Here is a 72,089-nt window from a genome sequence, read left to right on the forward strand (position 1 = left end):
AAGCGTTATTAAGTAAATAACAATTACATAAGAAAAGGTCACGAACAAGATGTTTGGTACCAAATACCTTAGAAATCAATGAAGCCATCATGGAGCTAGAAAACATGTGTTGACAAGTATTCAGCCTATGTATTCTTTATCGCTTCCCTGTGCACTTACAACACCTGAGAATGGATTGGACATCGTAGAGGCATATCTGCTCTTTGTGATATGCCCACTCATAGGATATAGTGCACTCTGCCTTTGGACTAAGGGCCTGCAGTAGGGGTGACATGTCGACTCTTTGGATTTCTCTGCACCAAGACACGCAGCCTGCAATGGCAGAGTGCATAACTTTAGTGAGGGGTCCCTGGGATGGCACAAGCAGTGCTGCAGTCCCAAAGGACCCTTTTCAGTACCCATACCCTAGGTACCAGGGGTACCATTTAATAGGGACTTACAGGGATAACTGAAGTGGTGCCAAACATGGTACAGGTTTTGGGAAAGAAATCTGGCACTGGGAACCTGGTTAGCAGGGACCCAGTGCACTTACAGTTTGAAATTACATCAGACAAAAAGTGGGGTCTAACCATGTCAAAAGAGCCACTTTCCTACAGTTAGCCAAGTGACTGTGACAGGGAAGGGCAAAAAACATATAGAGATTGAGGGGGCACCAAAGCGTGTTCAGAAGCACAGTTTATTTTATACGTTTCTAGGCTCATTCTGCTTTGCGCACCTACACAAGTGAGGTATAATTTTTATCGCGAGACCGAGAGGAACGCTGGGTGGTAGTAAATGTGTGCCAATGCGGTGATCCCACACAGAAATGTGAGGAAAACATGATTTTTTAGCTAATTTGAGGTTTGCAGGGTATTGTGTGTAAGAAAACATTGGGGGATCCATGCAAGCCACACCTCCATGGACTCCCCCAGGTGTCTAGTTTTCTGAAATGTCAGTGATTGATAGGGTTCCTGAGATGGCCACTGAGCCCGGTACTAAAATACAGCAGCCCCCTATGCAAAAATAGGTCATTTGAGATAGATGGGGCACCTGTCTGTTTGGTCCCGGTCTTGTATTTTTAGCACATCCCCATTGAAAAATGTAGTTATCTTAAAAATCTGGCATGAATCCGGCCCTCCAGGACTGACTTTGGAGAACCATGCTCAAATAGAAGGTGTCATTCCTCAGTGGAGCCCTTTACCTCTTTTCACTCAATCATCACACCCAGTTTATGAAGTCCTTATGAAAACGAAAGAGAGGGAGAAAAGCAGCATCTTTCCTGCCGAATACTCTGGTTGAATACTTTGTAGGTGAAGCTTCACAACAAGCTTCTGATCCTTTTTTGTGTTAATTTTCAACCACTTTAGAAGCTTTGATAGTGGTTGCTTCTTGCCATATGGCAATAGATACGTTACTCATAAGACTGAAAGAGAGGATCATGTCAAAGTCTTGAGCACATGAACCTGTTAGAACTCGCTATGAAACCTATGATTAACTGGCAGAGACCATTTGCGTGTTGGGTCCTGTACTGTACATCATTTACCGCATGCATACAAAACATAGATTTTTGGGGGATTTTAAGTACTAAACATGCAATGCACAACAATGCATTTTATTTTTTTATGTCTTTCTTTTTTCATTTGTTTGGTACGGAGAAAATATCACAAATTCATAAAAGTTCATACTTGAGTATCATAAATAATTTACATATGTAGGTTTAGAGTGAGCGAGTTACATTGAACAAAGCTGAGAAAATGGATTGAGGGGAAGGGGTTTAAGCAAACGGTGTTGAGGCAAAATCAGAAAGTCAGGGTGTATTGGTGAACCTTTATAGATTGGAAGCCATAAGGGGTGAAAAGATATGCAGTGACTGAACCCCATGATGTGGATATTAAATTTGGCTCTGGTGCTTGCTGTCATTATGCCTGCTTGCACACAACGCAAACAGATGGGTTGTCAGTAAGAGGGAAAGAAAAGTATGTTGTTGCAAACATTATTAACATACTGCATTGACAAGAATGGATCCTTTGGAATCCCTACCTGCAGACTTTTGCAGTAGTCTCATGACCAGAGAGCTCATGAAACAAATGGCAATGTTAAAAGGTATATGTAGGCATACTTGTCTGAGGTTTAAAAGTGGGTGTCTAGCTGCCCTGGTCCGTGTTAGTGATATCGGAGTCTAGATGCACGTGTGAATCAAACAAGTTATGCTATGTCTAGGCGAGAAGTGCACCAGTGAAAATACAATGTAATTAGTGACATCTACCTTTCTATTGATATTGTATTTGTAGAGTAAGAGGAGTGAGGTCACAGTCCTGATGTGAGTTTGGCCTGACCTTCTACACTGGCCAAAATAAAGGATGAATAAAACTAGTTTTGTCTAATAGTATCTTTGGTTCTCTTTAGGTATGTAGGCCTGAGTAGCAAGGGAAACATTCAGAGAGAAAGGTGATGGAGGTGTATATTTGCAGAAAAAAAAACAAATGGCAATGCAGATATACACACGAAAAACATAAATGTCCAAACCTGATTTAGATAAAAATATAAACTACAACAAAATAGAGAATAAATAATGCTAGAAAAAGTTATTTAGACGTATATTGTCCTGCTATAAAAAAAAACAATGCGAAATACATTTGAAACATAACTCTATAGGATTGATTTAATATTTAGAAAAAATAACAAAGTAACTTCCATAAAGCTTCTGATCAAAATATCATGTTAGGCTGGACCTAACTCACATGCGCTTATAAGCCCGCCTAACTTGACACCTTCCGGGTGCTTGGAAGAGTCACCGTGCTTACCTTCACACTTAGGGCCTGATTACAAGGTTACTATATCACAAACATTACGGATATCCAGTCCGCCAAATTACCATTCCATTATATCCTATGGAACTTGTAATTTGGCAGACGGGATATCCGTCACGATTGTGATGGACAAACCCATCCCCCAAACTCGTAATCAGGCCCTTAGAAACTTTTTGAGAATTCAGTTTATTTGATTAAGTGGTCAAACTGGCAGATTGTATCTCGTGAAGCAAGCTCGGTGCTGCAGTCTTTGGATTTGTTGGCTCAGTGAATACAATAAGCACAGGAGAAAAGGCTTCAATTGAGGCAAGGTTGTCCTTGTTTACAGCTAGGTTAAGTCTTTGCTTAGATCACAACTTTGTTTACCTCATATTTCCGAACATGAAAAAGATGGCTTCTTCAACTCAAAGCAATTAAAACATGCAAGTAGAATTTCGACAAAATGTTAATCTAATTGTGACAGTATTTTTTACAAATAGTTATAGTTCCATTTGTTTTCAGTAATGTTTCGGTGAACTCATTTGACTTGGAAAAGGTGCTGAGATATCTTTTTTCTCCAAGCAACAAACCCACAAAAGAACTTCCCAGTACTACACTAGTTAACTCACTAAACTGAGATATCTCGAATTGAGCATCTGGCTTTCTCTTTTCCATCAGCTTTCAGCACCACGCCCTTCATCTGGTTTGAGAGCAGGTTGCAGCCTGTAGCCTACCGAACCATCAAAGTCTTGGGTATCTGCTCAGGAGTCTGTCGCCCACATCCATGGAGCAAATGTTTGGAGGCACAGATTCAGAGTCAGATTTATCATTCTTTCATGCAACAAAGCAAGCCACCTTGCTGCACTGCACTGTGTGAAAGGGAAAGGGCAGGAATGCACAGTATTTACCATTATATGGCGCATTTCTGTCCTTTCACAGGGCTGGTGCACTTTTCGCTGCCTAGCGCCAACACATGCACCCTTGCACCATGGTGCAAGGGGGCCTTTGGGGCAGGCAGGATTGTTTTTGTGCAGGCAGGGTCTCCTTCCTGCACAAAAGCAATCCTCAGAGGCATTTTCCTCTTTCTATATGTACTGCAGAAAGCAGTACACATAGAAAGAGGAAAAATGAGTAGAAATAAGGATATTTAATCTTGTTATGCCTCACCTGGGGAGGCGTAGCATTTAGATGCATTCACAGGTCTTCCACTAATGGTAAATCTGGGAAAGCACCAAAATCCATGAGTGGGAACACCCATGCTCCACCAATGGAATGTCTCCCTGCCGCAGAGTAATGCAAGGCGGTTTGCACTGTGATGCATTACTCTAGATTTATCAAGCAATGCAGGGCCACACAAGGTGGTCTTGTATGGCTTGATAAATCTCACTTAGGTTTTGCGTCACCGATCTGCTCCCTTGTGTGGAGCAAGGGTGATGTTAAACCTTGATAAATCTAGCCTTCAGAATGAATGGTCAGGACATACCACCTTGCATTCCACCAGTAGGCAAAAAGTAACCTTCGACTTCAGGAAATATAGCCATTTTTATTGCTTGTCTTTCAAGTCTTGATCTGTTTAGTAGTGATCTCTTAATCATTTGTTAAAGAATGCAGGATTGGCATGCCTTTGGTTTCCTTAGTTTGTAGTCCTAAACCAAGCTGCACCTTTTTTCAAATGTGTCTCAGTCCATCTTTGTCAGGAATAAAATAACACTAATGCAATGTGTAATCTGCTTTATGGTTGTGGCAATCTCACAGAAAATGTCTTGCACAATTTAAAGTTCTTGTTAGAAGGGAGAAGTTCTGTGAGAATGGGTAACGACCCACCTGGTAATACACCAGTCTCAATTTGCCACCCAGAGTTGAATTGGCCCATATGCAAATCAGGTAGTGCAACAGGGGATGGGCTGACTGGTCAGCGGTGTAGCTAGGGGGTGGCGGTTCTCCCGGGGCAGCACTGTTTTTTGGGGGGGGGGGCAGAGGTGAGCAAGTCGTGTCTTCGACTACCACCCCGCCTCCTGAGAACAAGTCATCCGTCCGCCACCAGACCACCCCACCAAGAAACAAGCCGTCTGTCGGCCGCAACCCCTCTTCCCCCACTCTCGCCTGCACCGAGCTGCAAACTTAGGGTCTGCCCCTTGTGGCAGTTGGCCTAGCTATGCCACTGCTGGTCAGTTTGTGAACCGTTTTTTGTCTGTTTGTCGGAATTTTCACTATCTGGTGGGTCAGTGTATACTGCTGATTTCTCTGATAATATTACAAACATTGCCTGCAGCAAGCATATTAACGTACAGTTTCCTAAACCTTGCAAGTCACCTATACAGCATCTTGTCCCAATTTGTAAATGTGCACCACTTTTTTAGCTATGAGATGTGTTCATGGGGGCCACTTTTATTTTGATGCCTGGGCCTACTTTCTGTCTCAGTCTGACCCTGGTAGCAAAAAGATTTTACTCACCAATGTTAAATATTAGCCCAGGAATCCTGGGGCACATGGTGGCATTGTGTGCGATTCACTCATATGCTATTCTGAATTGTCCCAGAAACTTCCAACTCCTTTTAGTAAAAGTGGAACAACCATTTCGAGTGGTAGTAACAGTACATGAATACTCCTATTTTATTACCATAGTTGATGTTTTGGGCCAATCCACAAGTTCAAGTAGGAGTATGTATAAGAGTGCTACAGGAGTACTACTTTACGTTCTCCAAATTTTCTGTGACTAGGCACCAGGGGTGATGTGAGCGGTGAAACCTCGGAAGGGGAGGTGGCCGAACGAGCTAGGGCGGTCGATCTCAGATCTGGGGAACCAGGTTCGAGTCTCTACAATGACGCTCAACATCCTGTGATTCTGGGCAAATCACTTAATCTCCCCCTGCCTAACAAAAATGAATATATACTTGTGTAACGTAACTGGTGCTCATGTAAAGCACTCTGATACCCAATACTTTCGGCTCAAGTTTGCGCTATATAAATCTCTGAAAAAAAAGAAATGATGGTGATAGCGCCTGTTAACTCTCAGCCACCAATTTCAAGAAGAGCCTCTCATCTTCTGCGGCCATCCAAAAAGTCTTCAAGACTGGAGATGACCAGGACAGTACAAGCTGTACAGCTGAATTTGTTTCTAAACCCCAGCTAAAAGATGTAGTTGGTGCTTAAGTCTACTTTGGGTAGATAAGGAATAAACATATAGGGGCTTATTTATGGGCCCTTGTGTCACTTTTGTGCCGCCGGTGTGTCACTTTTTGCGATGCACGAGTGGCATAAAAAATGCACCATGTTGCATCATAATTACAAAGTGACGCATCTAGGTAGATGCGCCACTTTGTAAACCTCTGCGCCACATTATACCTGCGCCAGGTATTATGTATGCAGCGTGGGCGTTCCGTCGCAAGATAGCCTCGTAGAAGTGGCACAGTGAAATCTATGAGATTTCACTGTGTCACCTCTAGGACGCAAATGCGTCAATATCTTACGCCTGCCTCATAGCAAGCGTAAGACTGACGCAGGCACATTGAAATGGGACTTGCTCATGTTAAATGACCCATTGCTGAAGTGACACACTCCAGCAATGCGTCATTTTTGCGCCTACAGATACATCAGAAATACTGACGTATCTGTAACTCTTTGCGATATGATGCGTCATATTGTAAATATGACGCATCCTGCATGTCGCAAGGAGAGTGCATAGAAAAGTGACGAATCGCTGTTTTCACTTTTCATAAATGAGGCCCTAAATTTCTCAGAACTTTGTATCCAAACCGGGGTGTGTAGATCTATTTATAGATTTTTACTTTTACACAAATTACATGCTTTATCAAAATATCATTTAAGTAGTTTCCACTATATCTGAATTAACAATTAAGGCAAAAATGTATTCCAGAATTGACGCGACTGACAGCAGACATATACATTATCTATGTTCCACACACAAAGCCAAATATAACACTTTTGGATGTGGAAAAAAATATGAGACCCCACAAGTCCATAACACTAGTAACTTGGTAAATTAGCCTGTATTTACTACAGCTGACTTAAAATGTGGTTGTTGTTAGCATTTAACAGCCCCGCTGCTGGAATTAAGCATATTTTTTGAACGAGACCTTTGGATGATGCCTGCTTAGCAGGCATCAGATCACTGCAAAGATCACAAATTCAGTGACGCAGTAAACTAAACAATGGCAGAACACCATGGCCAGATGGAATTCCTTATATTATGATGCTTAAACGTTCATAATTCTATTATACAGATTCATTCAGTTGTATTCAGCTGATATTTCGTTTTCAGTCTGTTTTACAACATTTGACTTTTGATAGCTAAATGTAAGTAAAAACTAAAAATCATGATTGAAAAGCACTTTATTAAAATACGTTCGTTTAGAAAAAAAACATAAACAATAATTTGTCCTATGTAAATGACAAAGTTCCAGTATTATGTTATGTATTAAGTAATTTTGCTTATTAATAATTATTGTTTTCAGGGAAGGTTGTGGTTTTCAACAAGAAAAACCACAAGTTTTATATTTTGTATTTCTTTGTATAGGCTCTATTGTAAGTCTACCCATGTTGTTTGAATCTTGCCGCCATCAGCCGCCAGTAACAGGGGGACTTAATCTCCCATAGTGTTAAGCGCCGGGGGAGGCGCCAACGCTTGTTTCCGTGCCAGGAGGTGCTTAAGTGCAGGCTTGGGCTCCCGTAGCATGGGACGCGTGTGGGCGTGCCTAGGACGTGCCCAGGCAAAGCCCGGGACAAGGGCAGGCTCGTCTGCGCCCGTCAGAGCCCGGAGGAGGCTGGGCTGGGACACCCCCTCAATATCCATCAGCAATAATGGGTAAGCGCAAACAACAATGTAGCCAGGATCAGGGGAGTGCAAGAGTGAAGGTGCCTAGGAACTCAGCTTCCATCATGTCTTATCTGACCTCTGCATTGGGGGCCCTGAATAAGCAAATCCAAAATGTGGAGGTTGAGCTGGGACTAAGATCTGATCCCGGAGTACAACTGGACCAGATAGCCACCCTAAAAATCATGTTCCCATTGAGCCAAGAATGCTGATAACAGGGGAGGATTGCACCCTACATACTGATAAATTGGCAAGGGGTGCCACGGGAGAGGCGATCTATGAGACCCTCAGAGAGGATGTATCTCTGCAGAAGGCCCATTTGATTTATCCAGGGAAAAAAAAGAACAAGTAAATCCATCCACATATCTTCTGATTTGACTTACGGACAGGCCGGAGACTTGTTTGGAAAGTGATGGCAGAAGTTTTTTAATCAAGGCTGGAGCACATTTTTTCGAACATTGTTAAAGATATTGTTGCCTTATTTTAAAACTTCTGTAGAGGGGATTATGGCAAAACTGGAGCGCCTTGAGACCCAGCTAGGGGACTTAAAAAAAGTATGTGAAAACTCTCACGATAACATCATTCCCCAGGTACAAGCACGGCCCAAAGCTGATAATAGGGAAGAGGGCCCGTTAATCAAATACCATCAAAGAAAAGGCCTGAGATCACACCCAGAACCAATTTAGATCCAACATTAGGGGGGCAGACAGGGGATTCTACTCGTTGCCATACTGAGATTACCCCAAGTCTTCTGCCAACTCACAAGACTCAGGTCCAGAGAAGGAGACCTGGTAGCCAAGGGGCTAATAATGCGATATATAGTAGCAGCCTTCATCTGCCTCCAGAAGCAACTCCCCTAGTCGCTATACTTACAGAGGTAACCCCACTGAAAGAGCACGGCATTGAATCAACCATGGAGTTGATACGTAAAACTAAACATTGGTGTGACCAATATTCCAATAGCAGGTTCAAGGTTTCTCCACATATCATAATGGCCAGATGAGTTGGGTGGGTGGGCCACAGACCTAAACAGATTGAAGGTGACTGCATTGACGTTAACTTTGACAGTGCAGATATAGCGGGGCAGTTATTTAGAGATGGCCCAAAGGAGGGTCAGGGGGTCATCAAGGCTGTGCCACTGGGCTTTTTTACCCACCACCCAAAGGGGTACAACCATCGGGTGGAACTTCTCGGGGGCTTCAACCCTTAATGGATGGATGAGGCCATCCTACCTCCTGTTTAAACCCTAGAGAGAAGATCCGCCTGCCATGTCAAATTGGAGAATAGCTAGTGCCCCGAAGCCACCAACCTTGAGTCCTGAGAGGACTGATGAAGGTAACAGCTTAACTAGTCAAAATAGATTCCTCCCACTATCCTTCTAAGATGAAAACGATTGACTGGAGCCATCCTGCTGTCAACAGAGTTACACCTGTGAATATGGTAAAGGGCAGGGATCAGATAAGAATGAAGCTCTCAACTGCAATATCATTAGTTGGAATATTGTGGGGTTGAGGAACAAAATAGAGGATCCCAGATGGCTTAATCTGTTAAAAGACTACGATATAGTCAGTTTACAGGAGACCTGGGATAGGTATTACAACTTCTGGGTGGATGGGTTTAAATCATATAGCGTTCAAGCACAACCTACCCCGTCAGGCAGAGCAAAAGTGGGCCTCTTAATGCTATTCTCACTCAAACGATCAGGGGCTCATAGGAGGGCGGATGTGGGGTCCCACAACTGTCTGGCAATAGAATTTACTGCTCATAATTCAGCCAAACTGTTGTTTGTTAACTTTTATAATTCAGGCGAGAGTAGCCTTTTAAATGAACATTTGGGTAAATTGAAATGTTTTCTAGAAGATTACCGATCGAAGCAAACCACTTATCACTCAGCTATAATTATGGGCAATTTTAACATCCATGTTTGTGAGCTGGACTGACGGAGAGAAGATTTTTTAGGCCCAGTGAACTCCCCAACTGTCAGGACCCCACAAGTCTTACCTTCCGCTTGTCGGGTAGTCTCACAAGGATGATATGAATAACCTCCACCGTCTCCCACCTACTCCCCTGTCTGACTGATACCTGACTGGGGGCATGGTGAAGACCGGGGAAGGAATCCTAAAGAAGGTGGTATACCTTTTGGTGAGAGGGCCCAGTGGGATGTACCATATGGAGACGCAGGAATCCTTCCTGAACCACTGCCTGTAAGTACAAGCCAACAGGTAATCACAACTGCCCACACACACTCTGAGGAAGGATGTTATGGGGGAGTAGTAATAGTCACCTGAAAGTGGCACCCCAGAATCTTTAGATATGCTCCTGCAAACCAAAAGGAAAAAGAACATAAGATAAGCGCACCTGTGCTGGATAATCAGGCATTTAAGGTATGGATTCCCAAGCAAAATATTCACAAAGGAAAAAAGCGCTCCTTCGCTTCCATAATGCGGTAAACAATAGCCAACTGCAAAGATGGTAATGCGATTCATGTAGTTGATGAGAGATTTGAACATGCCTTTGAGGGGAATAGGATCTCGATTATAACCACTGGGAGCAATGTATGGAACCTGTAGGTCTGCCTCCTTAACCATTTTCATCTTGTTAAATTCGGAAAAGTTAATGAAAGTGTAGGGAGAGCATGAATCCGCAAACACTTTGACTGGGTTACCATCTAAGTTAATATCACAAACCAGATAGTTGACTGAATGAACCGCGCTAGGACCCTTTACTTGTAAAATTATTTTCTTGACAGATTGTGTGACCTCATGTTCTTTGTTGTCCGGGCGCTTGTCTTTACTGGAAGAATCTCTACATACTCCAGAAAAATGGCCCTTTCTGTTGCACTTTCTGCACATAGCAGACCTGGCCTGACAAAAATAGTGAATTGGCAAGATGGTTATTCCTCCCACAACGAAAACATTTAATACTATTGTTCTTGTCATCAAATTTACATACACTCATACTCCTTATTTTAAATACATCTCCCTCAGCTTTCCCCTCATTTATTACTGACACAGGATCCACGGAGGAAGTTGCTCTGATTTCTTTGAGGCATTCCGTAGTGCTTCATGCAAATGAGGCTGTTTCTTTAATCATTTCTCTTGAATTCTGATGTTGTTCGCACAGCGTACAATCTGGTCTCTAATGAGAGAATCATTTAATTCCCCAAAGTCACATAAACTGCTCAAACCACTAAGTACAGCAATGTAGTTTAACACACTTTCCTGCTTACCCTGCATGTGGCTGAAAAACTTGTGAAGTTCCAACACAATGTTAATTTTGCATCCAAACTGTTTCTCCAATTTGAGAAAAGAAATTCTGTACACAGCTAACTCATCATCCTCATCTTCATCTTCAGTTACTGGATCAGGAAGCGAATCATAAACTTTCCTCCCAGGAGCACCTAAATTATGGAGTAGAATATGTTGTTTTATGACTGGACTAAACTTTTCACCCCAATGGCTATTAAGTAGGATTCGAAAATCTTTGCCCTCTCCTTCCATCAAGTACATGGTTCTCCCACCTCATTTAAAAATGGGACAGGTTGGGACATTCCAGTTGCCGCCATTAGGGCACAATAGGAGATAAAGGACCTCAAACAGTGAAATAAAGAGCATAAAAAGTACAGAAGGGTGGAAAACTGATAATGCAAGGGCTGAGGAGGGGAACAAGTGTCAAAATGAGGTGACCAGAAGTTTGGAGCACATACCAGAAAGGAAGATGCACCGATACACCCCTGAACCGCCCTACAATGGGCAAATAACCAAGCTTAAGGGACAAATGAGGTTAGAGGGCAGAGCCACACTAGTGAGAAAAAGATGAGCATACAATTAATAAATAGTAAAAATCTCAATCTGCTTTGTAGAAAAAAAAAAGAAGTCATCACATAAAACCTGTCGAAGTCAAAATGGGGAACACAAATTTGTATTTTATAGACGACTGCAGAAGTTCTGTAACACGGATAGCATAACAGGCAAAAAAACATACAGCTGTGCCTATCAGCATGAATGAAACCATAAACTGAAAAAGTCACCTGAAATCCCAAGGTGGACACCGTAGAATGCCAGACAACCACAAGCTGTGCCTGTCAGCACATGTAGTTGCTGCGTGTGAGGAAGAGTCTCAGTATCGGGAATCCACTTGAATGAAGAAGGTAGATGAAGGTGAAACACTGGACAACCACAAGCTGTGCCTGTCAGCACAACCTTCTCTTGAAGACCCAGCAGTTATAGTGAGAAGGAGTAGCGCGGAGGCGCCCTGTCAGCTGACTACCGTGAGCCAAGCCGAAAGAACAGGGCGGCACCTCCGATCAGTTGACATGAAGAAGAAGCATCATTCGATCGGCGTAGCAGGAACCGGGATCCAAGTAACCCTCCTCCCGGCTAACTTCCGTCTCGGCCGGGTTACAACGTGAAGAAAAGCAGACGTGCCCAATCCACTGTCAGCTAGTGAGAGAAGCCGACAGGCAAAGGCGGAACCTCCACTCAGCTGACACCCAGGAAGCTATCCGTTGATCAAAGAAACAGGCACCTGAGCTGACACACAGCTCTCCTCGCAGCTTGCGTACAAAGTAGGAAACAAGGAACGACAAAGCACCTCCTTGAAGGCTGCCAGTAAGCATAGTCTTGGAGGCTGCCGGTAAGGATTGCCAATGAGAGAAGGCACAGAACAGCTGTAATGAACTGGGCTCTCCCAGTGGCACAGTGGAAAATGGAGAGAAGAATAATTCCAGCCAGACCAGAGAGGTCCAAAAAGGAGTTTCCAGGTGAGGAGAGTCACAATACCAATATGAGGCAAAATGTAGTAAAATAGTACCTTTGAGCTCAGTCCATTCCTGAAGGTGACAAGTGGAGAACAGAAAAGGGGAGGAGATGGCACATGCCCCCTTTCGCAAGCCAAATCATAACCAGTGTTGTAAAGTAGGTGCCGCAGGTAGGAGCCAAGAAAGTAACTCCAAACTGGATACTAGAAATAGTCTTTATTGGTCGTCTCCACTCCTCCACAACCGTCTCAACCTGCTTGCCTCACAAGATTCATCAACATTCTATGGTAGGCTTCAGACCCAACTGTGGGAACATTCTAATGTATAAAAGGGAGAAGGGGTTGGAGATAGTACCAAGGGAAAAGATGCTATATTACAACATCTACATATATTGACTTGTTCATATTTTATTTTTGCTTTGTATGCACTTTTGAGGGGGTATTGTATGTAAGCTCCCATCCTGAAAGTTTGGGGGTGATTCGTCAAGTGGAGGCTGAGAAAAAAGGGGGGTCCCGAAAAGTGTTTTCTCCATGTTAATTTCCATAGGAAACTTTAACCAGGGCTACAGCCCGAACTGCTGAACGGAATTACATCAAATTTTGCAAAAAGGCAGCGCTTGGTTCAGAAAGCAACCTTTTTTTTAAAATGGTGTAAATCCATTCAGTAGTATTTGAGAAATTCTAAAAATAAGAGTCAAAAAATCAATTTTCCATAGGAATCTTTAGCCAAGGCTATAATCTGAACTGCTGAACAGAATTACACCACATTTGCCAAAAAGGTAGTGCTTGGTTCAGAAAGTGACCTTTTTAAAAATGGTGTTAATCCGTTTAGTAGTTGCTGAGAAATTCAAAAAATAAAAATATCGATATCTAGAGGTGCGGTGGATCCGCGCACCCTCCTGAGCACGAGCTTTATTCTAATTGGCTGCCAACACCCCAAACTAGGAAGTGTTGGCAGCCATCTTGTGACTCGGTAGAACTGAGTCACAAGAAAACAGAAAAAGAAAGTTGAAAAAAAAGAAAAGGGGGCAGGGTAGAAATCCCCTAACCCCCTAGGCCTGCTCAGGGGGTCCCACAAGGACCCCAGGGCCCGAAAAAAAAAAATTAAAAAGAAAATCGGCTGAATTTGCGCTGGGTGCGCAAATCGGATGAAATTGTATTGAAGCCCCCGGGTGGGCCAGGTCCCGGGGGCACTGAAAAAAATGTGTGGGGGGGCAATCCCCCCCACACTGCCCGAGTGACCGCCAACTCCTCGGGGCAAGATGTATGATAGTGCTTCCGAGTCACAAACTCCATTTCAACAAGTAGATCATGTTGAAATGGCATTTTATTCATCCTTTTCACAAAACAGACTACAATGGACACCGCACTCAAACTTTTAAAACGTGCAGTGCCTCAAAAACAATTGGCCCTTGCATGTTCAATGTCAGGAGACTATCAAGAAACCCAAGTGCTAAAAAAAAACAAAAAAGGAAGACGACGACGATGGTGGCCCACACACTTTTAGAACTGCCTGCTACTGAAGAGCTGCTGAAGCAATCAGCTGATCAGCTGGCTGGTACTGAATGAGGGAACATTAAACAGGCAGATATTTAAAAGAGTTGTTTTTAGATTCCCTTCTTATCCTCTCCATGCAGCTTCAGCAGCTAATAGGAAGTCGACGAGGAGCAACGCTGCAAAAGAGTCAACCCCAGGAAGTCAATGGGCTGCAAGATGGCTCAGTGAGTTAAATTGTGATACCCGCTGAAAAATGAAGTGTCTGCGGGCCACAATTTCAAACTCTGGCAGGATCAAACCAGCCTTCCAAAGTTACTAAACTTAGGACCATTACTACTGGTTACGAGATATTACTTTTATTTACGACGCTTTGAAGGGACAAGGGTGGCATTACGCATGCATGCGCGCCCCATTTGCATCTGAAACTGACATATAAGTTGTACCCAATGTCTGCCATCGGGACACTAACTTAATAGCTGTTTTGGGTTCGACTCATTGTATCAGATTCAAAATAAACTATCACAGGTGAAACAATTCTGACACCTGTTTCACTACAATAACAATACCAGGGGTCACCGAGGGCCTCCCGGTTTCAAAGTGCACATAGGGGTATGTACAAACTGCAACAAACAGAATGGCTTGGATTCGGATGGCATTGTCTGGCTCCTAGAGCCTTTTGTGAGGGCAGCACCAGCTGTTACCCTCGAAGCTGCGTACAGATGGGTGGTGAGGCGCACGGGCCCAGCAGTAGTGAAAATAACAAACGTGCCAGGGGGTGCATTTGCACAGTGGTGCAGGGAGGAGGCGGGGCCTGACATACCAAGTGTGCAAATTAGGCCTGGGCGGTAAATTTCATTCTGCTCGTGGAATTTGCGATATTTTGACATTTTAACTGTCATCAGTGATGTCATCAGTGATGTCATTTGAGATGTCATCAGTGATGTAATCAGTGATGTCACCGGCCATGTCATGAATGATGTAATATGTGACATCATCAGCAGTGCATTGCGGGGGCGCGAATTATAGTTAGCTGAACTAACTATAACGGGGAAATTTCTATGGTTTTGTACGAGTGAAATGTCCAACTAACTATAACGTCCCTGAAACCTATGTTTTTTTCAGTGAATATATATATATATATATATATATATATATATATATATATATATATATATATATATATATATATATATATATTTACCTACTGGCAGTCGCCAGTAGGCAGTTATAGTTAGGACCTTGTTTCGATTCAAAAAGCGTTTTTTCTTTTGCCAATATCTTTGGTGCTGGTTGATGAATCTTCGTGAAACTTTCAAAACTAGTGGGGCGCTCCGGTCAGCTCCTGTCTTGAAAGTTTCAGGGTGATTCGTCAAGCAGGGGTCGAGAAAAAAGGGGGGTCTCAAAATGCATTTTCCCCATGTTAATTTCCGTAGGAATCTTTAGACAAAGCTACAGCCCGAACTGCTGAACGGAATTACACCAAATTTGGCAAAAAGGTAGGTCTTGGTTCAGAAATAGCCATTTTTTTAAATGGTGTAAATCCGCTCAGTAGTTCCAGAGTAGTTCCAGAGAAATTAGAAAAAGAAAAATATCGATATCTGAGCACCGAGGAAGTTTCGTGAACCCTCCCGGGCAGGAGCTTCACTCTGATTGGCTGCCAACACTCCAAAACCAGGAAGTGTTGGCAGCCATCTTGTGCGAGTCACAAGAAAACAGTGAAATACAGGTTAAAAAACAAATTAAGTGGGCAGGGGGCCCCACAAGGACCCCCAGGGCCAAAAAAAGCATTTTTCTTTTTAAAAAAATCATCTGAATTTGCGCTGGGGTCGTAAATCCGGCCGAGAAAATAAAACGAAAACAAAGCGCTGGCTCCCACGCTTCGTTTTTGAAAGCCCCTGGGGCACTCACCAATTAATTTGCGGTGGCCCGCGGGTGCCCCCACAGCCTTGTGTACCGCCACCTCCCCAGGGCTTATTTCATTGTATATGGAGGCACTGTGGCCCCCGCACCCCCGTGGACCGCCACCTCCCCGGGGCTGTAAAAAAATGCATGGGGGTCCAATCCTCCCCACACTGCCCCGGGGACCGCCACCTCCCCAGGGCTTTGAGAATGAAAGGCGTGGGGGCACGTGGCCCCCCCACAGCCCTGGGGACCACCACCTACCCGGGGCTCAGTTATAAAATTAAAATGATGTGTGGGGGAAAAGAGCATCCCCCACAAGCCCTGGGGACCATCAACTCCCGGTGCACATACTAATTCAAAATACGGGGGTCCATAGCAGAACCCCCGGCCCCGGTGACCACCACCTCCCTGGAGCTGTAAAGCTTACGGCCCCCCTCCAGGAGCCCTTGATGGCCCTGGGGACTGCCAGGGCCGGCTCCTGCAATGTCCCTGAAACCTATGTTTTTTTCAGTGAATATATATATGTATATATTCATTGAAAAAACCATAGGTTTCAGGGACGTTATAGTTAGTTGGACATTTCACTCGTACAAAACCAGAGATATTCTGCTACTTTTGTTAGTTCAGCTAACTATAACTCGTGCCCCCTCAATGCACTGCTGATGACATCACATATTACATCATTCATGACATGGTCAGTGACATCACTGATGACATCACTGAAGTCCACTTTAGTCCTGAGGTCCTCAGGACATGAGAGGACCTCATCGCCCCACCAGCAGTGTGCTAAGAGGCGTGTTTGCAGAGTAGAGTAAAAAGGGATGTGGCCTCGGACCACCTCTCAGCAATCGCGCTGTGTGGCGCTTACTGGAGGTACCTAGTGGGTTAGTTGGCCCCTAGGGACCCTCAATATTCAAGTGGACTTAATTTCCCAACTTAGAACGCACTAGAGGGCGCGTTTGCTGAGTGGTGCAGGGAGGGGACGGGGCCTCCGGCGAGATGCCGGTATTAAAAAATATATCTTTGAAGTGGGGCTGTGTGGCCCACCTCCTTTCAACATGTTTTGGGCCCTGGGGAACCCATCCCCCAGGGCATGGCCACAAATACAATTTCTTTTTTTTTAATGGAGGGGGGCCGCGTGGCCCCCCTCCTGAGGCATTTATCTGCCCTGGGGACCCCATCCCCTGGGGCATTGCTTCTTTTTTTATTTTATTTTATTATGTATTCCGGAGGGGGCCGCATGGCCCCCTCCCCTGGGCCAGTTCTACCCCCGGGAACCCTATCCCCTGGGGTATGGCCTCTCGTTGGGGACCACGGGGAGCCTCAGTGCCCCCACGGTCCCAGCCGGCTCCCAGCCTCCTGCGGGAGCCAGCATTGCTTTTGCACAAAGGGAGCTGCTAACCTGCAGCTCCCCTTGTGCAAAAGCAATCCTGCTTTGGTTATTTGAAGTGAGAGTAGGTTTCCTGCTCTCGCATCCAAAAACCAAAGCAGAGTTTGCTATGACAGGGCGGGAGCTGTGCTCCCGCCCTGTGATCGCAGACAGCAATGTCCCGGGGTGGGCACCCTGGGACATTGCAGGAGTCGGCCCTGGGGGTACCCAGGGCATCAAGGTCTCCAGGAGGGGGGCCGCGCGGCCCCCCCTCCCAGCATTTTTAAAGCCCTGAGGAGGTGGTGGTCCCCAGGACACTTCAATTTTAAATATAGCCTCAGGGAGGTGGCGGTCTCCTGGGGCTGCATAGCCCCCCGCATTAAATTCAGGTAGCCCCTGGGAGGTGGTGGTCCCCAGGGCTTTGGGGGCCTGTGAGGCTCCAAATAATTAAATGCCCCAGGGAGGTGGCGGTCCCCATGCCTAATAATGTGGGGGGCCTTGCAGGCCCCCCCACATTATTAGGCATGCCCAGGGGAGGTGGCAGTCCCCGGGGCAGCGTGGGGGGCAGGAGCCCCCCATGCATATTTTTACAAAACAGGGAGGTGGCAGTCCCTGGGACTGCGGGGGACTGTGTGCCCCCGCATATTTTAAACAAAGCCCCGGGGAGGTGGCAGATCCCGGGGTTTGTGGGTGCCCCCATGGGCCCCCTCACCATAATTAACAATTGCCCCTGAGATCTAACCCATCCGGGGACTTGAAACAAATGAAGCGCAGTAGATCGCACTTCGCTTTTTTTATAAATTCGGCTGGATTATCGCACCCAGCACGAATTTGGCCAAAATTATTTTGAAAAATGCTTTATTTCGCCCTGGGGGTCCTTGTGGGACCCCCTGAGCAGGCCAAGGGGGTCAGGGTGTTTCTACCCTGACCCCTTTTCTTGTTTTTCACCTTTATTTTACTGTTTTCTTGTGACTCGGTTCTGCCGAGTCAGAAGATGGCTGTCAACACTTCCTGGTTTGGAGTGTTGACAGCCAATCAGAGTGAAGCTCGTGCTCGGGAGGAGTCGCGACTCCTCCTCGGTGCTCAGATATTGATATTTTTGTTTTTTTAATTTATCAGGAACTACTGAACGGATTTACACCATTTAAAAAATAGGTCGCTTTCTAGACCAAGATCTACCTTTTTGCCAAATTTGGTGTAATTCCGTTCAGCAGTTCGGGCTGTAGCCTGTTTCAATTTTTCCTATGGAAAATGCGTTTTGGGACCCCTCTTTTTTCTCAGCTCCCGCTTGACGATTCACCCCGAAACTTTCAAGACAGGAGATGACCGGAGGGCGCCATTAGGTTTGAAAATTTCGCGAAGATTTGTCACATGGCACCAAAGATATTGGCAAATCAAAAAATACTTTTCCTATGGAAACTAGGTCCTAACTATAACTACCTACTGGCGACCGCCAGTAGGTAATAGATATAGATATATATATATATATATATACACAAATGTATTCTATGGATATATATATATATATATATATATAGTACTTTATTGCTTTATTGCTATCTGAAGGGGGAAGATATGTGAAGAGTGATTCTAGGCTCCATTCCATGTCATAGCGTTTTATGATGCAATGGAACATGGAAACAAGGACTCAGAAAAGAGAAAGAAGAATGGTTGCTGAGGATGGGTTGTGAAGTTGGGAGTTGTTCGTGGGGTTAAATAAAGAATCAACTGACTTCCGTCTGCGATTCTTTGATTTCACAAAGTGGCAACGAGTGGCTGAGTCACACAGAAATCGAGGTGTTAATTGTTGAAAGCGTGCTTTGGTTGAAAAAAAGGAAGACAGATTAGCGGTGAGCACATGATACAGGGAATACTGTTGCTTCCTTCATGGCAGAATTGATGAAAGTGGCTGTAACTATGAGACTAATGCTCTGATAATTGTGGCTAGCACCATCAAGTGAGTTATTTTGAGCTGCGTTTCACGGCAGCGGTTACCAGGGCCTGCATGTCAGTGACATGTAGCTGACGCACGCACTACTGCATTCCACTGCGGCAGTTGCTCAGGGGTGCATGTCAGTGATGTGAAGGTTACATGTGCCACCTTCAGTAAACATCTAGACCACTGAAAGGTGTGAAGCATGTGAGGCAGCGAAGCGTGCAAAGGTCACGTTGCATACACTACGTGTCACCATTTTGGTGGTGGTGGTAATTTGTCAAGTTACACAGAGAAGCGCAACTCAAAGGTCAAGTTGCAAGAAAAACATGCTGCCATATTTTGTTTGGCATTTGTGGTGGGTTCTCTTCAAGCTGGTTATATGAAAGGAGAAATGATGAGTGCATCAGTGTAGGAGTAGCACAGTGGAGTCAATCCTTGGAATGAAGGTGCTGCAATTTTCAGAGAAACTTCTTGAAGTAACGTACAACTGATTGAATGTTCTTTATTCCTAGTTATTGAGGTGCCTGGAAAGAGCTTATCTGGAGGCTGATTTTGGATGCACTCCTGGCAAATCTGTTTTGTACTTTTGGTGGAGGTTATTAAACGGTTAAAGTGTGTGGATCACAGGGTTACACCTTGATGCCACCTCTTCCATTTGTGCCACTACCTGGCAACCTGCCATGAAGTGGCATGAGTGGAAGGAGTTTTTTGGTAACTATATGGAGACAATATAAAATGACACTTTAACTTCCAACAAAAATAAAGGTATTTTATTGCATTTATTGGGACCAGAGGGGTCAGGCAATGTAATTAAATGGCGAAGAAGGTAAAGACTGCTGATGAGGTGGATATGTATGTGAAAGCTTTAGTTGATTTGGACTCATAATATTCTCTCACTGACCATGTGACCATTGAAATGTATATGTTTTTAAGAGGAAACAGGAGTAAAAAGTCAATAGCTGACTATGTATCAGCCTTACGGAAGTTAGCTATACGGTCTTGTTTTGAAAGTCTGCATGGAATGCTGATACTAGATCAAATCATGATGCATTCTAAGTATAAATCCATACAGGAAAGGGTATGGGTGAATGGTGAACAGTGGCGTAGCTTGGTCATTAAGACTGGAGGGTTTGAGCTTCAGATTTTCTAGCAATCATGCTGGAATAGCATATTAATTATAATATGGGAAGCTGCGCTTGAAGGGGCTTAAGAGCTAATGGAAAGGGAAAGGAGTGTGGATTATGAGGGGTACTTAAAATGCAGTATTTTGTTAAATACCCATGTTTTAAGACCTTCAGAAAAGAAATGTATGTGTGTTTTTTCCGACAGACACCTTACATACCCAGCTGAAAGCTCCTGTACCCAACTATTTTCTAAATAATATGTAACACCCCAAACACCACCCTGAAGCTACACCCCTGATGGTGAAGCTGTGTTGGAGGATGTTTGACAATGGCCAGGAAATTTCAGGCAGATGTTCAAAGGCTATGAATGAGTTAGAAAATAATGTGGCTGTTGTGGGCAGAGTTAAATCTAAGAAGGAGACACCTGTATTGAGGGTTGGTAGTAGTGATTCAAGAAAACAAGCTGATAAGAAGAAACAAAGTGCAGGTGTGAAAAGTTATAAGTGTGGAAGCAGAGAACACTTAGCTAACAGCAAGGATGGTCTAGTAGGAAATCAAAAGTGTTCTGGTTGTGGTGAGATCAGGTATTTTATAAGGATGTGTGATAATAAATGAAAAAACAGAAGAAAGTCAATACTAGGATCAAGTGTGTGAATGAAGAACATCAACAAAATACTTCAGAGTTAGGAATCTGGCAATGGCAGTTGCATTCTTCATGTGAATGAGGGTGTGTTAGGTTTGAGTGTTAAGTCTAGCATAAGCCAGTTTGCAAGATGCTTTAAAAAACAGGCATTGTTATTAGTCTGCATCTATTGGCATTCAGAAAGGTGTTCTATGCCGAAACGCGTCTGCCTCTTAATAAATCTGCATTTCTTGAACCTGTGAAAGCTCCTTGTTCCTTTTGGAGCGTTGTATGAAATGATAAGACATGCTGCCACTCGCACGGAAGGAGCATTCTGCAATACGGCTCAGCAGACAATTAGTGGCATTGGGATACCCATAAGTGCTCCTTGTTCCTTTTGGAGCATTGTATGACATATATATATATATTCACTGAAAAAACCATAGGTTTCAGGCACGTTATAGTTAGAAATTAGCATTTAAAAAACTTTAGAAATTCACTGAAAAAACCATAGGTTTCAGGGGCGTTATAGTTAGATGGACATTTCACTCGTACAAAACCAGTGAAATTCCACTGTTATAGTTAGTTCAGCTAACTATAACTCGCGCCCCCACAATGCACTGCTGATGACGTCACATAATACATCATTCATGACATAGTCAGTGACATCACTGATGACATCACTGATGACATCTCAAATGACATCACTGATGACATCATTCAGTGACTGTGTATTTCTGTAAAGTTTAATTTTGTTTTATATATATGCCAAGCTGTATTGAGGAATGAGTGGGTGTATAAGTGTCTGTATGGAGCATTTAGTAGGTACGTGACTGACTGCATAAGTGAGTGATTTAATGTGTCTTACTGAATGCATGGGTTAGTGACTAAACTGTGTGAAAGTCTGTATCAGTCTGTCTGTTATTGTGTAAGCTGCTGCATGGGTTAGTGAGTAGCTGCATGAGTGTCTATATGGGTTATTGATTGCTTGCCTGAGTATTGTTATGGCTGCCTGAGTGTGTGTGTGGGTGGATGGGAGGTGTGTGACTCTGTGCATAGATGTGTGAGTGGTTGCTTCACTAGATGTATGGATTCAAAAGTGCATGTGGAAACAGCTGTATGGGTGGGTGAGTGTGTGTATGAGTGTGTTGGTGAGTGCATTGATGTCTCAGTGGTACATGTGCAAGTAACTACATATGTAAAAGGCAGTATATGTGAGTGATGGTGTATATAAATAACTATATGTGAGAGTCAGTAATTGTGAGAGTGGCTGCATGGAGAGTGTATTTGTATCAATGATTCTATAAGAGAGTAATTATGTGTTAGTATCTGTATGAATAAGTGAGGTTGTGTCTGTATTACTGTATAGGTGAGTAAATGGAAGTATGATTGATTCTTTGCATGACTGACTAAGTGTGTGAGTAACTCTGGATATGTGGCAGTATGTGAGGGTCTGTATAGGTGTATAAGTGCATATGATAGTGTTCTATTGATGAGTGACTACATGTATGAGTGACCGTATGGGTGAATGAGTGGATGTGTGTGTAGACCTAGGAATCAGTCAGTGCGTATTTAGTAACTGGTATTGATGTGCTATTTTTTCGAAAATGGTAGTCTGCATTTTAGAGTGGGTGTATCAAAGGTTATATTCAGGTGTGAGGAGGTGCATCAGATTTTCACGTGGATGATGTAATCAGTGATGTCATTTGAGATGTCATCAGTGATGTCACTGACCATGTCATGAATGATGTAATATGTGACATCATCAGCAGTGCATTGCGGGGTCGTGAGTTTTAGTTAGCTGAACTAACTATAACGGTGGAATTTCACTGGTTTTGTATGAGTGAAATGTCCAACTAACTATAACGCCCCTGAAACCTATGTTTTTTTCAGTGAATTTCTAAGGTTTTTTAAATGCTAATTTCTAACTATAACATGCCTGAAACCTATGGTTTTTTCAGTGAATTTCAAAGGTTTTTTAAATGCTAATTTCTAACTATAACAAGGCTGAAACCTGTGTTTTTTCAGGGTATTTCAAAGGTTTTTTAAATGCTAATTTATAACTATGCCTACAGAGGTACGACATGTGCTGAAAGAGGAAGAAGTTAAACCTACCTCTAATATTTATATGAATGTTTATTAAACAATATTATATACTTTTCTGAAAATTGCAATTCTTTTTTAAAAAAATTATAAAAGTGTTATAATGTATAATTATATTTTTTTTAAATTAATTTTAATATAATTATCTAATCTCCTTTTTTTTAAATTATATATATTTGTTTCAATTTTTTTTTGGGGAGTTGCGCACCCAAAGCGCACCTAACACTGCGGGTGCGCGTATTCTAGCCACCATTTTGGAAAAGTCGTGAAGGATCCGCGTATGGTATGCGACGAGTGCATGGCTTCCAGTTACGTCATATAAGTATAGTATCACGTGGTATGTGCGATAGGTATGCAACTGATGCGCGACTCCTTTTCCCGCGTATTCGCGACACATGCGCATTAAGGTACGCGATGTGGCGTGCTGGGTGTGTGACTCCTGTAAAAGTTTTAATATTCTAAAATATTATGTATGTGTCTTTAATGTACATATTAGGGAAAGAGATTATCTAAGGTATTCATAAAAATAATATATTTGTACTTGTAATAAACGTATATTATTGTTTATTATATTTTCACGAAGTCGTGTCGGGTGCGTTCATCGTGAGCGCAGGGTGCGCGAATCCCATGTGACCTAAAAAAATAAGGGATTTGATTGGTTTATAATCTTTCCCATTGCAACAGTTGAAGGACCCCACCCATTTTAGTCATTGTATTTGGAGCAATTGATGAGAGACATCTCTTCTCCATCAAGAGCTGGTTTTGCAATTTTTTGGGTGTTTTTTCAAATATTGCATTGGAACAATGGCATCTGGTTCAGAACCTCCTCATCATTCTTCAGATGAAGATATCTTGGAAGAAGATCCACCCAAGCAGAGGCCTGAGACAGTGGTCTGGAAATTTTTTACCTTTCCTGCTGGACAAAAAAAGGTAAATGCAACAAAAGTCACATGCTCACTGTGTGACAGGGTCCTGTCGCGAGGCAGCGAAAAAAAATACTCCTGTGGAACTGCGAGCATTTACGCACCATTCACCCCCAGAATCTGGCACGAGAAGAGATGAGACGTGCAGCAAAAAATCCACCACCAGGCATTGCTAGCACCTCCGGAGCGTCCACATCAACAGCTCCAATAGAAATTCGTCCAGAATTTGCATTCTTCAGCAGCACTGCACTAAGTGCAAAGCCATCAGCTGCTACGGTGAACAATCAGTAGATGCTGTTTGCACAGCACAGCGCAACCATAAATGCTAATTTTTTTGTTTTTGGAATGATGTTTAATTCCAAAACCTACCTGTTTACTTTGTTCCATTTTTTGTTTACTTTTTAGAAAAACACCAAAAAAGCTACAAAATTCTTCAAAAACTACAAAAAAATAACTATCTTATCTGGTTTAAAAAAAGAACTATAATTGTATGGTAATGTCTGAAAGTTTGGTTGAATATATGTGTAGAGCATTATTGACTGAAATAATGCATTAGTAGTGTATGGTGAATTTATAGGGGCAGATCTATGAGGAAGTGCTGCAGCGTGGCACTGCAAGCCCTTTGGCTGTACCGCACTGCGACACTTCCAAAGCACAGGGATGCAACATATTTACATGAATATGTCGCATCTCTGTGCTTCCCTCTGCAGTGGCGCACAAACTGTAGCCATGCGCTGGCGCAGGCACCCTTGCACCATGGTGCAAGGATGCCTGTGTTGTGGGGAGATTGTTTTTGTGCAGAAAGGGACACCTTCCTGTACAAAAACAATCACTAAAGGCATTTTCCTCCTTCAATGCATGCTGTGGAATGCAGCACGTATTGATAGAGGAAAAAATGAGGAGATATTAAAACATTTCTCCTCGTTGCGCCTTGCTACGCCACCTCTATGGTGGTGCAGCATTCACACGCATCTCCAGATTTACGATTTCTCGTAAATCTTGAGATGTGTCTTCTTCCATGGGTGTTGTATGGGAACATACACAGCAACACCCATGGAACGCACCTGCAACACAAAGTGCTATGTGTGAGTGGGCCGTATTTTCAAGGAGAGGAAAAGCCATGCACAGTGGCTTTTCCTATCCTTGTAAATATGGAGGCGACCCCAGTGCTACCACTACATCACAAAAAGTGATGTACGGGTGGCGCAGGGGGCTTGTAAATCTGCCCCATACGTACTTAGGTATTGACGGAGTGATACGATAAGAACATAGTGCTGGATGGGTGATTGAGGAAGTGCATGAAACTGACAGGAAGAATCCTAGGCTTTATCAGGCACATGCATCAAAGCTTTTTGAGATCGCAAACGGAGCGAATCGCAAAAATTGGCCGTTTGCGATCGCAAAAATAGCTTGTGTGATGCATGAAACAACTTGCCACTCGCAATTTAAGAAATCGCACATTTTTGTGATTTCTTAAATTGCGATTGCATTTAAGGAATCGCAAATTGCGATTCCTTAACTGCAATGCAAGATGCCTTTAAAAATAGCGATTTCGCTATTTGGGCCCGCTATTTACCGTGGAATCATACCACATGGTAAATGGCGAAAACTTTAAAAAATGCACTAAAGTGCATTTTTCAAAGTCGTAGGTTACACACACACATGTCCATTGGACATGTGTGTGCGCAACATTTGTGCACAGATCGATTTCAGGGGTGCAACGGGGTGTCGTCTTGACACCCTTGCACCCTTGAAAATGCATTCTCAATTTGCGATTCTCTAATTGAGAATCGCAAATTGAGAATGTCTTCCCATTGATTCAGGAATGAATGGGGAGGTATTCCTTAATTGCGACTCGCAATTTGGGAGTCGCAATTAAGGAATGTTTAGAAATCGCTATTTTTCCAGCGATTTCTACATGCATAGGCTTTTGCGATTCCTTAACTGCGATTCCTTAAAAATCGCAATTAAGGAATCGCAACAGCCAATATTGATGCATGTGCCTGTATGAGTACTACTTTAGTATTTACTGGAGTGTACCAATAGTATGTATGTGCTTAGATGTTTGTAGGGATTGTGCACAGAATACTGTAGATGTAGTTGTGTTAGTGCCTAGGCCATTCCATAAGAACATCACTGGTAATTGCAATTATCACAGTGCTGCAAATAGAGTGCATGGTCAAATTATAAGTGCTTAGGTATTGGTAAAGTGATAGGATAAGTAGATAGTGTTGGATGGGTAGTTGAGGAAGTGCCTGGGAGTGACAGGAGGAATCCTAGGCTGCATGGGTAGTACCTTAATATTTAGAAGAGTGTACCAATAGTATGTATCTGGTTACAGGTCTGCATGCATTGTGCAGATAATATTGTAAGTGTACTTGTGTTAGGCCACTCCATAAGTACATGACTAGTAACTACCATGATGACAGTTCTGTAAACAGAGTGCCTGGTGAATTTATGATAGGCTAGGCATTGGTGGACTGATAGGATAAGTAGATAATACCGGATGGGTGATTGGAGAACTGCATAGGACTGACAGGAGGATTCCTAGGCTGCATGGGTACTACTTGGATATTTAGTGGAGTGTACCAATAGTATGTATCTGGTTAGAGGTCTGCATGCATTGTGCAGATAATATTGTAAGTGTACTTGTGTTAGTGGCTAGGCCACTCCATAAGTACATGACTAGTAATTGGAATGATCACAGTGCTGTAAAGAGAGTGCCTGGTCAATTTATAAGTGCTTACCTATTGGCGGATTGATAAGATAAGAAAATAGTGCTGGATGGGTGACTGAGGAAGTGCATGGGAGTAACAAGAGGATTGCTAGGCTGCATGGGTGGTAAGTGGGAATTTGCATGAGTGTATGAATAGTATATACCTGGTTTGAGGGCTGCATGTATACTGTACAGAATATTGGAGGTTTACTTGTGTAAGTGGCTAGACCACTCCATAAGTACATTACTAGTAATTGGAATGATTACAGTGCTGCAAATACAGTACATGGTCAATTTATGAGTGCTTACGTATTGGCGGAGTGATAGGATAAGAAGATAGTGCTGGTATTCGCAAAATAATAGGATAAGTAGATAGTGGTTGATAAGTGATTGGAGAAGTGCATGGGATAGACAGGAGGATACCTAGACTGCATAGTTAGAGTGCTGGTAGTTGACAGTAGGGTGAGTTTATAAGTGCTTGTGTTTCAGCACAGAGATTATATACGGACATGGTTCTGTCAGGATGATTGCAAAAGTGGACAGAGAGTGACAGTGTGATTGGGGCACTGTATGAGTACTACCTAGATTATTACATGACTGAATCAGTAGACTACATTGTGGTACTGTAAATTTCGGAACCATGTTGGTAGCATGGTCCTACCATGCCGATTTTGGTATCAGCGAACCGCAAATGACTAATGCGGTATGTATGAGTGTTTTCGTCATGTTTCCCCGATGAACTCATCGTGTATACGATACTACATATTAAACCCTCGGGTTCCATTTTAAAACGGTAACCATTTTGTGCTTGCCCTCACATAGGCTGCGCACTGAGGTCATGCCTAGGCCAAAAGGACACACAATCTTTCTGTGACTTCTTTGTGACCTGTGCAAACTGACTCCGCTGCCCGAGGTCAGTCCTGCCCGGCCGGTTCCTTTTACTGCGGCCAAATGGGAATAGCATCAGGGCCCGACACATCATAAAGTCGTGTATCCCACACGAACCCTGACTAATCTCTTTCACATCTGACTCTGTTTCCTACTTTATGGCTTGTTTTACGAGGAGGGGGTGCCCGTTTTTATTGGGGTCTGCTGATATCTGATGAGGGTTCTAAGCCTCGCTGGGTAAATAATTATGGGCTGACCGAGCTGAAATGTGGGATTATCATCTTGACTTGGCTCTTTCTTTGAAGCGAAAATATGTGAATGACGACTTGTAAAATAGGGGCGGTGTTGCCCAGAGCGTAATATTCTGTATATAAGAAAAGACTGGTTTTTGGTTGGGAGCAGTCTCCTGAGAACATACACCGTGCTGTACTTCTCGGATACCTGTGATTGGTCTGCAGCCAATAAATACGATCTTTGACTTCACCTAGAAGACTCTGTGTTTCTGTAGTCTGAAACAGGAAGAACTCGAAGTCTTCGGGTGTGTCCCGTTGCACCGCTGGGTTGGTTCCAAAAAACCCAGTACTTCAGTTGGCGCCCAATGTGGGGCGATTTCAGCGGTACCGGTCCAAGCCAGAGGTTCGTGAGGAACTTTGTGTGAAAATTCTGGAGGAGGGCCGCCACTTCATCGACCCCTGCATGTCGACGTGGTCCGAAAGTCTTTACTGCGAGGTTCTCCGCGTCCCGACGGCTACGAAGGACTGCTGCCCTGACTATCGCCCTGTTTTGGACCCTTGATGATTTGGTAGAGCGAAACGATTTAACGAGTCTTCTGGTGATGTCATCGATACCTCAGTTAAGTATAAGTGGAGCGTCTCCCAGTCCTTAGTTTGGTTCTTAGTTTGGTATCCCTTTGGGATCGCTTTGATTTGGAACTTGCAAGTGCCAAAGCCGAAGGACTCGTGTATTCACGAGACTATCGTATTCGATAATCCTTTGAAGTTTGAAACTAGACTAGTGAGCGAAGATGCCTGGTTCTAGTATATTTGAAAATTTGTTTTGTCTGGGTTGTAGTAAGGACTCCCGATGAGAGGATTCGTGTTCGGTTCCTCCAATTGGAACTCCAACTTATGAGCTTTATGTGAAACATGGCGTGGGCCCCATTACGTACAATGAAGTATGGATTTGATACACCAGGAAAGATGGTGATTTAAAATGGCCCCAATATGGTAGTTTCGACGCAGAGATTCTGGATAATCTAGAGGTTAAATTATTTAAAAAGAAAGCCCGGCCGGCGATGTTTGATTCTTTCCGCCTATGGCGAAAGGAAGCCAAACAGAAAGAAATCAAGTTAGCGAAGAAAAATAAAAGAGAGAAAGGTATGTCGATAATGCAAGCAGCTTTACAGTTTAAAGATAATGAAGAAGAACAAATGAATGAGCGAAGGCAACGTAAACTAGTGATTGATAAATGTTACCCAGTTTTGCCGCCCTTTCAGCAAGATGCGTCAAAAGAAAAGGAGAAAGATCCCCTAATGTCACATTTGCTGAGTTCGCCACCCCCGTATGCGCAGAGTGCTACAGCGCCTCCGCAACCTTTAAATGTACAGCCTCCAGTTAATTTGCCGCAAGCCTTCCCGCAGCCGCCAGCTCCTCCTCAGCCGGCTCCTATCCCTACAATGCAGCCCTCTCACGGGCCGCCGATTTCGCTACCTATCTCTTCTGCGCTTCCTGTGACTCTACCTAGTACATCAGCTGCCTCTCTCGGCGCTCTTCCTGATACGACCCCTGTACCTGTATCCGCACCCATTTTTCTTCCCTCTGTCTTTCCCCCTGTTCTTGCCTCAACTTCACCTTCTACACGACAACGAATAGCTAGTGCGGTCACTAGTTTTATATCGCCTCTCTTCGGGTCATCTAGTATGACCCCTGGTTCACAACGTAAGCAGTTGCGTAGTCAGCTGCCTGGTTCTGAAGAGAAAGAAGTATTAGACCGCATGGCACATAAATGGATTGTTTATCCTTCAAGATATGATGTAAGGTCTGTTGTAAATGTTTTTCATCAATGGGAAGCACCAAAACAGAGATACGTTTTTGAGAAAATGTGTGAATTCCTCTGTGAGGAATTGGAAGTTCATGGTTTAGACACAAGCCCGCAGGAGTTGTGTCATGTACAGTTTGATTTTGAAAAATGTATGATTGTGGGTCCCGATGTTGAGAAAGCAGTTGCGACTTTATTGTCTTTCAGGATAGAGGGTCCTTCTCAGTCGCTGTTTGAACATGACTCCTCTGATAAAAAGGTTAAACAATGCCCGATGAGAGAAGCCCCTCCGGTATGGAAGGACGCTGTGGCAGCTGATGCCGCTCGAGGTATTGTTGCTGTGCCAGCTCATTTTCAGCGTGTTTGGGTACATGTTCCTTGGAAGCGATCTGAAGTTTTAGCCCTTAAGCAGACCTTGCCTGACCCCCGTAAAAACCCTGCAGGATATTTTATAAGGAGTTGTCACAGACCGCAGAATCGTGTGTCATGAATCTAGCTGACATAGATATGTTGTTCGGGAATGTTGTCCCGCAGCCTTTGTGGGGATTGATTCGTAATGCAGATCATGCTGCAGAACTAGGTGACACATGGGCTAATATCATTGCTGCAGACACTAGACAAGTTGGTGGTGCGAAACCTGAGCCCTTAGTAGCACAACTCCCTGCTAGAATTATTACCTACATGAAATCTTTAATGCCCGCGATGCGTGTGAATTGGGATAAATTATCTGCATGCAAGCAGAAGAAAGATGAGTCAGTGTCTGATTTCTTCACCAGGTTTGAAGAAACATTTATCGACCACAGTGGTCAAGACATGAGTACGGAAGGTGGTCAACGGTTATATGTTGATAAATTCGTGCATAATTTGCTTCCCGAGTTGTGCAAGAAATTAAAAGATTCAGAGAGTTCTTGGGCTGTTTCCTCTTCAGCGCAAATACTGGCTACTGCACAGTATTACGAAAATAGGGATAAAGATGAGAAGGATAGAGCAGACAAGAAAACAAAAGAATTAAAGACGAAGGTTCTGTTACAGCAGGCGTACCCACCACGCGGTAGTCAGAGTAACTATCAGCAACCTCAGCAGTTTCAAAGAAACATGCAAAGGTTCGAATATTCCCAACCGCGTGTTCCTGTAGGTCCCAATCAATGTTCGTATTGTAAAGAAGAAGGTCATTTTAAGTATAGTTGTCCTATATTGTTGCAGCGTACGAATAATGCTTATGGCACAAGAGGTAGAGGTGGTCAGCAAGCTCTTAGAGGTAGAGGGCGTGGAAATGTTCCCCAGAACACGCGTCCTCTTCCGCCTCAAAATACGATGAATAGTTTTGATCAGCAAGCCAATGCAACTGGTAGGTCGGCTCAGTACTATAATAACGACTATTATGCGGAAGATGAAAATGCGGAAGGTAATGATTACTAGGACAGCCATAGACAAAGAGAGGGAGTTGTTTCAGTGCCAGTGGATCAGAGTGGACCGTATGTCAAGGTGACTACAGCGGGTGTGTCAGAGCCTTTTCTATTGGATACTGGTGCTGCAAAGAGTTCTATTATGCACTCGAAACTCCCTGGCACGCCTTTGTCTGGCGAAATGAATGTTTCAGTAGGTTTTTCTGGCGCCCCGGTTAGGAACCCGATCTCTAGTGCAATGCCCCTTTCTGTTGGACCTTGTGAGCTGAAAGCACCCCTTATCCTAACGACAGGTTGTGGTGAAAACCTGTTAGGATTGGATTTGTTAAAGAGGTTACATGCGACATTATATTGTTCTCCCTTAGGAGAACAACTTACACTGGGTAGGGAAGTGATTTCTCCAATGTATTTGTCGAAGAATAAACTGCCAGCTGAATTGTCGTCTCTTCCGGATGTCCTTTGGGCTACTGGTCCTAATGATGTGGGCCTCTTGGAAATACCGCCATATGTGGTCACTTGGAAAGCCAATGTTAAACTGCCATGCATTCCCCAGTACAAGATCTCTAATGAAGGTGAGAAAGCGTTGTTAGCAATTATCCACGATTTGATCAAAAAGGATGTAATTGAAGAGACAAGAGGCAACGTTTGCAATAGTCCTGTTTTGCCTGTTTTAAAACGTACTGACCCTTCTCAGCCACCTGTTTACAGGTTTGTGATCGATCTTAGAGAGGTCAATAAGATAGTTGTGCCACAGTTTCCAGTTGTCCCTGATATAACTGCCTTGTTAACTATGATTCCAGCTTCCGCTGCTTGGTTCTCAGTGATCGATTTAAAGAATGCTTTCTTTAGCATCCCGATTGCAGAGGAGAGCAGGGATATTTTTGGTTTTAGTCTAGGAGGTCGAAGCTTCCGTTTTAAACGCGCTCCACAGGGCTACTGTGAAAGTCCATCAATATACAGTCAGGCTTTAAAAGCGCAGCTTGATACAATTGTTTTACCTAGTGGCGCTACCCTTATTCAGTATGTTGACGATTTACTAATCGCCGCGGATACTGAGGAGATTTGTAAAGAAGCTACATTGTCGTTGTTGCGTCATTTGTCTACCTTTCATCACAGAGTGTCTCTCTCAAAACTGCAATATTGTCGACAAGAAGTGACCTACTTAGGTCATCTCTTATCGAAAGAGGGAAGAAAACTGATCCCAGAAAGAATTCAGGCTATTGCACAATTGAGCGTGCCAAGAACACAGAGAGAAGTGCGTGCTTTCTTGGGTATTACTTCATACTGTAGGCAGTGGATCCCGAGTTTTTCTTTGCTGGCAAAACCTTTAATAGCATTGACATGTAAAGATACCCCGAATCCCGTCCCGTGGTCTGAAGAGTGTCAGAGAAGTTTTTCAGAATTGCGTAATGCATTATGTTTAGCTCCAGTGTTGGGTACCCCTGACTACAGTAAACCCTTTACATTGTATGTTTATGAGAAGGAAGGTTGCGCATTGTCAGTGTTAACACAGTCTTTTGGAGACAAACAGCGTCCATGTGCGTATTTTTCGTCGACTTTGGATCCGGTAGCTAAGGCATTGCCGAGTTGCTTGAGAGCCACAGCGGCAGCAGCTGTGTCTATTCGACAGTCTGCTGGGTTAGTGATGGATAACACGTTGATTGTAATGGTTCCGCATGCAGTGGACACATTGTTAAACAAGACCAAGACACAGCACTTAACTAGTGCTCGATTGTCAGATTATGAGTTAACACTGTTAGCGAGTCATGTGCACATAAAGAGGTGCAACACGTTGAATCCAGCTACATTATTGCCGATTTCAGCAGACACAGATGAGATTGAACAGCATGATTGTCTGTTCAGAACAGAAGAAGAAACAAAAGGGAGAGTGGATCTTAAAGATACTCCCCTGGTTGAGAGTGATGGTACCTTACGGGTGGATGGTTCGTGCTTCAAGCTTCCGAATGGTGATACGACTGCTGCATATGGTATCACGACTTTGCACACAATTGTTGAAACTGCACGTATACCACATAATTCGGCTCAAGCAGCAGAATTAATTGCACTTACAAGAACATGCGTGTTGTCGAAAGGAATGAAAGTGAACATATATACTGAGAGTCAGTATGCCTTTGGCGTGGCCCATAGTTTTGGGCGCTTGTGGAAAGAACGTGGGTCCCTGACTTCGCATGGAACTAAGATTCAGAATGGTCAGTTGGTGAATGATCTCCTTGAGTCGTTGACCTTGCCGCTACAATTTGCGATTGTAAAATGCAGTGCGCACAAGAAGGTTACCGATGATGTTGGTCGTGGTAATGCTTTTGCCGACGAAGTAGCGAAAGAAACAGCAAAAGATGTTACAACTCGAATGTATGTTGCAGGCCCTGCAAGATGGGTTGGTAATGTTGGAATGTGTGAAGACACAATAGAGAGTGTGAAGTCTCTTCAAGATGAAGCCACAGAGAAAGAATCGAGTGTGTGGAAAGAAAGTAAGGGTAAATTGGATGAAAATGGTTGTTGGATTGATTTGTCAGAACACCGGCGATGGTTGTTGCCTGATGCATATGTGCTTCCAGTGGTCACGATGGCACATGGAATGGCGCATATCAGTGTGAAAGGGATTTGTAAGTTGTTGGCTCCAGTATGGCAGAATGCTGGAATTCCCAAGTGTGCGGAGAATGTGGTCAAAAGTTGCATGGTATGTTTGAAATACAATCCTGGTAGGGGAACCCCAACTCCAGCTGGTTATTTTGCGCCTCCAACGTATCCGTTTGAGGTTTTGCAGCTAGATTTCATCCACATGGAAAGGTGCAACAATTTGAAATATGTACTTGTTGTTGTCTGCGCTTATTCAAGGTAGATAGAAGCATATCCCCTAAAAGACAATACTGCCTTATCCACAGCTAAAGCCCTTGTCAAAGAATTTTTCCCTAGGTTTGGAATGCCAAGAATGGTATGGAGTGATAATGGGAGTGAATTTGTAGGTCGAGTGATGAAGAATGTATGTGAGGGACTAGGTATTAAGCAGAAATTCCACGCTGCAAATCACCCCCAATCAGCTGGACTAGTAGAGTGTTACAATGGCACTTTGAAACTTAAGTTGGCTAAGATTCAGGCGAGTTCTGGTCTTAAATGGCCTGATGCTCTTCCCTTAGCACTCCTATCAACAAGAATGACTGTGCATTCACGAGTGGGACTTAGTCCGTACGAGATTGTGTTTGGCCGTCCGGCCAATATATGGGGTGTGCCAAGACCGACAAAATTCAGCGAAATTGAACATCCAGCACTGCTGGATTACCTGTATGAATTGACGGCTAAATTGCGTGTTTTACACCAACAGGTGCATGATACTCTGCCTCAGGTCTCTGAAGCTCCAGGACACCCCATCAATCCTGGATCATGGGTGCTGGTCAAAAACTTTCAGCGGACGAAAAATGATGAGCCCCGTTGGACCGGCCCCCATCTCGTTCTTCTCTCGACGAGATCAGCTGTTCGAGTGAAAGGGAAAAAGAACTGGATCCACGGCGTTCATTGCAAGAGGGTCCCTTTGCCTTTGCCTTACGACCAGTGCGTCCAGGAAGGGATTGCTGACTCAGAGACTGAGACTGTGCCTCGTTTTCTGCCGTTTAGCGATGCACGAGTAAAAGGAACGCTTTCTGAGAAGGAAAGCGATGACATTTTGCAAGAAGCTGTGCCACCGTCAATTCGATTGGACACTACAGAACCTGAACTTTTGTTTCAAGACCAAACAGTACCTGGGAAAAGTCATTACAATTTGAGGTCAAAGACTATGGACAAATAAAAAATTCCTTTCCCTTGCTATTTTCTAATATTACACCTCTCCCATCTGAAGGATTTTTATTTTTTTTGATTTTTGTTTTTCGAACCACCATCCGGGTTCAGCTGTAGGGTCGCGGTGCCAAGACTTTGGGATACAAGCCGGAGACGTTAGGTCAACGGTCTGGTTGGTCTAGGGCGTTCCCTGGACTGACAGGTGTACTCCTTAGCAGAAGATACTCATCCGCCGCGAACAGTGCGATTAGAGGATGGAGTTTTTCGAGATGGAGAGACCCGCTGAGGAAATACATTTTAAGAGCAGAATATGTAAAGTAATGAATAGCAAATGTTTTGTAATATTATGTCTATTTGTACTATTTAGCATGATGATGTTTTCTGTAGGTTATGTATTATTGTCTTTTCAAGTGCCGTTTGCACCCACTATACAGCCCATACCTCCTCCTACTGTTCCCTCACACTCTTTCCACCCTCTGCCTGAACACGAACAAGCAAGACGTTCTGAGTTCGTAAACAATTCGTTTATTCAACTCCTGCACCAGCACCAACTAGTTATGAACACAACAAATTGCTGGGTGTGTGGTTTGATGCCACATACCATTGATAAGGGTATCCCGTATCTAGTGCTGCCGTTTAGCTATAATGGGTCATCATGGGCATTCCAGACTATGTTTCTTTTTGCACTTGAGACCTATTCCCCACGACCACCGCGTTCCAATAGACCTAGCACGTACAATAAAGTCTTGATGAGAGGATTTGCTGATATGAGTAGAGATATCGATGCATATTCATCTATTCCCAAGGATGAGTGGCGAGCTTATGTGGGTTGGAACGCGACGGGGTATAGCATTAGTCTGGGCGAGAAACAGCGTAAAAGTTCATCTCCGATTTGGGTCGTACCCCACATAGGTCGGTTCTGTTTACAAGGCAATGGTCAGAATCCAAGAGCTCAATTAGGGAAGAGTGACTGTGCTGAAACGTACATTTTTCCATCACAGTTTTCCCCTGCGTTTTTGGCTGCCAAGGGTACATACTTTGTTTGTAATGACCAAGCATATACATGGTTGCCCCCTGATTTCTTGGGCACGTGTTATGTTGCAAATTTGCTACCGCCGACATTTACTGCCGCCTCTGATTATCACAAGACCAGAGTTGTGAGAGGCGTTGCTAGTAAGGAGAATACTGCCGGTCAGGAAGCGGGAGACTTCTTCGTGGGTTTCCTGCCGTTTTGGGGACCAATGGTCAATAGCAGGAACCTGAGACAACTGACTCGTGTAGTTGAATCCACTGTTAATGTAACGGCTGGTGCCCTTGGTAACTTGACAGCTGAGCTCCAAGCGGATCGCCTCATGACGTTGCAGAACCGTATGGTTCTAGATGTCATACTTGCAGACCGTGGTGGGGTATGTAAGGTTATCCAATCAAGCTGCTGTATTTTCATACCAGATAACGCTCCGACAGTCTATCAGGCCATTTCCATACTGCATAAGATTTCCGAATCCATTCATGTGGATAAAGGAGATTGGTCAATGATGGGGTGGTTCTGGGGACTGATATCAGCTTGGGGATGGAAGATTCTAATAGTCACTGGGACGATCTTAGCCATTCTTTTCCTGTTCTGTCTATGTATACAGTGTGCTCCTGTAATGTGTAGCCACTGTGTTACATCATGTATAAGGAAACCTGTATCAAGGGACGAACTAAGCAATAGGATGATGCTACAGCAACATCTTCATGACTTTATGAATATAGACCTGGACTCAGATTAGTATGAATATAGTTAGTGCCTATGTAAGGGCAAAAGAAGGGTCTGTGGTACTGTAAATTTCGGAACCATGTTGGTAGCATGGTCCTACCATGCCGATTTTGGTATCAGCGAACCGCAAATGACTAATGCGGTATGTATGAGTGTTTTCGTCAGGTTTCCCCGATGAACTCATCGTGTATACGATACTACATATTAAACCCTCGGGTTCCATTTTAAAACGGTAACCATTTTGTGATTGCCCTCACATAGGCTGGGCACTGAGGCCATGCCTAGGCCTAAAGGACACGCAATCTTTCTGTGACTTCTTTGTGACCTGTGCAAACTGACTCCGCTGCCCGAGGTCAGTCCTGCCCCGCCGGTTCCTTTTACTGCGGCCAAATGGGATTAGCATCAGGGCACGACACATCATAAAGTCGTGCATCCCACACGAACCCTGACTAATCTCTTTCACATCTGACTCTGTTTCCTACTTTATGGCTTGTTTTACGAGGAGGGGGTGCCCGTTTTTATTGGGGTCTGCTGATATCTGATGAGGGTTCTGAGCCTCGCTGGGTAAATAATTATGGGCTGACCGAGCTGAAATGTGGGATTATCATCATGACTTGGCTCTTTCTTTGAAGCGAAAATATGTGAATGACGACTTGTAAAATAGGGGCGGTGTTGCCCAGAGCGTAATATTCTGTATATAAGAAAAGACTGGTTTTTGGTTGGGAGCAGTCTCCTGAGAACATACATCGTGCTGTACTTCTCGGATACCTGTGATTGGTCTGCAGCCAATAAATACGATCTTTGACTTCACCTAGAAGACTCTGTGTTTCTGTAGTCTGAAACAGGAAGAACTCGAAGTCTTCGGGTGTGTCCCCTGGCACCGCTGGGTTGGTTCCGAAAAACCCAGTACTTCAACATGGGGTTAGGGGCCTGTATAGATTGTGCACATTTGACTACAGCACCGCGTGTCTTAATGCCTGATGCATTCTACAAGTGCATGGACAGTCACTGGATAGTTGGAGTGCTGGTAGTTGACAGCAGGGTGAGTTTATAACTGCTTGTGTTTCTGCATAGTGATTAGCAAAAGTCATGGTTCTGTCACAATGATAGGAGGAGTGGACAGAGAGTGACACTCTGATTGGTGATCTGCATGGCTACCCCCTGGATTTTTGCAGGAGTGAATCAAGAGTCTGCAGGGGGTTACGGGCCTGCATAGATTGTGCACATTTGACTGTAGCACTGCGTGTGTTAATGCCTGAGTCATTCTACAAGTGCATGGACAGTGACTGGGTAGGTAGAGTGCTGGTAGTTGACAGCAGTGTGAGTTTATAAGTGCTTGTGTTTCGGCACAGAGATTAGATAAGGACATAGTTCTATCAGAATGGTTGCAAGAGTAGACAGAGACTGACAGTGTGATTGGGGCACTGCATGAGTACTACCTAGATTATTACAGGAGTGAGCCAGTAGTCTACAAGGGAGTTGGGACCTGCATACATTGTGCACATTTGACTGAAGCACTGCGTGTGTTAATGCCTGAGTCATTCTACAAGTGCATGGACAGTGACTGGGTAGGTAGAGTGCTGGTAGTTGACAGCAGGGTGAGTTTATAAGTGCTTGTGTTTCAGCACAGAGATTAGATAAGGACATGGTTCTGTCAGGATAATTGCAAGAGTGGACAGAGAGTGACAGTGTGATTGGGGCACTGCATGATTACTATCTAGATTATTGCAGGAGTGAATCAGTAGTCTGCAGGGGGTTAGGGGCCTGCATATATTGTGCACATTTGACTGTAGCACAGTGTCTCTTCATGCCTGAGTCATTGTACAAGTGCATGGACAGTGATTGGATAGTGAGAGTGCTGGTAGTTGACAGCAGGGTGAATGTATAAGTGCTTGTGTTTCGGGACAGTGATTAGATAAGGACATGGTTCTGTCATGATGATTGCAAGAGTGGACAGAGACTGACAGTGTGATTGGGGCACTGCATGAGTACTATCTGGATTATTGCAGGAGTGAATCAGTAGTCTGCAGAAGATTAGGGGCCTGAATAGATTGTGCACATTTGACTGTATCACTACGTGTGTTAATGCCTGAGTCATTGTACAAGTGCATAGACAGTGACTGGGTAGGTAGAGTGCTGGTAGTTGACAGCAGGGTGAGTTTATAAGTGCTTGTGTTTCAGCACAGAGATTAGATAAGGGCATGGTTCTGTCAGGATAATTGCAAGAGTGGACAGAGAGTGACAGTGTGGTTGGGGCACTGCATGAGTACTATCTGGATTATTGCAGGAGTGAATCAGTAGTCTGCAGGGGGTTAGGGGCTTTCATAGATTGTGCACATTTGACTGTAGCACAGTGTCTCTTCATGCCTGAATCATTGTACAAGTTCATAGACAGTGACTGAGTAGGTAGACTGCTGGTAGTTGACAGCAGGGTGAGTTTATAAGTGTTTGTGTTTCGGCACAGAGATTAGATAAGGACATGGCTCTGTCAGGATGATTGCAAGCGTGGTGAGAGAGTGACAGTGTGACTGGGGCACTGCATGAGTACTACTTAGTTTATTGCAGGAGTGAATCAGTAGTCTGCAGGGGGTTAGGGGCCTGCATAGATTGTGCACATTTGACTGTAGCACTGCGTGTGTTAATGGCTGAGTCATTGTACAAGTGCAAGGAGGACTGGGCAGAGACTGACATTGTGGTTACAGAACTGCATGGCTACTACTTGAACTTTTGCAGGAGTGAATTAGTAGACTGCAGGGGGTTATGGGACCGTATAGATAATGCACATTTACCTACATACTAACTACGAAATTAGGCATTATAGAACCACAAAAACACTTCTCATGCACTTACAAAATCACATATTCACTACGTTTGCACTCCTGTAATCTATCAAGTACCTCTCATTAATTCAATAAATATAGCTAAAACTATATAAATGCAATCTAAACAAGTACATGACTCATGACATACTATCTACTTAAGGAGACAACTGCTACATACCACAGAGAGTAAAATTTAGTGGTTTTCTATTGAAATACATACTGCCAATTAAATCTAAAAATATGCAACATCATCAAACGGTACCTCTCAACAGACTTAACTAAGAAGAGTAATCAACAACACCTTTTTTATCAGGATTTCTAAAACCACACAAACTGTACAAACTAATAACAGAGTTGTAATCATTAACACCTTATATGATCATCTTGCAAACAGCACAGTTGTACCTCATTTTACCAAACTATCTATAATAATGCCATTTTATTAAACTATACCTTTTTTACTGAGAAGAAATATGCATGCCTAATAAACTGCACCTTATATAAAGTTTTTGAAAAAACACATTCTTTATCCATATTAAACCAATTATCATTAAGTAAGAAGCATCATTCAACTATACCTTTCAAGACACTTAATAATATATATATTAGAGCACATACTATTTTTTAAACAAAGTTTAAATACAATAGAAATTATCCCAATATATATCTGTACATTTAATAAATTAGTTTAAACAGCAGAGTTTCATAAAAACGTCAAATCTATATTACATAAATCTCTTTAAAAAATAACTCACCTTTTAAATATATCTGTTGATTGAAAAATCTCACACATTCAGTCAGGATTTTCTTTTACTCACAGAGAATGTAGATGAGCACACTCTCCAATGTAAAACTAGTAATGGCAAACTTTCCCTCTAATTTTCCATACATATACACATAACCCGCAAATGACATTGCTTCCCAGTGTTTTTCAAATTGAAAAACGATTTTCCATTGGTCATAGAGAATAATACTTTTCAACTGACATCTTCACCCCTTGTCCTTAATGTCAGTGTCCATAGCAACAGGGCATGCAACATTCAACTTTTCTGCCAGGTCAGAAGTTCACCACACAATGTTGCAAATGACAACAGCAGGTGTGGTTGACTTTGCAAAGCATGCCCTTATCCTTTCTGCTGTACCTTTCAAACATTTCTTAATAACCAATAACAAACATGCTTTCTTAACAAAGTAAAATGCACCCTATATTTGAATGTAGACTGTGCTTAAACAGCCAATCAAATCTCTACTTTTTTTAAAACAGCATATTGTCCACCATTTTAGATAGATTTCATTCTTCCACCTGCCTACCTCACCTACAGACATCTTTTGATATCCTTCAGAGATCCCTTCAAGATGCTTTCAGTGTGGATTGTTGGAAACAGCTATGTTTTCTGGTTAAAAAGGTATGCTGAAAGCAGAGGTATTGACAAAGACCTAGCTTTGCAAAATGTAGATATTAAATGGATTGGACAGAGAGGATTAAAGTGGCACCAATTGATGCCATTTGTCAAAACCTTTATGCACCTCCAACCCCCTGACCTCATGATTGTGCACTGTGGTGGCCATGACCTAGGCACATTGACTGAGGTAGGTCTGGAAATGCTAATGAAGGACACCTTTGCAGAATTGATGTTGCTTTCCCATCAAACTGCCTTTGTCTACTCTAACATATGCCAAAGACAAAAATGGAAGTGGTCCAATCAATTTTGTCCACAGATTGAGAAAGCTAGAAAAAATGTCAATAAAGTGGTTTCTCAGAGACCATGGTATGGGTTCCATTTACAACAACAATCTGCGTTTTGATATGGATGGTATCTACAGGAGTGATGGTATGCACTTCACAGATTAGGGAAACAGAGTCCTTCTCAACAACTTAAGACTCTGCATCTGCACTTACATGTAGCTACAAAAATCTCCCAATGAACACAACGGCTCTTTTTAGAGCCACCCAAGATCCTAACATATAATATAGGCTTTTAATGAAAAAATGTTACATTTTTGTGTTAGGAGTCGCGCACTCAGTGTGATTAGGAGTCGTGCACCCCTCGCGTGCACCCCAGGGGGCCACACTGGGAGTCACGCACCCCTCGCGTGCACACCAGGGGGTTGCGCTGGGAGTCACGCAACCCACGCGTGCACACCAGGAGGCCACGCTGGGAGGCACACACCCCTCACGTGCACACCAGGGGGCCGTGCTGGGAGTCACGCACCCCTCACGTGCATACCAGGGGGCCGCGCTGAGCACCGCACTAGGGTCGCGACTCCAAACTTTTTGATTAAAAAAAACGGCTCCTACCAGTAATTTATATTCGCCCTGGGGACCCCATCCCCCGGGGCCTATGAACTTCGATGGGGACCGTGGGGGGAGCCCCAATGCCCCCACGGTCCCGACGGCTCCCCATGTTCTGCGAGAGCCGGCATTGCTTTTCCACGTGGGGAGATGCTAACATGCAGCTCCCCGTGTGGAAAAGCAATTCTGCTTTGGATTTTGGAAAAGAGAGCAGGTTTCCCTGCTCTCTTTTCCAAAATCCAAACCAGAGTTTGCTACGGTAGGGCAGGAGACGTGCTCCCGCCCTACCATAGCAAACAGCAGTGTCCCGGGGTGGGCACCCCGGGACACTGCAGGAGCCCGTCCCAGGGGGTGGCAGTCCCTAGGGCCATCGAAGGCTCCCCTCACATCTTTTGCAAAGTCCCGGGGAGGTGGCTCCCCGCATTTTAACAGTTAGTGCCCCGGGGAGGTGGTGGTCCCCGGGGCATGTGGGGGGGCTGGAGCCCCCTCACACATTTTCTTTTCTTATTTTATTTAACAAATAGAGCCCCGGGGAGGTGGCGGTCCCCGGGGCTGTGAGGGCCTCTGTGGGCCCCCGCTTTATATTATACAAATCCCCTGGGATCTGGCCCACCCGGGGGGTTAAAAATAACAAAGCGAGAAAACCCTCGCTTTGTGTTTCATTAAAAAGTTTCACCCGGATCCGCACACCCAGCGCGCATTCTGCTGGTTTTTTTTTCTTAATGCTTTTTTGGGCCCTGGAGGTCCTTGTGGGACCCCCTGAGCAGGCCTAGGGGGTCAGGGTGTTTCTACCCTGCCCACTTTTCTTCTTTGTCACCTTTGTTTCCCTGTTTACTTCCGACTCGGTTCTCCCGAGCCACAAAATGGCTGCCAACACTTCCTGGTTTGGAGTGTTGACAGGCAATTAGATTAAAGCTCGTGGTCGGGAGGGTGTGCGGATCCACCGCGCCTCTATATATCGAAACTTTTATTTTTTGATTTTCTCAGCAACTACTGAACGGATTTACACCATTTTAAAAAAAGGGCGCTTTCTGAACCAAGCACTACCTTTTTGCCAAATTTGGTGTAATTCCGTTCAGCAGTTCGGGCTGTAGCCGTGTCTAAAGTTTCCTACGGGAATTAACATGGAGAAATCACGTTTTGGGACCCTCCTTTTTTCTCGGCTCTCGCTTGCCGAATCACCCCGAAACTTCCAAGACAGGAGATGACCGACGCGCTCCACTAGTTTTTAAAAATTCGGGAAGATTCGGCAACCGGCATCAAATAAAAACCCAAATTCTTTTCCTATGGAAGCTAGGTCCTAACTATAACTACCTACTGGCGACCGCCAGTAGGTAATATATATATATATATATATATATATAATCTACTGGCGGTCGCCAGTAGACAGTTATGGTTAGAACCTATTTTCCATAGGAAATCCGCAACATTCTATTGGGAATATCTTTGACGCCGATTGACGTATCTTCGTGAAATTTTCCAAACATTTGGCCAGCTCCACTCCGCTCCTACCCTGAAAGTTTTGTGGTGATTCGTCAAGCGGGGGCCGAGAAAAAGGGGGGTCCCAAAACACGTTTTCCCCATGCAATTTCCCATAGGATCTGTGGTCGCAGCTACAGCCCGAACCGCTGAACGGAATGACACCAAATTTGGCAAATGGGTAGTCCTCAGTTCGGACTCGTGCCTTTTGCATATTTGGTGTGAATCTGTTCAGTAGTTCCTGAGAAAATGAGGGTAAAAAAGTTAGTGATATCTATGGCCTCGGAGGATCCGCGGACCTTACCCGCGCCGTAAGCGCAACCTCCCCGAACCGAGCGCGCACCCTCACGATTGCGCGCTGAATGCTAATTGGCTGTCGAGCGTCTCTCTACATTCGAAACCAGGAACTGTTGGCGGCCATTTTCTGCCTCGGTAGAAGCGCGGCTGAAGATGGAAGGGGAATAAGTGTGTAAAAGATATAAAGGGGGCAGAGTGGAAATACTCTGACCCTCTAGATCTGCTTAGGGGGTCCCAAAAGGACTCCCTGTGGCCCCCCCTTTTTTTTTTCAAAAAGCGACAAGAAATCATTGGTTGTATAACAACTTTCTGCACTGAAAGGTAGGGTGTATATTTTTGTTTTTTAAAGGTATGATTGTTATTGGTTAACAAAAACAGATTGTAAGGAACATTATATATGATAAGCTGATATGTTAAAAAGTCAAGCACACTTCCTGCCTTGTGTAGGAACATTGTGTGCTGAATTTGTGAACTGTGAGCTCAGTGCAGTGTTCCATGAGCTGTTTCTATGGTAACAGGCAGAAGGCAGATTGGGGGAAGGGTTGAAATGTATTTCAGTTGGAAAGGGTTGAAATGTTTAACCAATAGAAATGTGTGTTTGCTTTTGAGTTTATGTGCGAAGGATTGTGATTTGATGTTTACATGTATATGTGTGGAAAATGAAAGCGAAACTTTTTCATTCTTTGCTTTTGCTGAGAGGTGCACAGTGCAGAGATTCTGTAAAAGAAAATATGGTGAGCGACTGATATACTTCTTAATCCACAAAACAACTTGAAAGATGAGTTATTTAATTGTGAGGGGATGTATGTAGACTACTTTGATTTTAATCAGACTAATGTATTTTTCCTGCTAAAGTGTAGGGAGTACTTTTTTGCTCTACAATGTGTGTGCATGTAGAAACCATTTTGTGATAAGGATTTGTTTTTTTCATGTGTTTGTAGACAGATAACTATGCAGTTTTTATATTTTGGTAGAATTAGAAACCAGTCATTGTTTATGAATTTGTGAAATGAGTTATGTTTCTGCAGTAAAATGTAGTACTCCTTGTAGATGAAGAAATGTGTTTTGGTATAGTGCAAGGGATAGTGGTGCTTGTCTAGAATCACACTGTGAGTGTGTGTGCATTTGGGAACCACTGTGAGAGAAGGATTGGGTAACATCGTGTATTTTCTGACAGAGAGCTCTTTTAAAACCGGTCATGTCAAGTTTTAGTAGCATTAGAAGCCAGTCTTTGCTTATGTGTTGATTAAATGAGTCAGGCATTGACACTAAATTGCAGTTGTGAAATATGTAGATTGTGTGCAGTTCCCTTATCACTTCCAGTGTAGTGAATGAATTTTGGTAAACTCCTAGGGATAGTGGTGCCTGTCTAGAATCACACTGTGAGTCTGTGTGCATTTGGGAACCACTGTGAGAGAAGTGTTTGGTAACATCGCGTATTTGCTGAGAGAAAACTGTTTTGAAACCTGTCATGTTGTCAAGTTTTAGTACCATTAGAATCCAGTGTTTGCTTATGTGTTGATTAAATTAGTCAGGCGTTGACATTAAAGTGCAGTCGTGAAATATGTAGATTGTGTGCAGTTCCCTTACCTCTTCCACTGTAGTGAATGAGTTTTGGTAAACTCCTAGGGATAGTGGTGCTTGTCTAGAATCACACTGTGAGTCTGTGTGCATTTGGGAACCACTGTGAGAGAAGTGTTTGGTAACATTGTGTATTTGCTGGCAGATAACTAATTTAAAACCTCTCATGTTGTCAAGTTTTAGTAGCATTAGAAGCCAGTCTTTGCTTATGTGTTGATTAAATGAGTCAGGCATTGATACTAAAGTGGAGTCGTGAAATATGTAGATTGTGTGCAGTTCCCTTACCTCTTCCACTGTAGTGAATGAGTTTTGGTAAACTCCTAGGGATAGTGGTGCTTGTCTAGAATCACACTGTGAGTCTGTGTGCATTTGGGAACCACTGTCAGAGAAGTGTTTGGTAACATCGTGCATTTGCTGACAGAAAACTGTTTTGAAACCTGTCATGTTGTCAAGTTTTAGTAGCATTAAAAGCCAGTCTTTGCTTATGTGTTGATTAAATGAGTCAGGCATTGACACTAAAGAGCAGTCGTGAAATATGTAGATTGTGTGCAGTTCCCTTATCACTTCCAGTGTAGTGAATGAGTTTTGGTAAACTCCTAGGGATAGTGGTGCTTGTCTAGAATCACACTGTGAGTCTGTGTGCATTTGGGAACCACTGTGAGAGAAGTGTTTGGTAACATCGTGTATTTGCTGAGAGAAAACTGTATTGAAACCTGTCATGTTGTCAAGTTTTAGTACCATTAGAATCCAGTGTTTGCTTATGTGTTGATTAAATTAGTCAGGCGTTGACATTAAAGTGCAGTCGTGAAATATGTAGATTGTGTGCAGTTCCCTTAACTCTTCCAGAGTAGTGAATGAGTTTTGGTAAACTCATAGGGATATTGTTATTATTATTATTATTATTATTAATATTATTATTATATATGAATTTATTAAGCGCGCAGCTACCCGTGGGTTTCCCGGCGCTAGGAGCACAGAAGTAAAAGAGGGCAAACAGGAGTGCAAGGAACAGGATACAAAGAGAACAGCCAGGTTTTCACTCCTTTGCGGAACTTAAGATAACATGTTTCAGACCGCAAAGGGATGGGAAGCGAGTTCCAGAGTGAGGGCGCCAAGTAGGAAAAAGAGCGCCCACCAACTCTAGCACGCTTAAAACGGGGGACAGAGAATCTGCATTGAGTGGAGGATCTGAGAGTGCGGGAGGGACAATATTGATGGACTAAGGTGGATAGATAGTGAGGGGATTTTCCAGCTTTGATACGGTGCATAAAGCATAGAGCTTTGAATTTGGACCTAGATTCTATGCGCAGCCAATGTAGGCTGCGCAGGGAAGAGGAAACAGAAGTGGTTCTAGGCAGATTGCAAAGTAAACGGGCAGCCATGTTCTGTACCACTTGAAGCTTACGGGAAACCTCCTTGCAGTCACCCAGAAGAAGTACATTACCGTAGTCCAGCCGCAATGTCACTAAGGCCTGGACCACTGACTTCTGGGTGTCTGGGGGAAGCATCCATGTGATCTTCCTCAGCCACCTGATGCTGGTAGTACAGGTGGCTGAGACTTTAACCACATGTTGCCTCATAGATAACTGATTGTCAAAGAGGACCCCGAGATTGCGTGCTGTTGTTGCTGGGACCGGCAATTGTCCCATTTGCTGAGGCCAATGTTGCGGGCCCCAAAGAGCGGAGTCCGGCCCGAACAGGAGCAGCTCCGTTTTATCGCCATTCAGCTTCAGTTTGTTAGTCAGCATCCAATTGGCGATGTCAGTAAGCCCAGCACGAAGAGAAGAGGAGGGGGAGTGCTGATTAGAAGAAAGAGAGAAAATGATTTGAGTGTCATCAGCGTACGAAAAAATAGATAGTCCAGACTGTTCAGCAAGAAAAGCAAGGGGTCTAACATAAAGGTTAAAGAACAAAGGACTGAGAATAGAACCTTGGGGGACACCATACGGGGCATTATGAACAGTGGACACCGAAGAGGGGGAGAAGACCTGGAAAGTGCGATCAGAAAGAAAATTGGAAATCCAAGCAAGTGCGGAGCCACAGATCCCAACAGACCTCAAGGCAGAAAGAAGGATGGTGTGGGAGACGGTGTCAAAAGCGGCACTCAAGTCCAAAAGGATGAGTGCCACCGTCTCCCCTCTATCTACCTGACGTCTGACTGTCTCCGTGACCCCCAAAAGGGTGGACTCCGTAGAAAAGCCAGCCCGAAAACCTGACTGGGAAGGGTGAAGAACGTTCGCTGATTCAATGTGAGTGGTTAGGTGACGGTTGACATGCTTCTCCAGCACCTTCGAGAGGCAGGGAAGCAAGGAGATGGGTCGGAAATTGGCTGGGTTGCTGGGATCAGCATTAGCTTTCTTCAGGAGCGGGACCACCATCGCATGCTTCCAGACGTTAGGGACAGTTGCCTCAATGAGAGAAGCATTCAAGAGAGCCAAGATACAGTCAAGTGAGACAGAGGCTAGGGTACAAAGAATCTGAGGGGGCATGGGATCCAAGGGAGAGCAGGATTTGATCTCTGCCAGCAGTTTCTGGAAGGCGGGCATAGAAATGAGTTCCCACTTATCTAATAGAGGAGATGGGGACCGTGCAGGGTCGTCCTGAATGGATGGTTGGTCATGGTTCTGTATGGATGAACTGGATGAAACAGATGGTAAAACTCCAAAACCCGCGTAGATGCTGTCAATTTTCTCCGTAAAGAAGTCCGCCAAGGAATTGCATTGAGTGCTATCCAGACAGGGGGCTTTGGGGGCACATGACATACCGGATAGTTCCTGAACTGCCCTAAAAAGAGCTTTGGGACGATTCTGAGCTTTCAGTATCGTGTTGTTAACGTGATTGGCCCTGGCAGTATTACATAGAGCGTGATATTTATGTAATGCGAGTTTGTAGTTTTCTTTATCTGCAGGAGAGTAGTTTGACCTTCAAATACGCTCCAGTCTTTTGCAGCGGGACTTCTCCATTTTTAGTTGTTCATTGAACCAAGGGGCAGGGGGGGGCAGAAAATGTTGCTTACATTTACGTGCCGGGAGGCAAAGATCAATTGCAGAGGTAAGCCAGGTACTAATCGTCCCCACATCATCCATAGAAATATTAGAAAGAGGAGGCAAGGTCTTTTCTAGGGAATTATTAAGTTGCTCCAGGTTAAGTCTTTGCCAATTTCTACTGGTTCTAAGGGAGTGTGGGTTGCCAGGAGGGCAAGTCGCACCCGCTGTCTTAATGTAGAACTCTACAATAAAATGGTCAGACCAAATATTAGGTCTGGGAGGTAGACAGGTTACAGTGTCCAGATTAGCATAGATTGGGTCTAATAGGTTGCCGCCTTTATGAGTTGGACCGGAGTTGAGAAGACTTAAATTGAGGGCGGCAAAGTCCTGTATAAGATGAGTGCTAGTAGAGCATAAGGTGTCGTTAAAATGGATGTTCAAGTCACCTTATAACAGGAAATTATTAGATTCCAGCAAAAGGGGAGCAATAAGCTCAGGAAGGGCAGCTGCCCATGCACCAGCCGCCAGCCGCACCAGGCGGGCGATACAAAAGAGCACCGGACAATGTAAAATTCAGGGATAATAGCAATTTAAAACTACCTGCTTCACAATTAGGGATGTCAAGGTCTTCCCACTTGCAGGAGTAGCTCCTCTTGTAAATAATGGCAATGCCACCTCCATCCCTGAGAGTTCTGTTACGCCCCACGAAGGTGTATTCATCAGGGAGGGCAGTGGCAATGTCCGGCCCAGAACAGTCATTGAGCCAGGTTTCAGTTAGAAACAAGGCCGACGGACTAGACGATGTGAGGAGGTCAAATATGTCCCTCTTGTGTTTAGGCAGAGATCGGCAATTTAAACTAATAAAACTAAGGTCAGGAGGGAAGTCAGATGGGTGTGCAGTCACTGGGAGAGGGGTGGCAGTCCAGAAAGAGGAAGAGGGAATACACAGCTCCGAGGGGAGGGATGTGAGAGCCAGAGCACATGTAGGGCAGGACAAAGGGGCATCATAACAGCGCAAACGAGATAGTGGTGCTTGTCTAGAATCACACTGTGAGTTAGTGTGTATTTGGGATCAGTGTGAGAGAATCATTTGGTAACATCATGTATTTGTTGACAGATAACAGTTTTAAAATCTGTCATGTTGTGAAGTTTTAGTAGCATTAGAATCCAGTCTTTGCTTATATGTTGATTAAATGAGTCATGCCTTGACACTGATGTGCTGTACTTAAATATGTAGATTGTGTGCAGTCCCTTTACCCCTTCCACAGTAGTGAATGAGTTTTGGTAAAGTCCTAGGATAGTGTTGATTGTCTAAAATCACACTGTGAGTCTGTGTGCATTTGGGTAAGGATTGTGAGAGAAGCATGTGGTAACATCGTGTATTTACTGACAGATAACTGTTTTAAAACCTGTCATGTTGTCAAGTTTTAGTAGCATTAGAAGCCAGTCTTTGCTTATGCGTTGATTAAATTAGTCAGCCATTGACATTAAAGTGTAGTTGTGAAATATGTAGATTGTATGCAGTTCCTTTACCACTTCCACTGTAGTGAATGAGTTTTGGTAAACTCCTAGGGATAGTGTTGTTTGTCTAGAATCACACTGTGAGTCTGTGTGCATTTGGGGACCACTGTGAGAGAAGTGTTTGGTAACATTGTGTATTTGCTGATAGATAAGTGTTGTAAAACATGTTATGTTGTCAAGTTTTAGTAGCATTAGAAGACAGTTATGGCTTATGCTTTCATTATATGAGTCAGGCATTGACAGTAAATTGCAGTTGTGAAATATGTAGATTGTGTGCGGTTCCCTTACCACTTGCACTGTAGTGAATGAGTTTTAGTAAACTCATAGGGATAGTGGTGCTTGTCTAGAATCACACTGTGAGTTAGTGTGTATTTGGGATCACTGTGAGAGAAGCATTTGGTAACATCATGTATTTGCTGATAGATAACTGATTTTAAAACGTGTCATGTTGTGAAGTTTTAGTAGGATTAGAATCCAGTCTTTGCTTATGCGTTGATTAAATGAGTCATGCTTTGACACTGATGTGGTGTACTTAAATATGTAGATTGTGTGCAGTACCATTAACTCTTCCAGAGTAGTGAATGAGTTTTGGTAAACTCCTAGGATAGTGTTGCTTGTCTAAAATCACACTGTGAGTCTGTGTGCATTTGGGTAAGGATTGTGAGAGAAGCATTTGGTAACATCGTGTATTTGCTGACATATACCTGTTTTAAAACCGGTCATGTTGTGAAGTTTTAGTAGCATTAGAAGCCACACTTTGCTTATGCTTTGATTATATGAGTCAGGCTTTGACATAAAAGTGCAGTCCTGAAATATGAAGATTGTGTGCAGTTCGCTTACCACTTCCATTGTAGTGAATGAGTTTTGGTAAACTCCTAGGGATAGTGGTGCTTGTCTAGAATCACACTGTGAGTCTGTGTGCATTTGAGAACCACTGTGAGAGAGGCATTTGGTAACATCGTGTATTTGCTGACAGATAACTAATTTAAAACCTCTCATGTTGTCAAGTTTTAGTAGCATTAGAAGCTAGTCTTTGCTTATGCATTGATAAAATGAGTCAGGGTTTGACACTAAGGTGCAGTACCATGTACTATTCTGTTCACTGTGGCAGAACTGAAAATTTAAAAGTTTTACCTAAGCACTGTCCTAGAAGTAGTCTGATTATTTAGTCAGTTTCTAAGTACCAAATAGACTGCTTCAAATGTCTATGCAGTATGCATGTAGTGTTCTAACATACTATACACTTGTCTTTTACACCTTCAATTCCCTAGACAGTATCCATACACTTCCAGGAAGTATCCTGTCACTTCATTTGCAGTCCTCTAGAGACCCATTCAACAGCATGTACTAATCCATTCACTGTGCCAAAACCCAAACACTTATAAATTCACCAAGACACTCTCTTTCCAGTACTCTAATGATTCAGTCACTGCCTAAGTATTCATGCACATAGCCAGGTCTTAGCATATGGACTCCTTCAAACCCCTATCCACTATGCATGCAGTCCTCTAAGCACCTACACACTTGTCTTTCACACCTTCAATTCCCCAGTCAGTATCCGTTCACTTCCAGCAAACACCCTGTCACTCCATTTGCACTCCTCTAGTGACCCATTCATCATCATGTACTAATCCATTCACTGCGCCAAACCCTAATAAATTCACCCAGGCACTCTCCTTGCAGTACTCTAATCATTCAGTCAGTACCCAAGTACTCATCCAGTGACCCAGGCCTTAGTATATGGACTGCTTCAAACCCTTATCCACTATGTATGCAGTCCCCTAACCACCTACACAATTGTCTTTCTCACCTTCAATTCCCTAGTCAGTATCCATACACTTCCAGGAAATACCCTGTGACTCCCTTTGCAGTCCTCTAGTGACCCATTCAGCACCATGTACTAATCCATTCACTGTGCTAAAACCCAAACACTTATAAATTCAACAAGATACTATCTTTGCAGTACTCTAATCATTCAGTCAGTGCCTAAGTATTCATACACTGAGCCAGGCCTTAGCACATGGACTGCTTCAAACCCCTATGCACTATACATGCAGTCTTCTAACCACCTAGACAATTGTCTTTCACACTTTCAATTTCCTAGTCAGTATCCATACAGTCCAGCACGCGTGACTGCCTTTGCACTCCTCTAGTGACTCATTCAGTACCAAGTTCTAATCCATTCCCTGTGCGAAAATCCTAGCACTTATAAATTCGCCTAGGCACTCTCCTTGCTGTACTCTAATCATTCAGTCAGTACCCAAGTAGTCATGCAGTGAGCCAGGCCTTAGCACATGGACTGCTTTAAATGCCTATGCAGTATTGATGCAGGCCTCTAATCACCCTCACAGTTGTCTTTCACACCTTCAATTCTCTAGTTAGTATTCATACTCTTCTAGCAAACACCCTGTCACTCACCCAGTGTGTCTCCTTATAGTACTGTAATCATTTAGTCAGTTAGCATGTAGTCTTTTAGTGAGGTAGGCTTTAGGGCATGAACTGCTTCAAAGTAGTATGCACTATGCATGTAGTGTTTTAATGATCGTCGCACTTGTGGTTCAGGGCTATAGTTTCTTAGTCAGTTTTTATATAAAATGTGTTTGTACAGTAATGGAATAGTATAAATTTGAAAGTTATTAATATACATTTATTTGTGATTCTTTTTTACAGATACAGAACAGGAGTGTTTCTCATCTTTGCAAGATTGTTTGGATGAAGGGTCCTTAGGTGTTTCATCATACTTGCTGTGCCGCACGAGTATTTTTTGTTAGGATCCCCTCATAACAGAACTCTTTGGCAAATCTTGCGAATGAATAAGGTGGCATTGGTCTTTGTTTGCCCCTTGGAAAAAATTAAAAATGTCTTCTCCAATGATGAAAAACGTTGTGGGCTTGGTGCCTTCTGCAAAAAAAAATCCTCAGATTCGGTAAATATTTTAAAGCGGCAACATTTACAGTTTTTGTAAGTTAAACTTATAAAATTTTGTTAGCTGTATACATTTTATATATCTGTGATTTGTTTCTTGTGGTATTTTGTTAAGAATACCATGTTGTTTTTTTTTTAACAATCTTTTTGATTTTCCAGGTCTGTCGTCGACATCCGTGGTTCCCATAGGAGTGTTCTGCTTTGTTGTTTTATATTATTGTTGTTACATTTTGTTTATTAGTTTATTGTTTATATTTATGTTAATAAAAATATAAAGTTTGAAAATAGTTTATCGTTTATATATTTATTATTATAAAAAATAAAGTTTGAAAAAAATTAATAATGTTTTTGGTTGTTCTCTTAACTGCTGTGTGACTCTTTCTTGTTCTTATTACTGTTATTTGATGGAGTCCACCATGGTGTTAAATTTTGGGGCACTTATCGCTGGAATACTAGTGATAGCTGTAGTTTGCACCAACTTCTGAATAGTGTGTTAGATTTATCTCAACTTTACTTCCGTTAAAGTGCTGATAATGAAATGGAGAGTAGCTGTTCCCGTGCAAAAAGACATGAGGTGCACCTTTGCGATTTATTCTAAATACTAAAATCCTGTATTGTATTGCACTGAGGTATTGGCTGCACTTACAGTGTACACACGAAATCCATTAAGAAATCTCATTGTATTTATATTGATTGGGAATAGTGCGTCAGGTGCTGGATCTTGACGAGATACACTGCTCAGTTTGTATATTGTTCTGCATACGAAAAAAATCACATCACAACTTTCACACTAATTGCAATGCGAAACAAATTCCGCCGATAAGACACGTTAGCACCAGGGATTTTACACCTGCTTTCTGCTGGTGTTAAGCAGGACAACTACCTGCACTATGAAAGGGAACACAGCCAAGAGCCATACCAGAACAACCACAGGTGCCATAAAGTCAATGAGCATGATACAGGGATACCCATGAGGGCCAGAAGACTCATCTCAACAACTCCAGGACCGCCAATGCCCCCCAAACCCATATCTTAGTAAGTGTGTCCCTGTGGTCATTATCTTAGCGTGATAGGCACGAGCCCTGCAACATCACAGTGTGCTGTCACCTCAGCGTTGGCAGTGAGCCTGGATGTGTAGCTACGTACGCATCCTCCTGCATGCACAACTGGTGTGTGCTGGTCTGGGGTTCACAGGTCAGTGGAGGGGTGTGCCTATCCGGCAAGGGGAACGGGGTGTCACGGACATGTCCATGTACAGGAAGTGCGGTAAGTGTGTCTCTGTGTTCTGGTGTGGCCTGTTACAAAAGCCGCAGCAGTCGGTGTTGTAAAGTGGCATGTACCACCTCCAAACTGCACTGTGATGTTGTTGTTGGAATGTAGCAGGACCTGCGCAAATAGGCATTACAATGGCATGCCGTATGAGTGCACGAGATACAACAGCTCACCGTACAAAAGTGTGGGGGCTCGTGGGAGGGAGGAGCAGCCGTTTGGCAACATAACACACAGTGAACTCGACCATGTGCCACATGCTGGGCATCTCATCCATGATGACCATGGTCGCAGACATCCCACAACACCAACAACTGGCCTTTGTACACATCCTGTATGAATGCAGCGTGGTTTTCGCTTCTATGCTCGTTCAGTGGTGTGATGTTGGCGGGTTGTGTGACTTGTGCTCCTTGTTGGTGTGTTTCATTTTGGCCATTGTTTGTCTATACTTGTGCTGTACTTAATTGTGCATGTGTGCCATTCTGCCCATCTCCCCTCATCCCCCCACTCCCTGCTTCTTCCTCTTCCTGGTGCTGTTGTGTCTGTAATTTTGTTGCTGCACACATAAATACATGTAAAGAATAAATTAGAATAGTTCCTTGATTCTTTTAGGTTTCAAAACTTCTCTATTGGTGTCATTTTAATTTTCCATATGAACACACTTTCTAGAACATTCTACAACACGTGCAGGTTAAAAATTCATCAATTTTTTAAAACTTTACGGTATTTTTTTGTAACATTTTCTTGAACATTTAATGACACGTGCAGGTTAGAATTTGACGATTGTTTTAAGTTCGAACAGTGCCTTCCAAATGCAAGTAGCAGGTGTGGTTGAGCTGAGCAAATTTTATCCTATGATATGTACTCCACGTTGAAACTGCTTTTTCTTAACCAATCACAAAGATGCTTTTCACAAAACTAATGTGCACCCTACTTTTAAAAAAGAATGCTTTTCATGATATCTTCAGAGGTAAGTTATAGATAGGAATTAGCATTTAAAAAACCTTTGAAATTCACTGAAAAAAACCATAGGTTTCATGCACATTATAGTTAGGAATTGGCATTTAAAAAACCTTTGAAGTTCACTGAAAAAACCAAAGGTTTCAGGGGCGTTATAGTTAGGAATTGGCATTTAAAAAACCTTAGAAATTCACTGAAAAAACCATAGGTTTCAGGGGTGTTATAGTTAGCTGGACATTTCCCTCGTACAAAACCCTAGAAATTCCCCTGTTATAGTTAGTTCAGCTAACTATAACTCGCGCCCCCGCAATGCACTGCTGATGACGTCACATATTACATCACTCATGACATGGTCAGTGACATCACTGATGACATCTCAAATGACATCACTGATGACATCACTGATTCGAATTTTCGGAGTCCTGCAAGTGGACCAGCAACGCAGGGATTTATGGCTAACATGCAATCCCAGGCCCATTGAGGGCTTAAAAGTGACAGTAGTTATCATCATCGTGCAACCATCTGGAAAATGGACTACCAGCCCCACAAATCACCGCGTTGCACTCATTCGAGTAGCCCATCTGAGGGCTGGTAATTGTGAATATAAGTGGGTGTATCCATATGCACGAACCGGATGTCAAGCCTCTGATGAGGGCGAGAAGCCCAGAAACACGTCAGGCTGTGATCATTGACACAAGGACTGTAATCACATGGAATTGCAGTTGTTGACCTTACCCGCTGGTCGAGTGCTGGAGAGTGCGGTCCTGCCTGCGGGCAAACTTGGAGCTTTCATATTGTACGCGGCTGCCGGGCCGTGAGGACTCGCACCACCCCGTGAGGACTGGGGGCCACGGAGCTTCGAATTTTCGGAGTCCTGCAAGTGGACCAGCAACGCAGGGATTTATGGCTAACATGCAATCCCAGGCCCATTGAGGGCTTAAAAGTGACAGTAGTTTTCATCATCGTGCAACCATCTGGAAAATGGACTACCAGCCCCACAAATCACCGCGTTGTACTCATTCGAGTAGCCCATCTGAGGGCTGTTAATTGTGAATATAAGTGGGTGTATCCAGTGCTTTAAATGGGCCGGTACTCACCGGTACTGAGTACCAGCACTTCTTTTTTTTAGCACTCTGAGTACCGGCACTTCTCTGCTGCCAAGGAGAGTACCGGTACTCATAAACGGTAGGCGCATTGGCTGCTTGTGCTGGTGACCGGACTAACGGCCAAGGCACTTCTGTAGCCATGACTGGTAAGCTGAGCCCCTGCTGAACTATTCAGCGGGGGCTCATTTGCATAACGTGCGGTGTTCACCATCCTGCTGTGTTGCAAACACAGGATCGAGGCAGCCTGGTGACAGCGCAATTAAGAAAGCAAAGGAAGGTAACGATGTTAAAATGGCTTTAATCCTTTAATTCTTTTGCATAAGTGGCTTATGTTTGTCTGTTTGCCAGTGCTTTGTTGTGTGAGGAAAAAAGCGAGAGAAAGAGAGATATTCGATACACTGTTGGGAGGTATATTAAAGGCTGTGTGTGTGTGTGTGTGTGTGTGCGCGTGTGCGTGTGTGTGTGTGCGCACACACTCTCTCTCGAGAATATATTGTGTTGTGCCAAGCAACAGCACATAACAGTATGGAAGCTGCAAATATTATATACCAAGGAAATGTTAAAACATCACCGCGTTTGGCTGTCGTTTTGTGTAATGAATTAACCTGTTTTATTTATAGAAATGCATTTGTGATGTGTTTTGGTATGTGCTGCAACTATTATTGAAGTCAATATGTATCAGCATATCCTGTTCTTAGCCCCGCCCCCAGCCCCGCCCCCAGCCCCGCCCACTCGCCCCATTTAAATGAGTACCTGCACTATTTTTTTCCCATTTAAAGCACTGGGTGTATCCATATGCACGAACCGGATGTCAAGCCTCTGATGAGGACGAGAAGCCCAGAAACGCGTCAGGCTGTGATCATTGACACAAGGACTGAAATCACATGGAATTGCAGTTGTTGACCTTACCCACTGGTCGAGTGCTGGAGAGTGCAGTCCTGCCTGCGGGCAAACTTGGAGCTTTCATGTTGTATGCGGCTGCCCAGCCGCGAGGACTCGCACCACCCCGTGAGGACTGGGGGACATGGAGCTTCGAATTTTCGGAGTCCTGCAAGTGGACAAGCAACGCAGGGATTTATGGCTAACATGCAATCGCAGGCCCATTGAGGGCTTAAAAGTGACAGTAGTTATCATCATCGTGCAACCATCTAGAAAATGGACTACCAGCCCCACAAATCACCGCGTTGCACTCATTTGAGTAGCCCATCTGAGGGCTGTTAATTGTGAATATAAGTGGGTGTATCCATATGCACGAACCGGATGTCAAGCCTCTGATGAGGGCGAGAAGCCCAGAAACGCGTCAGGCTGCGATCATTGACACAAGGACTGAAATCACATGGAATTGCAGTTGTTGACCTTACCCGCTGGTCGAGTGCTGGAGAGTGCGGTCCTGCCTGCGGGCAAACTTGGAGCTTTCATATTGTACGCGGCTGCCGGGCCGTGAGGACTCGCACCACCCCGTGAGGACTGGGGGCCACGGAGCTTCGAATTTTCGGAGTCCTGCAAGTGGACCAGCAACGCAGGGATTTATGGCTAACATGCAATCCCAGGCCCATTGAGGGCTTAAAAGTGACAGTAGTTTTCATCATCGTGCAACCATCTGGAAAATGGACTACCAGCCCCACAAATCACCGCGTTGTACTCATTCGAGTAGCCCATCTGAGGGCTGTTAATTGTGAATATAAGTGGGTGTATCCAGTGCTTTAAATGGGCCGGTACTCACCGGTACTGAGTACCAGCACTTCTTTTTTTTAGCACTCTGAGTACCGGCACTTCTCTGCTGCCAAGGAGAGTACCGGTACTCATAAACGGTAGGCGCATTGGCTGCTTGTGCTGGTGACCGGACTAACGGCCAAGGCACTTCTGTAGCCATGACTGGTAAGCTGAGCCCCTGCTGAACTATTCAGCGGGGGCTCATTTGCATAACGTGCGGTGTTCACCATCCTGCTGTGTTGCAAACACAGGATCGAGGCAGCCTGGTGACAGCGCAATTAAGAAAGCAAAGGAAGGTAACGATGTTAAAATGGCTTTAATCCTTTAATTCTTTTGCATAAGTGGCTTATGTTTGTCTGTTTGCCAGTGCTTTGTTGTGTGAGGAAAAAAGCGAGAGAAAGAGAGATATTCGATACACTGTTGGGAGGTATATTAAAGGCTGTGTGTGTGTGTGTGTGTGTGTGCGCGTGTGCGTGTGTGTGTGTGCGCACACACTCTCTCTCGAGAATATATTGTGTTGTGCCAAGCAACAGCACATAACAGTATGGAAGCTGCAAATATTATATACCAAGGAAATGTTAAAACATCACCGCGTTTGGCTGTCGTTTTGTGTAATGAATTAACCTGTTTTATTTATAGAAATGCATTTGTGATGTGTTTTGGTATGTGCTGCAACTATTATTGAAGTCAATATGTATCAGCATATCCTGTTCTTAGCCCCGCCCCCAGCCCCGCCCCCAGCCCCGCCCACTCGCCCCATTTAAATGAGTACCTGCACTATTTTTTTCCCATTTAAAGCACTGGGTGTATCCATATGCACGAACCGGATGTCAAGCCTCTGATGAGGACGAGAAGCCCAGAAACGCGTCAGGCTGTGATCATTGACACAAGGACTGAAATCACATGGAATTGCAGTTGTTGACCTTACCCACTGGTCGAGTGCTGGAGAGTGCAGTCCTGCCTGCGGGCAAACTTGGAGCTTTCATGTTGTATGCGGCTGCCCAGCCGCGAGGACTCGCACCACCCCGTGAGGACTGGGGGACATGGAGCTTCGAATTTTCGGAGTCCTGCAAGTGGACAAGCAACGCAGGGATTTATGGCTAACATGCAATCGCAGGCCCATTGAGGGCTTAAAAGTGACAGTAGTTATCATCATCGTGCAACCATCTAGAAAATGGACTACCAGCCCCACAAATCACCGCGTTGCACTCATTTGAGTAGCCCATCTGAGGGCTGTTAATTGTGAATATAAGTGGGTGTATCCATATGCACGAACCGGATGTCAAGCCTCTGATGAGGGCGAGAAGCCCAGAAACGCGTCAGGCTGCGATCATTGACACAAGGACTGAAATCACATGGAATTGCAGTTGTTGACCTTACCCGCTGGTCGAGTGCTGGAGAGTGCGGTCCTGCCTGCGGGCAAACTTGGAGCTTTCATATTGTACGCGGCTGCCCCGCTGCGAGGACTCGCACCACCCCGTGAGGACTGGGGGCCACGGAGCTTCGAATTTTCGGAGTCCTGCAAGTGGACCAGCAACGCAGGGATTTATGGCTAACATGCAATCCCAGGCCCATTGAGGACCTAAAATTGACAGTAGTTATCATCATCGTGCAACCATCTGGAAAATGGACTACCAGCCCCACAAATCACCGCGTTGCTCTCATTCGAGTAGCCCATCTGAGGGCTGTTAATTGTGAATATAAGTGGGTGTATCCATATGCACGAACCGGATGTCGAGCCTCTGATGAGGGCGAGAAGCCCAGAAACGTGTCAGGCTGTGATCATTGGCACAAGGACTGAAATATATATATATATATATATATATATATTCACAGAAAAAACCATAGGTTTCAGGCACGTTATAGTTAGGAATTAGCATTTAAAAAACTTCAGAAATTCACTGAAAAAAACCATAGGTTTCAGGGGTGTTATAGTTAGCTGGACTTTTCACTTGTACAAAACCATTGAAATTCCCCCGTTATAGTTAGTTCAGCTAACTATAACTCGCGCGCCCGCAATGCACTGCTGATGACGCCACATATTACATCACTCATGACATGGTCAGTGACATCACTCATGACATCACTCATGACATCTCAAATGACATCACTGATGACATCACTGATTACATCATCCAGTGAATGTGTGTTTTTCTGAAAATTAAATATGTTTTATATATGTATATCTCAAGGTCGATGGAAGAATAAAAGGGTATATAAGTGTCTAAATGGATGATTTGTTTTTGAAAAATTGATTGTGTAACTGACTGATTAAGTGTATCATAGTGAATACATGGCTTAGTGAGTAATGTTTAAATATGTAAATATCTGTATCAGTCTCTCACTTTGTGTATAAGTGGCGGCATGGGTTGGTGAGTAGCTACATGGGTGTCTATATAGGTTATTAGTTGGTTTTTTGAGTATCAGTCTGAGTGTCTGCATGGTTCGGTGGGGGGTATTACGTAGTGCATAGGTGCATGAATGAGTGACTCACTGTTTGTATGTGTTGAAGACAGCATGTGTGCAGGACTGTATGGGTGGATGAGTGTGTGTATGGGTGTGTTAGTGAGTGAATGACTGTCTCAATAGTGTCTTTATGAGTAACTACATATGTTTTAAACTAGTATATGTGACTATTGGTGTATATAAGTGAGTATATGCGAGAGTGAGAGATTGAAAGAGTTCCTGTATGAATAAGTATGTGTTTCTATAAGTGATTGTTTAAAAGACTAAGTATGTGTAAGTTTCCGTAGAAGTAAGTGTGGTGGTGTGTGTATAACTGTATATGCAAGTAAATGTATGTTTGATTCTTTATTAGCATGAGTGACTATGTGTGTGAGTAACTCTATGGATGAGTGGCATTGTGTAACAGGATGTATAGGTGTATGAGTACATATGATGAGTGAGTACATGTATGAGTGACTGTATAGGACTGTTGGTGAATGAGTGGATGTGTATGTGGATCTTAGAATTACGGAAGAGGTTGTTGTAACTGGTATTGGTATTTCCATTGTTTTGAAAAGTTTAGTCTCTATTTTTGAATGTGTGTATCAAAGGTTATATTAGGGTGAGAGGAGGTCTGCCACTCTATCACAAGGATGATGCCATCAGTGATGTCATCAGTGATGTCATTTGAGGTGTCATCAGTGATGTCATGTGTGATGTCACTGACCATGTCATGAGTGATGTAATATGTGACGTCATCAGCAGTGCATTGCGGGCGCGCGAGTTATAGTTAGCTGAACTAACTATAACGGGGGAATTTCAATGGTTTTGTACAAGTGAAAAGTCCAGCTAACTATAACACCCCTGAAACCTATGGTTTTTTTCAGTGAATTTCTGAAGTTTTTTAAATGCTAATTCCTAACTATAACGTGCCTGAAACCTATGGTTTTTTCTGTGAATTTCAAAGGTTTTTTAAATGCTAATTTCTAACTATGCCTACAGAGATAGGACATGTGAAGAAAGAAGACAAAATGCACAGAAAGAAAAAAAAGAAGTGCAGAAAGAAGCAACAGAAGTCCTCAAAGACGAAGAAAAGTGCAGGAAGAAGGATAACGTGCAGAAAGAAGAAAAAGAAGAGCAGAAAGAATCCTTGTTGCAAAATCATCCTGTACCCTCAACTTTTTCAGACGGATACTGGTGGTAACTGAGTCTGACTAACCAGTCCTAGAGCCAGTGCTATGTTAAAAGACACTTAGAATACAGTGAAAACACCTACATACACTAGGGAACATTATGCGTTGGGGTCCCCCTGTGATTAGCATGACCTCCTCTGTAAGCCCCTAGTATATAATAGGGCAGGGGGATTAAAACTACCTCTTAAAAAAGGCCACAGGGCGTTTTTGCACACGTTAACTCAGGCCCCGTCCCCTCCCTTCACCACTGTGTAAACACGCCCTGTGTCCGTTTTTAGTTGGGAGATTAAGTGCATTTGAATCCTGAGGGTCCCTAGGGTCCAACTAGCCCACTAGGTACCTCCAGTAAGTGCCACAGAGCTGCGTTGCAGAGAGGTGTAAAAAGTGGCACAGCCTGGACCACCCCTCAGCAATGCAGCTCAGTGGCGCTTACTGGAAGCACTTGGTGGGCTAGTTAGCCCCCAGGGGCCCTCAGTATTGAAGGGAAATTATATCCCCAATTTAAAACGTGCCATAGTGCGTGTTTGCACACGTCACCTCAGGCCCCGTCCCCTCCCTTCACCACTGTGTAAACGCGCCCTGTGGCTGTTCTAAGTTGAGAGATTAAGTCCCCTTGAATCCTAAGGGTCCCTAGGGTCAAACTAGACCACTAGGTACCTCCAGTAAGCGCCACAGAGCTGCGTTGCAGAGAGGTGTAAAAAGGGGCTTGGCCTCAGAACACCTGTCTGCAGCGCAGCTCCCTGGCGCATACTGGAGATGCCTGTTGGGCTAGTTGGCCCTCAGGGACCCTCAGTATTGAAGAGGAATTAATTCCCCAACTTACAACTCGCCAGGGGGCGCGTTTGCAGAGTGCTGCAAGGAGGGGGCGTGGCCTCCGGCACGATGCCAGTCTTTTATTTATTTTAATTTTTTAAGAAGGGGGGCTGTGTGGTTCCCCTTCCTATTTCTAATTTATTGGCCCTGATGACCCCTTCCCCCAGGGCCTGTCTCCTAATTATATTTTTTTACCTCAATCCCCAGGGCCGGCACTGTTTTTTATTATTTAAAAAATATATATATTTATAGACACACCTAGGACATGCTGGACAAACCGTATGTACCTATCACCATGACGATTTGAGTGATATTCATTAAAAGGCGACTATGCATACAATGAATCCACGTGGAATGTATTTACACCACTAGTGAAGCTCTGACATGTCTGATGCCCTACCGTGCCTAATCCCGGTAGACACCCTTGTCGTTTATTTATACAAACATGGGTAGCTATTGACGGGCACATTTAATACACATGCACACCAAGCCATTCAAAGGGGATTCGACAAAAATTCGACCAAAACTATGTAAGAAACCCCCCTCACGGTTAATAAAACACACATCCACTGCCGGATGTGTAATACTTTTTATTTTACTCATTGGAAAGGGGACGAACATCACTTCAGAGTCACAGCGCGCTCCTGGCAGAGCCCAATGCTGTGTTCCACCCACCATTGCCTGCCGAGTGCCACACACCTCTGTGTTGTATTCCACCAGCTAGTGCATATGTTATGACACTCTCTAGCCCATGTGCACTGTAACACCACCCCGTGAATATGTCATGCCACACTTGTCTTCGCACGGGTTATAGTGCCCCATCTAACGTGCCTTCCTCGATGCCTATGTTATAACGCACAGTGCTATGCCATACATGTTACAATCTGGGATCCATATCTTTGTCACAGTGCATATGCAACGTTACACTCCCCAGCACATATTTTATATTACAACTTTAGAGACTAGTTAGGTTACACAACACTGCCCTGTGCATATTACACTCCAAGGCACACATCGCATAGCACGCGCTAGTGCCTGTGTGTTAGACGGACCGGGAGGGTCGGCCGAGGACAATGGGAGAGGTCTCCGGGGAGAGCCGTCTCCAGCGATCGTACAGATAACTAACTTCCCCCCCCACAGACAGACACCACACAAGGAGAAGATTCAGCGTTCTTTATAGGCAATTTCTTACGGTACGATGAAATGGTACAAGGAGGTCTGGACTCAGGGGTCCCCTCGATTCAAGTCTCTCAAGGTGGGGAAAGGGGGTAGCGGGACAGTCTGGTAGTTGAGGTGGTATGGTGGTTAGCTCACAATCCTCGAGCTCGGTGTTCTAGCTGGGACGGGCCGCGGCAGCGCCAGCAGGTCCCGGTGAAGATGGTCGATACACGGTCCGCGGCAGCGCCAGCAGGTCCCGGTGAAGATGGTCGGTACACGGTCCGCGGCAGCGCCAGCAGGTCCCGGTGAAGATGGTCGTTACAACGGGCCGCGGCAGCGCCAGCAGGTCCCGACGAGGATGGATGTTGCAGAAGGCCGCGGCAGCACCAGCAGGCAGGATGATAGTTCACAAGGTAGGGCTACGGCAGCGCCAGTAGTCCGTCAAGGCTGAGTTCTCTCGGTGTCTCTCGACTCCAGGATACAACTGTCGTCCTGCTCCGGAGCTGCCCTAGTTATAGGTCTGGCGCCCTTTGATGTCCAGACCCTCGCACTTGGAGGTCGGAGGGCCCGGGATGAAGGTGTCCAGACACCCAGCAGGGGGTGGAGCCAGTGCCTGGGGGAGCTGGAGGCGATCGGCACCTGGCGGGGGAGAGCCCTTGACGCTTCGTTCTCCCATTGACCTGCCAAGTGGTCCGCTCACCTCCTGGGTGGATGGTGGTGCCGGGATGTCGGGGCCGGCCAGGCCCAGGGTTAGGGTCGGGTGGAGGCCACGCGGCCTCGTGGTGCAGGGCCCAAGATGGCGGCTTGAGCCGGCCGGGGGAGCCGGTGGTGGCTCGGTCCCGTGATACATGGAGGTCTGGGGGCAGGAGTTCCGTCGGGGGACGGGGTGCGGGTGATTCTTGTGGGTCACGCCTGGCGGGCCGGGGCTTGGGCCCTGTCGTGCGGGGAGGGAGCGAGCCCTTCGTGTGGCCTGTCCAACATGCGTCCCCCCCAGCTGAAGGCGGGGAGAGTCACCCATCTTCCTGGGGACTCTCCTCGTCGAGGCGGAAAAAGCGTGACAGGCCATCTGCGTTGGCGTGGTCTTGGCCCGGTCGATGTTCCACGGTGAAGTCCATTCCCTGCAGGGAGATGGACCAGCGCAATAGTTTTGGGTTCTCCCCCCGCATCTGCATCAGCCACTGCAGGGGTCGATGGTCAGTTTGTACCCGGAAGTGGGTACCGAAGAGATAGGGCCGGAGCTTTTTGAGGGCCCACACCACTGCGAAGGCCTCCCTCTCGATTGTGCTCCAGCGCTGTTCTCGGGCCAGGAGACGTCTGCTGATGAAGGCCACCGGCTGGTCATGACCCTCGGGGTTCAGCTGGGAAAGAACCGCTCCGATACCGTGGTCGGAGGCGTCTGTCTGTACAATGAATTCCTGACTGTAATCGGGGGCCTGGAGCACAGGGGCAGTGCACAGGGCGGCCTTCAGCTTTTCAAAGGCCGCTTGACAGTCGGGGGTCCAGTTAATCCGCTTCGGCTGGTTTTTGGACGTGAGACCCGTGAGGGGCCCCACAATGCTGCCGTAGTCCCTCACGAACCGCCGGTAGTAGCCGGTGAGCCCCAAGAAGGCTCGGACCTCGGTCTGGGTGACGGGGGGCTGCCAGGACTGGATGGCAGTAATTTTAAGTTGTAGCGGGGCCACCAGCCCGCTTCCCACCTGGTGCCCGAGGTAGGTCACGGACCCTTGACCAATTTGGCATTTGCTGGCCTTAATCGTGAGGCCGGCCTGCTGGAGGGCCTGCAGGACCTCTTGGAGGTGGAGGAGGTGGTCGGACCAGTGGCGGCTGTACACAGCGATATCGTCCAGGTAGGCGGCGCTGAACTCTTCGAGCCCCGCCAAGACCTGGTTCACTAGACGTTGAAAAGTAGCGGGGGCATTCTTCATGCCGAAGGGCATGACCTTGAAGTGGTAGTGGCCATCGGGGGTAGAGAAGGCGGACCGTTCCTGAGCCCGGGGTGTGAGACCGATCTGCCAGTAGCCCGCTGTTAGGTCGAAGATGCTGAGGTAGCGGGCGGCCCCCAGCCGGTCGATCAATTCATCCGCTCGGGGGATAGGATGAGCGTCGGTCCGGGTGACAGCGTTCAAGCCCCGGTAGTCGACGCAGAATCTCAGTTCAGGTGTGGTGCCGGGGGCAGCGGCTTTGGGGACCAGTACAACCGGGCTGGCCCAGGGGCTGTCCGAGGGCTCGATGACCCCGATCGTGAGCATTTTGGCCACTTCCTCTTGGATGCAGGCCCGTACCCGATCTGGCACGCGGTAGGCCCGGTGTCGGATAGGGGGACTGTCCCCGGTGTCCACGTCGTGCAAGCACCAAGGGGTGATCCCGGGGGTGAGGGAGAACAGTGTAGTGAACCGCAGCAGGAGGTCCCGGCAGCCCTGGCGTTGCTCTGGGGTGAGGGCATCGGAGAGCCGGACCCCGTTCACGGAGCCGTCGTTCTCCTGAGTCTTCAGGAGATCCGGGAGGGGTTCGGAGTCTTCTTCCGCCCCACTGTCCGTAGCCATCAGGAGGCTGAGTTCTGAGCGCACAAAGTGTGGTTTGAGTCTGTTGGTGAGGAGGACCCGGAGGGGGTTCCGGGGGGTCCCCATGTCGATGAGGTAAGTGACGGGGCTTTTGCGCTCGACCACTTTGAAGGGCCCCGTCCACTTATCTTGTAAGGCACATGGTTCGGTGGGGGACATCACCCACACTTGTTGACCAGGTTCGAACTCGACGGAGGAGGCATTGTGATCGTACCATTTTTTCATGTCCTCCTGACTGGCCTCGAGGTTCGCCTTGGCCATCTCCCTGAAGCGCCGGGTCTGATTGCGTAGGGCCAGGAGGTATTTGAAGACGTCTGGAGGGGTCTTTAGGGGGGCCATCTCCCACCCTTCTTTGACCAGGCTGAGGGGCCCTCGCACAGGGTGTCCGTACAGGAGTTCGAAAGGGCTAAAGCCGAGGGACTTCTGGGGAACTTCTCGATAGGCGAAGAGGAGGCACGGGAGTAGTACATCCCACTGGCGACGGAGGGGCTCTTCCAATCCCCCAATCATCCCCTTGAGGGTGCGGTTGAATCGCTCCACTAGTCCGTTCCCTTGGGGGTGATAGGGGGTCGTGAATCGGTAGGTGACCCCGCACTGTTGCCAGAGGGACTTCATATATTTTGAGATAAAGTTCGTGCCTCGGTCGCTGACGACTTCTCGGGGGAAGCCCACCCGGGAGAAGATCCCCATTAGGGCCCGGCCAACCACCGGAGCTGTTACAGTTCGTAGGGGCACCGCCTCGGGGTAGCGGGTGGCGTGGTCCACCAGTACCAGGATGAACCTATGTCCTTGTGCCGTGCGGGGGTCCAGGGGCCCCACAATGTCTATTCCTACCCTCTCGAACGGGGTGGTGACCACTGGGAAGGGTTGCAGAGGGGCTTTCAGCTTACGGCCGCTCTTCCCACTGGCCTGGCACGTGGGGCAGGACCGGCAGTGGTTAAGGACGTCGTTCCGCATCTTCGGCCAGAAAAAGTGAGTCACTAGGCGACTGTAGGTTTTGTCCTGGCCCAGGTGTCCAGCCAGGGGGACATCGTGGGCCAGAGTTAGTAGGAAGTCTCTGAAGCGGAGAGGTACCACCAGCACTCGACTGGCCCCTAGCTCTGCGATTCTTTGTTCGCTGTATAGCAGGTCGTTATCCCAATAGACCCAATGAGTTCCGGTGGAGTCCCCTGCGCTCTGGGCGCTGGCTTGCCGGCGGAGTCCCACGAGGGAGGGGCAGGTCTTTTGCTCCTGGCGGAACTGTTCTTGGGTGGGCCCCCCTTCTTGACGCCACTGAGCCAGGCCGGGAAGGTCCGGGGGTTGCGCGACCCCTTCGGCCGTTGGTTCTGGGGGGTTGGCCTCGTCGTTGTCCTCTACTGGGGCGACCGGGGGCGGAGGTGCTGGCCATTCTGGTTCTTCTGATCGGGGGTCGGCACGGGCGGCCATGGACCGGGTGGTTACGCAGGCCCAGTCCGGGAGGCCCAGCATCCCCAGGTGCTCTCTTCTTTCGACGGTGGCCCACGGGGAACTCTCAAGGTCATTCCCCAGGAGGCAGTCCACGGGGGCATCATCCCGGACCGTCACCTTCAACAGGCCGGAGACCCCTCCCCATTCGAAGGGGACGCAGGCCATTTGACACAGACTTTCGGAATTGTCGGCTGAGCGGACGGGGCAGAGAATGTTCGGAATGATCTGCTCGGGCTTCACCAGGTGACAGCGGACGGCCGTCACACTGGCGCCTGTGTCACGTAAGGCCTCGGCCCGACGTCCATTAATGGTCACCCACTGGCCATATTTCCGGGTGTTGGCGGGTAGGGGAGCCCGCGGGACCATGTCTTTTCCCCCTAGGCACGCTAGAACCATGGCGGCCGGTTCCCACTCCTGCTGGGCCGGCTCATATTCTTCCTGTTCCTCTGATAGTCGTTCTCCCCCCAGGGCGACGGCAGCTACCTGGCGGGGCTTTGGTGTTTGGTTCTGCGGGCAGCTCGGGTCATTGGCATAGTGGCCGACTCGCTGGCATCGGTGGCACGTGACGTTGGCTCGGAACCCCGGGCGCATCGGGGGGTTGCCCCGGCCGGCCGGGGGCGTGGTGCTGGCCACGGGTGTTGCCGGGATGGTGTCTCTCCCTCGCCCCTGGCCTCCTCCTCCTCCCCGGGGACAGTGCTGGCCTGGGTTGTTTCGCTTTTGCTCGTGTGGTCCTCTCCGGCCCACTCGGGTGCTTTCCCATCGGTCAGCTTCGGCGGCGAGTTGCCGGGGGTCAGTCAACTTACTGTCGAGGAGGTGCTGCCTGAGCTCGACGAAACAGTTGTTCGACAGGTGCTCCCATACCATAAGGTTAAAGAGTTGCTCGTAGGTCGTTACATGGCTCCCCTTGATCCAACCCTCGAAGGCTCGGCTGAAATAGTTGACGTACTCCACCCAAGTTGTACCCGGGATCCGGGTGCAGTCTCTGAACCTCTGGCGGTACATCTCGGGCGTGAGGCCGTAGCGGGTGAGGAGGGCAGCCTTCATGTGGTCGTAGGACGACATCTGGTGATCTGGGAGCTGCAATAGGGCATCGCGGCCTTCGTTGACGAACCTCCCCCATAGTCCGGCTCCCCAATCACTCCGGTCGATCCGGTGGGAGGTCATGGCGATCTCGTAGGCTTTGAACCACTGTTGTATGACGTCTTCTCGGACATATTCTCGGACAACATCCTTGGGGATGTGGACTTATTTCTCGGTTGCTCCCGGGGTGTGCGGTCGCTCAGGCACCCCCGGTTCTTTATTCTGTTTCCGAAGTTCTATTTCCGCCAGTTTGCGCTCGTGTTCGAGTGTTATTCTTTTTTCCTCGAGCTCTCTCTGTCTCTCTTTTTCTTCTCGTTCTTCTCGGAGCCGCAGATGTTCTAGATTTAGTTTCTGCTCGGCTAACTTTAGTTCACCGTCCATCTTGAGTCGTGCCATTTCCAACTCATGTAATCTGGTTCTTTCTCTTTCTTGGATCTCCTCCTGCGAGAGGCCCGTTCCCCGCTCCTCGGGAGCCGTGGCGTTCCCCTCTGGTGCGACACTGTTTTGGTCGGGTGATCCGGTGACCCCAGTTTCTGCCCACGACTCAAGGGCGTGCTTCAAATCGTCTTTGGTACTCAGGCCGGTGGTAGCAATGCCTAGTTCCATGCAGAATTGTTTAAGTTTGCGGTGGCTATATTCTTCCAACTTATCCATTTGGAACTTGTCAGTGGAACCGCTATCTTTGGCTGACATCGTGGTTTTGTCGTGGGGTGAGTTACTCTCTGTACGATTACGCGTTGATTCGGATCGCGCCGCTGGCCACCAATGTTAGACGGACCGGGAGGGTCGGCCGAGGACAATGGGAGAGGTCTCCGGGGAGAGCCGTCTCCAGCGATCGTACAGATAACTAACTTCCCCCCCCACAGACAGACACCACACAAGGAGAAGATTCAGCGTTCTTTATAGGCAATTTCTTACGGTACGATGAAATGGTACAAGGAGGTCTGGACTCAGGGGTCCCCTCGATTCAAGTCTCTCAAGGTGGGGAAAGGGGGTAGCGGGACAGTCTGGTAGTTGAGGTGGTATGGTGGTTAGCTCACAATCCTCGAGCTCGGTGTTCTAGCTGGGACGGGCCGCGGCAGCGCCAGCAGGTCCCGGTGAAGATGGTCGATACACGGTCTGCGGCAGCGCCAGCAGGTCCCGGTGAAGATGGTCGGTACACGGTCCGCGGCAGCGCCAGCAGGTCCCGGTGAAGATGGTCATTACAACGGGCCGCGGCAGCGCCAGCAGGTCCCGACGAGGATGGATGTTGCAGAAGGCCGCGGCAGCGCCAGCAGGCAGGACGATAGTTCACAAGGTAGGGCTACGGCAGCGCCAGTAGTCCGTCAAGGCTGAGTTCTCTCGGTGTCTCTCGACTCCAGGATACAACTGTCGTCCTGCTCCGGAGCTGCCCTAGTTATAGGTCTGGCGCCCTTTGATGTCCGGACCCTCGCACTTGGAGGTCGGAGGGCCCGGGATGAAGGTGTCCAGACACCCAGCAGGGGGTGGAGCCAGTGCCTGGGGGAGCTGGAGGCGATCGGCACCTGGCGGGGGAGAGCCCTTGACGCTTCGTTCTCCCATTGACCTGCCAAGTGGTCCGCTCACCTCCTGGGTGGATGGTGGTGCCGGGATGTCGGGGCCGGCCAGGCCCAGGGTTAGGGTCGGGTGGAGGCCACGCGGCCTCGTGGTGCAGGGCCCAAGATGGCGGCTTGAGCCGGCCGGGGGAGCCGGTGGTGGCTCGGTCCCGTGATACATGGAGGTCCGGGGGCAGGAGTTCCGTCGGGGGACGGGGTGCGGGTGATTCTTGTGGGTCACGCCTGGCGGGCCGGGGCTTGGGCCCTGTCGTGCGGGGAGGGAGCGAGCCCTTCGTGTGGCCTGTCCAACACTGTGCTATCTCGCACTCTCCAATGAATCTGTCATTGCGCACAATGTATTGCATATTATATTTCATGCCCGGTTCATCTTATATCGCACTTTTTGGTGCATAGTTTATACCATACACTATATCTAGTTTTCATTTTCAATCATGCTCTCTTGACTATGTTCTATATAACACTGTGTTCACCTACCCTTTTCATGGGCATTACATTTTGCGATAGGGGGTGGAGGGTCAGGGGGTGTTTCTGCTAAGTGAGCCTGGAGTCACAGTCACAAACGTCCTCTTCTTCCTGAATAAAAGTGAGATTATGCTGCATACTTGTTCATATTTTAAGTAGTTCGCACAGACACATGTTTTAAAAACAATAAAGTTCCTGATACCCGCCTTCTCTGAACAGTTAGCTTGCTGCCCCATCCCCCTCCTCCCTATCCTCTGTTGTGTGAATCCATGGACTAGCCTCCTCCCTTCTGCCATGCATGGTCTGATGTGCTGCCACTGCCCTCAATTTAGTATGATGTACCATTCCCCTCCTCCTGCCCTCCATTGCCCAATTCTATGCCCCATCATTGACCTCCTGCTTAAACTCTGTGCTTAGCTTGCTGCCCCTATTCTCCTTCCCCCTGCCCTCCGATGTCTTTGTGCATGCCCGTGCTCCATCCTTTTTGCCCACCATGTTCCATGGACCTGCCACTCCTATCTACTCTGAGTGTTCTGTTGAGCTGCCACTCCCCTCCCACCTGCCTAGCATTGTCATATGACTGTAACCTGTCCCTGCCACCTCCACCCTGCCTGTCCACATGCCATGCCCCTATCCTCTTCCTCCTGTCTTACATGGTCCATTGTACTGCCACACCCTTCTGCCCTCCCTGGTCTGTTGTGCTGCAACTGCTCCTCCTGCCTGCCCCGTGCGGTCTGTTGTGAGGCCCCTTCCCCTGAACTTTCTTGTCTGTGCACAGGTCCTGACCCTCCCTTCTATCCTCCATCGTCCTTTGTGCATGCCCCTGCACCCTCCTTCTTGCCCATCATAGTCATTGTGCTGCCACTAACCCTCCCACTTGCCATGCATGGTCTTCTGTGCTGCCATGGCCCCTCCCACCTTCCCTGTGTGGTCAGTTAGCTGCCCCACACCCACTCCCACCTTCCCTCCATGGTCTGTGTGTATGCCATCACAGTCTCACTGTTGCTCTTCATGGTGTGTCTTGCTTCTAGTGCCCATCCTGCCTGACCTCCATGGCTATCTTGCTGCTCCTGCCCTGCCTCCTTGCCCCCAGCCCTCTGTTTACATGTGCAGACCCCTACTCTCTCCCTCCTGGCTTGTCTGTTCCATTGTAATGCCCCTGATCCGTCCCTCCTGCCCTTTATGGTCTGTTATGCTGCAGCTTTCTCTCCTGTCTGTCCATTATGGTCAGCTAGCTACCATTGCCTCTTTCCCCTCTGTTCTCTGTTGTTCATGTGCATGGTCCTGTCCCCTCCCTCTTGCTTTCTATGGATTGTTGTGCTGCACTCCCGTCCCGCATGCCCTGTGTGGTGTATTGTGCTGCTGCAAACCCTGATGCCTGCCCTGCAGGGTCAGTTTGGTGCACCTCTCCATGTCCCTCCTGTCCTCTGGTATCCAAGTCCATGTCCCTACCCCATTTCCCTCCATGATCCAATGTACCATGCTTGCGAACATTTTGAACTTGGTAAGAGGGAGATTTTGAAAAACAACTGGGGTATTGATTTTCCTCTTTGAGTTACATTGAAAAAGAGGAGATTGTAGACAGGAGACAGATCAAATAAAGCCCATTTGAGCTTAAAAACAGTGGACGTTTCCTGGCTGAATCGGGTCTGTTGGCATGTATGGTTGTACTACCATTGCCTCTTCCTTCTGCCCACAATGGTCTATTACATTGCCACAGCCTCTCTTGCAAGTCCTGTATTGTTGGTTTGGTGCCCCTGCCCCCCTTTCCACTGCCCTCCATAGTCTGTTGTGCTGCCATGGCCCTTCCTGCCTGCTCAGTGTGGTTAAATTGTTGCCTTTGCACCCTCCTACCTGCCTTCAATTTTCAGAGTCCGTGCCCCTGGCCTCTGCCTCTCAACAGTATCTTAATGAACAACTAGATTGCTAACATTCTATATTTATTACAAAAGTGTGGAACGCCTGACGTC

The sequence above is a fragment of the Triturus cristatus genome, chromosome 5_1 (assembly GCF_964204655.1).
Source record: "Triturus cristatus chromosome 5_1, aTriCri1.1, whole genome shotgun sequence".
NCBI lineage: Eukaryota > Metazoa > Chordata > Amphibia > Caudata > Salamandridae > Triturus > Triturus cristatus.